At 43.0% G+C, this 72089-nt stretch overlaps 2 protein-coding genes across 4 annotated transcripts in view; both read right to left on the bottom strand.

Moving 5' to 3' along the window:
* UBE2Z (ubiquitin conjugating enzyme E2 Z) overlaps positions 1–8419 on the bottom strand; it is a 22710-nt gene extending 14291 nt beyond the window's left edge. The window contains exons 1-3 of the mRNA XM_040331846.1: positions 8102–8419; positions 2551–2623; positions 80–267 (exon numbers count right to left, since the gene is read on the bottom strand). Coding sequence (XP_040187780.1) covers positions 80–267; positions 2551–2623; positions 8102–8292 — 452 coding nt within the window. The 5' untranslated portion in view covers positions 8293–8419. The remainder of the gene's footprint in view (positions 1–79; positions 268–2550; positions 2624–8101) is intronic.
* A 19272-nt stretch (positions 8420–27691) lies between these two features.
* On the bottom strand, positions 27692–45013 carry LOC120918710 (gastric inhibitory polypeptide). Of its 3 annotated transcripts, none has more exons than XM_040330416.1 (7): positions 44898–45013; positions 42812–42907; positions 39021–39112; positions 36050–36196; positions 32736–32870; positions 30385–30462; positions 27692–27850 (listed from the first exon to the last, which is right to left on the bottom strand). In XM_040330416.1, the coding sequence occupies exons 3-7, from the start codon at positions 39095–39097 to the stop codon at positions 27841–27843; spliced, it is 447 nt and encodes a 148-aa protein (XP_040186350.1). In that variant the 5' UTR covers positions 39098–39112; positions 42812–42907; positions 44898–45013; the 3' UTR covers positions 27692–27840. The 3 variants fall into 3 exon arrangements, with proteins under 3 accessions (XP_040186350.1, XP_040186352.1, XP_040186349.1); XM_040330418.1 differs by having other exon boundaries at positions 44921–45013; XM_040330415.1 differs by lacking the exons at positions 42812–42907; positions 44898–45013 and adding an exon at positions 39916–40002.
* Positions 45014–72089: the final 27076 nt, after the last annotated feature.

Below are 72089 nucleotides of genomic sequence, written 5' to 3'. Positions count from 1 at the left end.
CATTGGCAATAGTGAAAATAGTTGTGCCCGGAGATCAGCTTTAAACTTACAGCAAAGGAAATTACATGAATATGCTCACCCAAGGATACTAAGGCAGACTTTGCCATTTCGGTAAAAGTTTGGGTTAAACCTCACAGTGCTGTTGCCCGTTGTCATCAGTTTTACTCGCGGTGGATGAATCGGGTAATCTGGAGGACATCGGAACAAGAATAAGAAGAACCCTCCTTCATACGGGGTGTCAAATGGACCAGTTATGAGTGCATGGATCTGCAAAACAAGAAGGTTGCTATGTGACAAAGTACATACAATCTACAAGTCACCGCCCCCCTCAATAAAGCCAACATTGCCTTATAACAGCTGGCAGCTTTGCTCTCTGTAGTCAGCACACTAAATCAAATGATGATCCATGCAGCTCTATACCTTTTATTGTAACTGGGGGGGGGGGGCACAATTTACCAGTTTACCTAACAGGGTAGTAAATATGAGAGTATATAAAATGCCTCTTAAAGGGGTTGTAAAGGTACAGGAGAGTCAGGACGCCCACTAACACACAGCTCTTTATCTGCAACGTAGAGAGCGTCCTGACTCTCCTGTAGTCCAAGGGAGGGGGCGAGCACGTCACTCCACACCAGGGAGAAAGCCTTGCATTACTGTGTGGAGTTACAGACAGAAGAACAGGAAGTGAGGATTTCTCAGAAGAAATAAGGACATTTAAAAGCAAAATGGACGGGCACAAACGGGGACTGATAGATGGCACTGATAGGCAGCACTGATCAAGGGGCACTGGACTTACCTGGTGGCTATGGGTGGGCTGCACTGATAATCAGCGTAGACCCCTTCTGTCTGGAGAGCAGCTGATCGAAGATGCAGTATGTCAGACTGACACTCCACACCACCAATTGACGGGCGCGTGATCGCAGCTTATCCCGCTGGACGTCATATGGAGCACAGTCAGAATAACGGAACCACTTTCTGGCTGCCATCTTTCTACAAGGCGGGAAGTGGTTAAATTAGCAAACCTCACTATACTTATCTGCTATGTGCAAATGAATTGCAGAGAGCGGCCCAGATCCTCTTCTCGGGTCCCCCACTGGCGCTCCTGGCTCCTCCTCTCTGTCCAGTGCCCCCATGAGAAGCCACTTCCCCTGGGGAAACTTGTGCATGCTCACTCCTGAGCCCTGCTGCTGCGTCCATTGACACAGACAGCAGGACTGGGCCCCACCCCCCGCTCCCTCGTCACTGGCTTTAATTGACAGCAGCGGTGCCCCAGCAAAGCTAGTGAGACCTGGAAGTGAGGGGAGAGAAGAGCTGCAGACGTGCATGGAGAAGGACTTAATCAGGTAAGTATATAGAAGGGTGAGGGGCCAAATTCGATGCCTAAATATTTTTTACCTTAATACAAGGAATACAGCTGATCATGTGATGTAAACAGAGCCGGTAATCGGCTATTCTTTCTCCTCACGCTGAGGAAAAAATTGACAATCACCGGCGGCTGTCATCGGGACATCGGTCCCGATGAAGGTGAGCCACTTGCCAGTGACCACCAGTGCCACCCATCAGAGCCCACAGCCATCAGTGCCCCCCACCAGTGCCGCCTTATCTGTGCCCATCAGCGCATATCAATGAAGGAGAAAAATTACCCGTTTTTTTTATAACAAACTATGAAACATGATTTTTTTTTCAAAAATGTTCCATGTTTTTTTGTGTGTTTAGCCAAAATAAAAACCCCAGCGGCGATACCACCAAAAAAAAGCTCCATTTGTGTGAAAAAAAAAAAATGATAAAAATGTAAATTTGGGTACAGTGTTGTATGACCGCGCAATTGTCATTCAAAGTGCGTCAGCGCTGAAAATTGTTCTGGGCAGGAGGGGGGTTTAAAGCGGGAGTTCACCCGAATTTTTTTTTTTAACATTAGATTGAGGCTCATTTTGTCAAGGGGAATCCGGTAGTTTTTTTTAAAAACGAAGCTGTACTTACCATTTTAGAGATAGATCTTCTCCGCCGCTTCCGGTTATGGTCTTCGGGACTGGGCGTTCCTATTTTGATTGGCAGTCTTCCGACAGGCTTCCGACGGTCGCATCCATCACGTCACGAGTAGCCGAAAGAAGCCGAACGTCGGTGCGGCTCTATACGGCGCCTGCGCACCGACGTTCGGCTACTTTCGGAAACTCGTGACGCAATATATGCGACCTTCGGAAGACTGTCAATCAAATAGGAACGCCCAGTCCCGCAGTACTGCTTCGATTTTAAAAAAAATACCCGATTCCCCTTGACAAAATGAGCCTCAATCTAATGTTAAAAATTAACATTTCCGGGTGAACCTCCACTTTAAGTGCCCAATAAAGAAGTGGTTAAAGATGCACAGGCCATCCGTCACCTGGGATTCAATTATCTCTGGTCATCTGGAAGATCAATCAGCTCTGGAGTAACCTTAGAAAAGAAGTCATGATCAAACAAAGTGCTGCACCAGGAAACATTCCAGGCGCTGGTTTTACCGGTCTGAACGGGGGTTGCATTGCTGAAACCTAGAAGACATGGAGAGTCCTTTACCTTTGTCATGTCATGTGGGTCAGGCACCACAAACATCCCAGGAGGAGGTTCCTTGTAGATGGACATGATATCCCTGAATGAAGAAAACAAGACAGTTAGAGCTCAATGACTCCACACCACGCCCCGTACACAAGAAATGAAAGTAAAAGGGCCGGCGTCTAGAAATTACGGAGTTTCCTGGTTTAGGAAGCACAAAGAAATGGACTTCTAGGATTCTATTTATTGAGCAGAGAAATGTCATAACATCAAATAATTTACATACGGTACCCCCAGTCTCAGAAGGATACCACTTTATCTTTAATACTTCACTACCATACTCCTTATCTCATGCTTTAGGACCCCCCCCCCCCCCCCCCCCCGGTGTACCTTTTTCTTTATGCGGTTATATCGAGTAGATCCCAAGTGATCGATCCCATGAGCTGTAATAGGTTCTTTGCCCGCTCTATTGGAGATCTTCTATGTATTATCTACAGTTATGTTCTAATGAAACCAGTAAGGCAATGATGCATACTGTGATACGCTTACATTTTTCTACCATACTTTAATGTCCCTTTTTTACTTCTTTGTATTGTTTTGGAAAAAACAATAATAAAAATACAATTATAAAACAAATGATTTACATATCCATGTGTGAATATCTGATCTGATCTGATCTACTTCTATGGAGGAGGAAGAAAACAAATAGTCTGTGCTTTCACCCTCATTGTAGTTCCTTGTAATGATCATGACAGCTCCTTAAAGCAGACTGTCACCCCTAGGGGTCTTTCACACTAGAGGTGCTCTCTGAAGAACGATCCGCATTCCGATCGCTCTTCAGAAAGCATTTGAGAGATGTGAGGTGCTGTATCACTGGCTGCCGAAGCCCACACTAGTATGCATTACACATAGATGCAGGGCTCTTGCAGGGTGACCCTATTCACTTTAATGGGTCATGTTCAGAAGGTGCTACACCAACAGGGGGCATAAATCTTGCAGCCGCCACAAAGCAAAGCATCACGACTGTGGCATGTGCACACCCCCGGGCCTCTGCGCCTAAGGCTAGTTCACATATATGCGGTGGGGGACATCCCATGTGATTCGGATAGGAATTGCACTGCATTCCTCCAATCACATGCAATGTCTGTGCGGTGCCATTTGATCCATTTATTTGTATGGCTCAAATCCCACCGCATCCACACAAAAAAAAAGAGCAGGAACCCCCCGCGCACTGAAATCGGATCTCACGGGCGTTCAACAACAACTGTGATCTGATTTTGTCAAATCGCACTGTGTTTTGCAAATCGCTTTGGTGTGTTAACTTAAAGCGACGCTCCACCCAAAAGGGGGGAGCGGGTTCCTGGTTTTGACAGGTACCCATTCCCACTTCCTGCTTAGTTCGCAGCGGCAAACTCAGCCGGAGGTTTAGCCCTCGTCTCAGCCGGCCATTTGGAAAATGCACATGCGCAGTAGGAAACCCTGTGGCTTTACTGACGGTTTCCATTACCCAAGATGGCGGCGCCAGCACCCAAGAATCTGCTTGGGTGAGGACACCGCTGGATCCCTGGACAGGTAAGTGCCCTGATCGTAAAAGTCAGCACCTACAGTATTTGTAGCTGCTGACTTAAAAAAAAAAAAAAAAAAAAAATTGGGGGGGTGGCGTTGACATGGGGGGCTGGGGCTCCGCTTTAACATTGACACCTGTAGCAGTTTGCATAAACGCCGTGGCAGAAAACGCACAGGATTTTCTGCGTTTCCCACACCGCATATATGTTAAATGAGCCTAAGGGGGGGGGGGGGGGGTTAACGATTGAGGGGTGGTAAAAGCACTGTTCAACCACAGAGATTTACCACCCACCAACCGCTAATGTAAACAAGTCCTAATAAATGTATTTGCACCTAGCTCCAACCCCTCCATCTCCCACAATTAGATAAAAACAGTATCAAAAAGGGTCACATGGGGCAGCAGTCGGAATGTCAATAGGACACAATGGGGCTGATTTACAAAAGGCAAATAGACTGTGTACTTTGCAAGTGCAGTTACTCCAAAGCTTAGTATATAAAGGGAAAACTCAACCTGTTAAAATTTAAAAGGTGAAGCTCTGCCGACTTCCATCATCCAATCATTTGAAAGCAAAAATGCTGTTTGTATTGTCCTTACATGTGATTGGATAATTATTGTACAGTGAAGCTTTGCCTCATTTAATAAGCTCTGGAGCAACTGCACTTGCAGATTACAGTCTATTTGCCTTTAGTACATCCCCCCTCCCCCCCAATACATCACCATTAACATTCAAAAGCAATATGATCTCCAGCAGCAGGTGTCCACAATTCATGGAAACCCCCTCCCCCCCACAATCCACTGAACAAGTCCCCTGTGAGCTCTGGCTCACAAGGGAGAGTTATAATAGATCTTGTTCCGTGGATTGTGGGTGGGGGTTTCCATGAAATGTGGACACCTGCTGCTGGAGATCATATTGCTTTTAACCCATCAGATTTTTTATTTATTTTTTGCCCTCAGTGGGCGATTTCCCTTCACTTCCTGTCCCACAGCCACGACAGGAAGTGAGAGGTAATCCCTCCAAAGTGAAGTGTGTCTCCAGAACGAGTGTCCCCATCAGATTTCTCGTCTCTTCCTATTCCCAAAATGTGGGATTTTCTTTTACTTTCACTTAGTAATAATGACTAAGAGAGAAGGGTGAATCTCCCTAACAGAGTCACAGACAGTACCACAATGCATTTCTTCACTATTGGATATTATATATGACTTTATGATTATATATGTAGGAATTTTTTTATGAGTTAGCGCCATACACATATTTATACACTTCACACTGAGACGCTATAGCGCCTGCAATCCACCCTTAAAGCGGGGGTTCACCCTAAAAAAAAAATGTGTTTATCTACCATCCAAACGAGCATACTATTGTCAGCTACAGTATGCCTTTTTTTTTCTTTCTGCGCTGTACTTACGGTTTAATCCGTAACTTTCGTTTCAGACTCCGGCGGGGAAATGGGCGTTCCTATGAAGAGGGGAACATGATTGACAGCCGGTGCATTGCCATGAAATGAGATTTGCCATGGAATGAGATGGTCCGCCTCCATCTCATCCTATTGGCTCACTCATGTCACGTGACAAAACATCAGTCACAGCTAGGCTATCATAGGGAGAGGATCTCCTCTCCCTGTGATAGCCCTGTCAGCAGCGTGCCTCCCGCCAGCGCTAAGTACACCCCGCGCCCGCAGCTCTACTCCCCGTCCCCCGTTAAGGCTCAGGGAACGGGGCGAGTCTACGCTATTAGCGTAGACCTAGCGTTGGCTATGTTAGTAGCTTAACGGGGGACGGGGAGTAGAGCTGCGGGGTGCGGGCAACGGGGAGTAGATTTACGGGCGCGGGGTGTACTTAATCGGGGAGTAGAGCTGCGGGCGCGGGGTGCGGGGGACGGGGAGTAGAGCTGGGGGCGCGGGGTGTACTTAGCGCTGGCGGGAGGCACGCTGTTGACAGTGCTATCGGGCTATCACAGGGAGAGGAGATCTTCTCCCTATGATAGCCTAGCTGTGACTGATGTTTTGTCACGTGACATGAGTGAGCCAATAGGATGAGATGGAGGCGGACCATCTCATTCCATGGCAAATCTCATTTCATGGCAATGCACCGGCGGCTATGGCGCGTCACACGTTCCGAAAAAAGCCGAAATAGGACGGGGACATATACAGCGTCTGTGCGCAGGCGCCGTATAGCGCTGTGAAGAGCCGAGTCCTACTCCGGCTATTTTCGGAACGTGTGACGCGCCATAGCCGGCCGTCAATCATGTTCCCCTCTTCATAGGAACGCCTTTCCCCGCGGGAGTCTGAAACGAAAGTTACGGATTAAACCGTAAGTACAGCGCAAAAAAAAAAAGGCATACTGTAGCTGGCGCTAGTATGCTCGTTTGGATGGTACATAGTTGTGTTTTTGGGTGAACCTCCGCTTTAAACAGCTGCTGGCAGAGCGTCAGAAAAAGTCCTGCCAGCAGCTTTTTTGGAGTTTATTAGGTGAACTCACCGCTCCTAATGCGCTCCTGCCCATTGAAATCAATAGGCAGCGCCGTCGTACCGCCGGAAATACGCGGTTTTAACCCTTTCTTGGCTGTTAACAAGGTTTAAAAGCGCCCCGCTAGCGACCGAAATGCGCCGCAAATCCGATGGTAAAAAAGCAGCGTTTTACCACTATTTTACCGCCGACGCTTTGGGCAGCACCAGTGTGAAAGGGGTGGTATTGCGAGTGGTTTGTCCACTTTTAAAGGGGCAGCTGAACTCATTATTGTATATTCATTCTGGCGCCATCACTTATCACAGTACTACAATGTTCTAATCCCTCTCCACAAAAACTGAAAAAGTTCTGCCTTTAGCTATACTTTACCAAAAAATAAAATAAAAAAAGTGATCCAGTAGTGTGCGAAAAAAAAAAAAAAAATCCGCTCTGGGTGTAATTGTAATCCTCCTCTCCTGTGCCATCTAGTGTTGTTCAGCCCACTTCCTGTACACATGGCTGTCATGAGCCCGCCCCCTGGGGGGTGTGTCCTGTCATCAGCCTGGGCTCCCATTAGGGAAGGGGAAACTGTGGCCCCAGGGCCGCTGATAAGGCAGTACAGCCAGCCCTCCTGTACTGGGCCCCAGCAGTTCAAAAAGGGGGGGACCCCGGTACCAGCTGAGCAGGAGGGCCAGTAGTACTTACTGCCGACACCGATCCTCTTCTGTCTCCCGTTGCAGCACCGCTGGCGTCTCTTCCGCTCCCTGCAGGTGGATCAGTTCTAACATTCACGTTTTCCGGGCCCCTAAGCGCACCCCTTTTTTCTCCAGCTTTGCCGGGTTTTCCACTGGCAGCTGCTGCAGGCACACAAGGGGATCTATCAGGCTTAAGAGTGGGGGAGGGCCAAGTAAATGTCATATAATAATGATTTTAGTGTATTTTTAGCACATGTAATTTGATATTATCTTAGGGGGCGGGGGAACTGTCAGGTAAGCAGTGGGGCCACCGTGATTTCTAACAGCAGCCCTGTGTGGCCCTACAGCTGTTGTGGGACTACACGTCCCAAGAGGCATTGCAAGACTGACAGTAACAAGACAAGTCCCAGAGGCATGATGGGGCTTGTAGTTCTACAACAGCTGGAGGGCTGCAGTTGCCCGCCCCTGCATTAGAGGGAGGGCCGAGCAAACCGCAAACTCCCATCACTCCTGGGAGTAACTTGTCAGTCTTGCAAGGCCTCCTGGGACATGTAGTTCCACACCAGCTGGCCAGGCCAGATGTCTCCTGAAATACCACTGGGGGGCTCCACCATGGGGGATCTGCCCGGTATGAAGATGGTCTTTAAGATCCTGATGAAGTGCAAAAGTCGTCGTCATCATCACCTGCTGCTCTCAGGCTGCCCATACACTATACAATGTGATTGTACGATCCCCTTATCATCTAGGCATTGCATGAGCCTGCCTGATCGGATACAGAGCGATCAGATGGTTTAGTTGTGTTGTTGATCGCACAGTGTATGTCCGGTAACGGGTGACATCTCCAGTATTCCCCTCCCCCGCCGCTCACCGTTTGATCCGGAGCACACACTGAGCGGACGCCCTCTCGTTGTCCCAGTCGGCGCTGGCGGTCGGGTCCCACACCGAGGAGGCGGCCAGGTGAGAGGTCCCCGGAGGCTGCAGAGCGCTCAGATGTGTCACCACTCCTCCGCCCACCGCTCCCGGGAGAATAATCGCTTCAGCCGCAGGACTCTCCGCCATTCCGCCTTACACTCGCTTCCGGGATTCCGGAACACAGAGAAGACCGGCCAGAGCGACTCTCAGTGTCATAGAAACACCGGCCAGACAATCTGTTTACTTCCGCCGGAAGTGCGTTACTGAGCAGCCAGTAGACTGCTGGGAGGTCCTGTGCCTGGTTGATGTGTGTAATAACAGATAATAAAAGTCCTTATAATAAACTTCTCCTCTTTGTTCCCATATAAATATATGACTGGACAAGTTTCATTACATTCCTTCTGGAGTTATACAAAGTACTTGGAGATCTTGACAGAAATCCAGAGCTGTCCTGTGTCTTATTGAGTCACAATAGACCTCTAAACCTTCCCCTGTGGCCTTTTAGGTGACACTTAACTTGGTTTAAAAAAGTTCTATTCAAGTATGTATTCACAAGTCAAAAACTGCCCTCCATTCCTCTCAGCCTCCTCCAAATCACTTTGTATTTTGCCGCTGTCATCTGACTTCCTGTGAGAGGGTGGCTACGGTCATTCACCATAATCCCAATGTATGTTTGAATGTAGCGGCTGGTGTTTAAAATTTTTGGGGGGGGCACAAACAATCTGAAAAATTGCAGCCACTGTGCCCATCAAATGCCGCCACTGCTGTGCCCATCAAACACAGCCACTGTGCCCATTAAACGCAGCCACTGTGCTCATCAGATACCGCCACTGCTGTGTCCATCAAACACAGCCACTGTGCCCATCAATTGTAGCCACCGTGCCCATCAAATGCCCCCACTGTGCCCATCAAACGCAGCCACTGTGCTAGGGTGACCACGTGTCCCGGATTGCCCGGGACAGTCCCGCATTTTGCAGGTCTGTCCCGGGCACCTTCATTCCAGGACAATACAGTGTCCCGGAATGAAACTGACACAGCCACCCCACGGGCCAATCTGATGCCCCCAAAAAAGTCCAGCACATCACTGCTTTACTCACTATCAGTACTTGCCCTGGCCGGGAATGCCTGAAGGAGCACAATCCCCCGCCCCCTGCTTGTGATTGGAGAAATCATAAATCCTGCCTCTTGTGTCCAATCACTGTGCTGTGATTCGTTACAGCACAAGCTGATTTTTGGGAGGGGGGGGGTGTCCCTGAATGGTAGTTTGGAAATGTGGTCACCCTACACTGTGCCCATCAAATTCAACCACTGATCAAATGCAGCCACTGTGCCCATTAAAATGCTGCCACTGAGCCCATGAAACACAGCCACTGTGCCATCAAATGCAGCCACTGTGCCATCAAACGTTGCCACTGTGCCATCAAATGCTCCCACTGTGCCCATCAATTGCAGCCACTGTGCCCATCAAATGCCTCCACTGCTGTGCCCATCAAACTCAGCCACTGTGCTCATTAAACGTAGCCACTAAGCCCCTTAAACGCAGCCCCTGTGCCATCAAACGCAGCTACTGTGCCATCAAATGTTGCCACTGTGCCATCAAATGCTGCCACTGTGCCATCAAATGCTCCCACTGTGTCCATCGAATGCTCCCACTGTGCCATCAAATGCTCCCACTGTGTCCATCGAATGCTCCAACTGTGCCATCAAATGCTGCCACTGTGCCATCAAATGCAGCCACTGTACCCATCAAATGCAGCCACTGTACCCATCAAATGCTGCCACTGTGCCATCAAATACTTCCACTGTGTCCATCGAATGCAACCACTATGCTATCAAATGCTGCCACTGTGCCATCAAATGCAGCCACTTTGCCCATCAAATGCTGCCACTGTGCCATCAAATACTCCCACTGTGCTCATCAAATGCTGCAACTGTGCCATCAAATGCTGCCACTGTGCCATCAAACGCTCCCATTGTGCCCATCAAATGCTTCTACTGTATCCATCGAATGCATGCTGCAGCGGTGTCCTCCATGGCACGGGTCTTCTCCTGTCCCCTCCTAAAGGGGATTGGGCGCTGATTGGACACAGGGGATGCAAATCGCTGTTCTGACAGGGGAGAACATAGAGATCTTGTGTTCCCGCTAAGCAGGAACACCGATCGCTGTATTGACCCAGTCAGAGCAACCCCCACGTTCCCGTTCTGTCACCAGTATTCGCGGGTGCCCGGCGGACATCGTGGCCACCGGGCACACACATCGGCTCCTGATTGACGCGGCAGGCGCGCATATGCAAACATATACCGCCCGGAATTTAAGGACATCATATGATGCCCGCCCGCAGGGACAGAGTGTTCCTGAGGAAGTCATATGACAATGGGCGGGTAGGGAAGTGGTTAAAGCACTATTGTGAGTATGAGAAGTATTTATTAATAGAATTGCACAGGGGATTTGTGAACCAGAATGGTGGGCTCTCTTTTTTGTCTTATGGTGTTGTTTGAAGATTTCCAAGTCTGGAAGGAAATGCAATTGTTGAGGAGATCACCATGTTTATTTGCGGTCCAATTGGATGACCTGAGGATTTCGGAGAGCAGTTCACCTGCGGGAGTGTATCCATTTAGTACTTTAATGATGGCATTTTGTATGTAGAACATCTTCAAACACCCCACAGTATCAAAACATTTTGGCTTAAGTTCAACTTCCTGTTCTGCCTCTAGAAAAGGACATAAAGAAAGATCTCTCCAGTGGCACATACAGTACCTTCCCTACTCTATTCAACACACAGCAATTTATTGTGGCATGTTGAGTTAGCAGGCTTGTCAAACTCTCCCTTTGAAGCCATCATGGTTGGCAACACCAGGGCCGTCTTTAATATGGTTTGGGCCCTGGGCAAACATTTTTTTTGGGCCCCCCTCCAGCTTATTTTGGGCCTGGCTGGTTCACATTTATGTTTTGGGCGGTCCTTATTTGTGCAGGTACAGCAGCCTATTGATTTGAATGGGCTGCCATGCCTTCGTTTCCTGCAGAAAAAAGGTGCATTCAGCATTTTAAAAATACAGTTGCCTTGAAATCCATTCTGCTTTTGCACCATGCTACTTACCTGCAGTTCTTGCACACACAAACGCACTGTGTTTTTAAAAGCGTGACCTAAACGTCTAAAAATGCAGCAAGTTTGACAGTGTGGGAACTGCAGATAAGTCACAGCAGACAGCATAATGGACAGACAGTGCTGTATTTCAGTGCTTAATGAGCATAGGCGTGCCGTGTGCGCAGCCTATTACATGAGGCATGCGCTTTTCTTTGCAGGAAACGCAGGCATGGCGGCCCATTCAAATGAATGGGCTGCTGTGCCTGCGCAAATGTGGGCCGCCAAAACACATACATGTGAACCAGCCAGGCCCAAAATAAACCCATCAAGCAGTTAAATACAGACAGTAATGCCATGTGCTCTGAGGCCTTACTCAGCCTGGACTGCAGGTCTGGTCTGTGATTTAAAGAGTTCCTCTATTTTACACATGGCATGGCATGGGGTCCCATGGTGCTAAAGCAGAATGGACCGAAGGTGCTGTGATCCCCATGCCATGCCATGTGTAAAATAGAGGAACTTTTTAAAACACTGACCAGACCTGCAGTGAATCATCAAATATTATAAAGACTTTGGGCACACTCTACAGAAAACTTCTATTTACAATATAGATTAGCAAACAGTGACATACCTTGAGGAGCAGGACATGAAGAAGTCAGCCTCGGGAAGAGCAAACTGGGGATGTTATAAAATCACATTCTAATTCACTTTTATATACAAGCAGCACCCAGTGGCAGGAAGGGAGAAGTGCACATCTAAAGGGAAGCCAGGGGTACTGTACATTTTAAAACACTGGGAAGGGAAGCAGTACTGTCACTGGCTGCGTGCCGCTGATGATTTTCAGCCTGATTTGTGGGCAGCACAGGGGCTTAACGGGCGGCAGGGCCGCCATCAGGAATTATGGGGCCACTTACACAGCTTCAGGCATGGGCCCCCTGGAGCAGAGAACCGAGGGAGGGGGGGGTGCTGCCGCCTGAAATTGAGAAGCAGGGGGGGGGGCTGCTGTGAATTTAGAAGCGGGGGGCCCTTTACAAAAAAATAAAGAAAGAAAGAAAGAAAGAAAAATATATATAAAAAAAGGGGTGTAGCCATCCGGGGCCCTGGGGACCTCTGGGCCCTTTAATAAAAAGAAAAAAAATATATTTTTTTTTTAAAAGGGGGTTGCCATCTGGGGCCCTGGGGACCTCTGGGCCCTTTAATAAATTTTTTTCAGAAAAATAAATTACAAAAAAAGGGGGTTGCCATCCGGGACCTCTGGGCCCTTTAATAAAAAATAAAAAATATATATATAAAAAAGAAACATTTATAAAAAAAAGGGGGGGTTGCCATGCAGGGCCCTGGGGACCTCTGGGCCCTTTAATAAAAAAAACAATAAAAAAATATATAAACAAAAATAAAAAAATAAACATTTATAAAAAAAATAAAAAAGGGTGTTTGCCACATGGGGCCCTGGGGACCTCTGAGCCCTTTAATAATAAAAAAAAAAAATATATATATATATATATATATATATATATATAAAAAAGAAATAAAATAATATATAAAAAAAATGTTATAAAAAAAGGGGGGTTGCCATCCGGGGACCTTGGGGTACTTTAATAATAATATATTATATATATATATATATATATATATATATATATATATATATATATATATATATATATAATATATATATATATATATATATATATATATATATATATATATATATATATATAAAAAATAAAAGAAATAAAGAAATATATAAAAAAAGTTTTTTTTATAAAAAAAGGGGGGTTGTCATCCGGGGCCCTGGGAAACTACGGGCCCCTGGGGACCCCCAGACCTCTAAAAATAAAATATATTAAAAATTTTTTTTTTTTATTTAAAAATAAATAAAAAAAGGGGGGTTGCCATCTGGGGCCCTGGGGGCCTCCGGGCCCCTGGGGACCCCTAAAAAAAATTGTCCCTTTAATAAAAAAAACTCTAAAAAAAATTGTCCCTTTAATAAAAAATAAAATAAAAATATATTAAAAAGAAATTTTTTTTTTATTTAAAAATAAATTAAAAAAAGGGGGGTTGCCATCTGGGGCCCTGGGGACCTCCGGACCCCTAAAAAAAAAGGGGGTTGCTTTGGGCCCCCAACAGTGACAGGGCCCTGGGCAGCTTCCCCATTTGCCCTGTGGTAAAGACGGCCCTGGGCAACACCACTTGTCAAACTCGCCCTTTGAAGCCATCATGGTTGGCAACACCACTTGTCAAACTCGCTCTTTGAAGCCATCAAGGTTGGCAACACCACTTGTCAAACTCGCTCTTTGAAGCCATCAAGGTTGGCAACACCACTTGTCAAACTCGCCTTATGAAGCCATCATGGTTGGCAACACCACATGTCAAACTCGCCCTTTGAAGCCATCATGGTTGGCAACACCACATGTCAAACTCGCCCCCTGGGAAGCCATCATGGTTGGCAACACCACTTGTCAAACTCTCCCTTTGAAGCCATCATGGTTGGCAACACCACTTGTCAAACTCACCCTTTGAAGCCATCATGGTTGGCAACACCACATGTCAAACTCTCCCTTTGAAGCCATCATGGTTGGCAACACCACTTGTCAAACTCGCCCTATGAAGCCATCATGGTTGGCAACACCACATGTCAAACTCGCCCTTTAAAGCCATCATGGTTGGCAACACCGCATGTCAAACTCGCCCTTTGATGCCATCATGGTTGTGGTACATCAGTCCCATTAAATAAAATAAAGCAAAATAAAATTACAAAGTCCACCACAGATTGTTTTTCAAAGAATTAAAAAGTTTAAACCAAGTCTTGAAATGAGGCTTCCTCGTTTGATAGAGACTATACTTTAGAGCAGGGATCCTCAAACTATGGCCCTCCAGCTGTTGTAGAACTACACATCTCATGAGGCATTGTAACACACTGACATTGAGGCCCCATACACACGAGAGGATTTATCCGCAGATACGGTCCAGCGGACCGTATCCGCGGATAAATCCTCTCAAGGATTTCAGAAGATTTCTATGCGATGGCGTGTACACACCATCGCATTGAAATCCGCGCTGAAATCCTCTGCCGATGACGTGTCGCGCCGTCGCCGCTATTATGACGCGGCGACGGGCGCGACGCTTTTACTCAGTCATACAACATTGTGCCCATCTGAAATTGTTGTCCTTTTTCCCCACAAATAGAGCTTTCTTTTGGTGGTATTTGATCGCCTCTGGGTTTTTTATTTTTTGCTCTAAAAAAGAAAAAACACTGACAATTCTGTAGAAAAAAAAAAAATCTTGTTTCTGTCATATTAGCGGGTATTGCGGAGTATTGGGGGTATTGCGGAGTATTGGCGGTATTGCAGAGTATGGGGGGGTTATTGCAGAGTATGGGGGGGTTATTGCAGCGTATGGGGGGGGTTATTTCAGTGTATGGGGGGGTTATTGCAGCATATGGGGGGGCTATTGCAGAGTATGGGGGGGCTATTGCAGAGTATGGGGGGGTTATTGCAGCGTATGGGGGGGTTATTGCAGAGTATGGGGGGGTTATTGCAGCGTATGGGGGGTTATTGCAGAGTATGGGGGGGTTATTGCAGAGTATGGGGGGTATGGGGGTATTGCAGAGTATGGATTTTATTGCAGAGTATTGCGCAGGGAAGGATGGCTGGATCTGTGACTGCATTTGTCACAGATCCAGCCACAGCAGCTGCTGCTGCCTCCGCTCTCCCCCCCCTCCTCTCACACTGTACCGATCGGTACAGAGAGGAGAGGGAGGAACCGGCGTCATTACATGACGCCAGTTTATTTACAAGTGATCGCTCCGTCATTTGACGGAGCGATCACTTGGTAAACCGCCGCTATCAGCGGCGATTTACCGCGATCTGTGATGCGCCGGGTCTTCTAGACCCGGCGCTCACAGATGATTCCGGGAGCGCGCCCCAGGGGGCGCGCTAGTGAAGGATTCTGGGAGGACGTCCCAGGGACGTCCTCCCAGAATAACTCCACCGCGCTGTAGACGTCTTTTGTCTATGGCGCGGTGGGGAAGAGGTTAATTGATCCCTCATCTATTCAGGAAGTCCTATCTTGCCTCCACCTAACAAATTGAACTTTTACTTTCTCCAACAGATCATCTATAGGAAGAATGCTTTTTTATATGGTGGCCACTGGGAAAAATGTGCTTTAATTTTTTTTTCGTAATTCCTTTATTTATCGAAAAAGGTCACAATACATATGAGGTACAAAGTGAGAAATGTACTGTACATATGTAGAATCCAATGCATTATTACTTTCCAAAAAAAATTCAACAATAGTATCAACAATCAGTAAGGCCGCGTACACACGGTCAGTCCAAACCGATGAAAACGGCCTGAAGTCCAGTTTCATCGGTCCAAACCGACAGTGTGTACGGCCCATCGGTCTGTTGTCCTTCGGACAAAAATTTTAAAACTTGCTTTAAAATCGAACCGATGGACCGCTGACCGATAGGTCAAAACCGATGGTTAGTACACAAAAGCATCGGTTCAAAACCCGCGCATGCTCAGAATCAAGTCGACGCATGCTTGGAAGCATTGAACTTCGTTTTTTTTCAGCACGTTGTGTGCTTTACGTCACCGCGTTCTGACCCGATCGGTTTTTGAACTGATGGTGTGTATGCACATCAGACCATTTCAGCGGTGAACCGATGAAAACGGTCCGTCGGACCATTCTCATCGGATGGACCGACCATGTGTACGCGGCCTAATAGAACCAGACAAAATTACAGCAGACGGTGCAACATAACCAGATTAAGACCAGAAGATCAGGGAAAACGTCTGGATGTGTTTGATTCCTGGATCGCAAAAACAAAAACAAAAAAACACTTAATATATATTAAGACATTATAAGGTGGGGCTCATAGTTAAGATGGCACGCAGATGGGGCAGTGGGGGGCACAAGAGAGAGGAAGTGGAGAGCGAGAGGATGTGGGGGGGGGGCGATAAAGATGGACAGGGTGGAGAGGGGAGGACAGGGAAGCAAAGGGGGGGGAGGGTAGTAGAGTCAAAAACGTAAGCGTGTTGAAATATGCATCAGTGTAGACAAAGTGTTGCCAGGGTTGCCATTTTGACTTGAAGGACTCTTCTGTATTGTGCAGAGTAGAGGTAAGGTCTTCAGTGTCCCTAATTTTACTGACTGAGATTTAGTTGGAGGGAAGGTTTGGTTCCACCAAAGCGGGATACAGCCCTTCGCCACAGGTGGATAGTCAAAGAGGACTTATATTTCCTGATAAGTCTCTTGGTGCAAAAGGCATGCTGCTGGATTATCATGTAGGTCAACTGATGTGAGCTGTTTGATAGTGCTAGTCACTTTCTGCCAAAAGGATTGTATTTTCGAGCATTGCCAAAATATATGAAGCATTGTACCCCTAACTACTCCACATCTTCAACAGACACCCGAGACTTGGATATAGATGTTGCCGGGGGGTGCTTGGGATCTCATAACACCTCATGAGGATCTTGTACTCAGTCTCCTGGTGGCAATGGAGGACTTTTGAGCAAAATGGAGGAAGAATACTTTCCCTTTGCTGGCCCATAAATGAAATCCCCTGGTCAGATTCCCATTTCGATAGGAAGGGTGGAGTACAATTGGGTTCTGGCTTAACCAGCAGAAATGTGCTTTAAAGGAACACTAAAAGTTCGTTTTTTATTAGATCAATTGATTGCTGTAAGCTAGAGCATTTAAATATCACTTACCTCGTTTTTCCTTTTGACTACCAAAATACAGTAATCCAGGTTTGAAAATGCAATTTCCTGTCTCTCCTCTTCTTGCTTTCCACCAGCATCTGATCCGTTTTGCATGGTGGAAAGCAGAATGTGCTCACCCCCTCCTTATGACTACAGCCCTGCGTGAAGATGCTCTCTTATCCCTCACAGGCATGGAGGCTAAGCCTAATGGGAACTGTAGTTCCCATTAGGCCGTGATGTAGCAAGAATGAATGCGCACCGCAAACCAGGAAGTCAGTGAGAATAATGATTCAGGAGTGACGGAGGTGAATAAAACAGCTTGATTTCAACAGGTATCAAACTAGTTAAAATGCAAAACATTACTTTTTACTTTATCAGCTACTGTCAGAGTTTAATTTAAGAGGAAAATATTTTTGTCTTTACAGCCCCTTTAAGTTTGAGGTCATTGCAATATAACCCCCTTATATTAATGGTCAATGAGAAGAATGCTTCTTAAATTGATAGTCAGTGGGAAGAATGCTCCTTGAATTGGTGGTCAATGAGAAGAATGCTTCCTCAATTGGTGGTCAATCAAAAGAATGGTCCCATTCACATTGGTCGTCAGTGGGAAAAACGCTTCTTAAATTAATGGTCATTCAGAAGAACTCCTCCCCTTATGCTGGTGGTCAATAGGAAGAATGGGCCAAATCCTCAGAAATCCTGCCTAACTTAACTTTTCCCATTTAAGTTACACTGACTTAAAATTTCTACCTAAGTGCCCGATCCACAAAGCACTTACCTAGAAATTTCAGGCCGTGTAACTTAAATCTCTCCGGCGCAAGGCGGTCCTCTTCTGCAGGGGGCGACGACAATTTAAATGAGGCGCGCTCCCGCGCCGGCCGTACTGCGCATGCTCCTGATGTCATTTTCCCGACGGGCAGTGCGCGAAATTACTTTACGTCGGGCTTTGTGGATTGCGACGGGACAATAAAGTTGCGTCGGGTAAAAAAAAAGTTACGCGCCGGGAAAAAAAATTAAAAAAAAATCGCGGCGATCGAAAAAAAGATCTGTTTTTACAAGGTGCTACTAGTTTACACTTTGTAAAAGCAGAACTAATTTTACGTATGCAAACGTAAACTTACGCAGAAAACACAAAGCTGAAAAGCTTTGTGGATCTCCGTAAGTCCTCATTTGCATACGCAAAGCGGCATTTTAATGAGAAATGCCCCCAGCGGCGGATGCGGTACTGCATCCTAAGATCTGACAGTGTAAGTGTCTTACAGATGTCAGATCTTCTGCCTATCTTTGGAAAACTGCTTCTGAGGATCAGTTCCAAAGATAGGCACAGGGATACGCAGGCTGAACAGCAGTTCCGCCTGCGTATCCCTTTTGAGGATTTGGCCCCATGTTCCTTAAATTAGTGGTCAGTGAGAACAATCCTTTCTAAATTTGTGGTCAGTGGGAAGAATGCTCTATACATTGGCGGTCAGTGGAAGCATTGCCTGTAACAGATAGCTAAAAGATCATTAGTGGAAGGGTTACTTAACTGAGAATTCAAATTTGTTCTTTGCTCAAGAAGCTCCTAGCAACCTCTAGAGCAGCCTTTCTTAACCAAAAAGTAGGGTATTCTTTGCAATGTCCACAAATGTAAGAGGTATTTTTTTCCAGTGACCATTACACTAATGTACTGTGAGGTGCAGGAGTTCCCTGAAAAGATTGAGAAAGGCTGTTCTAGAGGAACCCTGGCTAAGAAAAGCTGCCCTAGCATTGGGGGGTTGAATGTGGCAGAGCTACCCTGTTTCACCCGAAAATAAGACAGTGTCTTATATTAATTTCTGCTCCCAAAGATGCGCTATTATTTTCAGCGGATGTCTTATTTTTCCATGAAGAAGAATATGGTACACATTTATTGTTGAACAAAAAAAAGGAAATTTATTACCTGTAACCCCTTCTGATCCTCCTGTGTCATTTTGTTTCCCCCTTCTGATCCTCCTGTGTCATTTTGATTCCCCCCTCTGACCCTCCTGTGTCATTTTGATTCCCCCCCCCTTCTGATCCTCCTGTGTCATTTTGATTCCCCCCTCTGACCCTCCTGTGTCATTTTGATTCCCCCCCCCTTCTGATCCTCCTGTGTCATTTTGATTGCCCCCTCTGAGCCTCCTGTGTCATTTTAAGTGATCCCCCTCCCCCTGTGCCAGTGAACACCTTCACCAGACATCCCCCCACCCCTTTATCAGACATTTCCACACATTGCCCGACTCCTGCTCCACGCTACCGTACTCACTGTCTACGTAATTGTATGGCCAGACTCAGTCAGGGCACAGTGAGCAGCAGGCGGTAGCTTGTCCTAGCGGCGGCGCGGGCTCTCTGATGAAGAGACCACGCACTTCCTGTCTGTGCTGCAGCCAATATTGAGCTGCGTGAAGGCACCGGCCGGTCCATGGTACAGAGTGTTACCGTGCCTTCGGACGACCTTACGGTATTATCGGGATCCCTTATGTTCGGGGGAGGCCTTATTTTCGGGGGATGCCTTATATTTCTGCGAGAGGCAAAACTGAAAAGAGGTCTTATTTTCAGGGGGATGTCTTACTTTCAGGGAAACACGGTAGGCCCAATTTAACTAGTTGCAAAACACAAATGGGTATGGTGGACCATACAACTCAAAGATATCAAACAGCAGACTATCTGCTGTGGCAGTACAACACATATTGTTTTGGCAACTTTTATTCACAGCAGTAGTGACAATTTATGGATACATCTGGTAGTTTATTCTTAGTAGCTAGGAATTTCTAATAGACAGCTATTTCAATAGCATGGCATTTATGGTGCTACCTATGATATTGCTGTATTTCTGGTTAAACCGCTCCTCTGGTATTTTGGCTTTTCTGCTAATACAACATGGCATCTTTTGTCTAATTATACAAAATGGCCACCAAAGACTTTGTAGATGTTTGGTACTTTTGTAATACAATATGCTACTGCTTCATACCACCTACCAGGTAAAATTTTGTAGTGTTGTTCCCCCTTATGCTATATTTTACAGAAATAGGACAGAATGCACTTTGTTACTCATGTACTTATTTTATTGTTTGCAGTTTACATACATATATAAATCTTGTCACTGTAAAGGCTTCACACATTAACACGGCCTATCAAGTCAGAAATACTGATGTCTGATGTAGAAGATGTCATAAACGATGTCATAAACAATTATGAGAATCTGTAAGAAAAAAAAGAATAATTATTGTATTAGAAATCGCCTTTCTGTATTACTTTGATAAGATCCTCACATTGACTGTCTCCAAATCCAAGCATAAAAGTGTATTAAAGAGACTCCATAAATGGGTCTAATATTTGTGCACCAGATGAGTAGCACCCTAATTTACAATGGGTTCAATCCAGGGATCTCCTTGCTTTTTTATTCTTATTACTATAATTAGGGAAGATTACAATGGAGTCATGAGAAGCGTGTGCGGAGATTCCATACAACAATATTGTGAGCTCTAGACCAGCGGTCATCAACCCTGCCCTACAGGGCCTACTAACAGGCCAGGTTTTATGTATTACCATGGGGAGATGCAGTCTAGAATACTGCAATCACTGAGCAGCAAATGCTATCACCTGTGATGTATTTCAGTTATCTTGCAAACCTGGCCTGTTAGTGGGCCCTGTAGGGCAGGGTTGATGACCACTGCTCTAGACTATCGTGACAGCTTTGAGTCTGAGCTTGGCCAACTGAATACTAAGGAGTGACATTAAAGACTACTGATGCTGTTGATGCTCAATAAACGGAACTCTGCTACTGCTGTGGAATTTTTCATTTACATTTTCATGGGTTTGGTTTACCAGGCAACCTTCTGCCTAAATTTCATGTTCTAGATCAGGGGCCTCCTGAAGAGGGAAGACACTATGGGGAGAAACATATGTGTACCGGCCATCCTAAACTAATCAATATTAATATTTTGCTTCAATTTTTTAATTCCTATTGTGCAACACATAATATCATTTTTAATAACATCCTCACAGATTTGCCACAGGTGTTGGTTCTCCATTCCGTTTCCTCCCCCCTATGCATGGCCCGGGTGTGGGAATTTGCTCATACTAGTGTGACTCCCTGCAAGCCACGAATTGGGCGGGTAGGATGGTTCTCTGTAACACCGATTGACCGGGGGATTTCGTTTGGGATTATGTGAGGACCTTTAGAGGATCTCTGGTCATGAGACTTACGTCAACACAGTGTGATTGGTAACTATGCATTAGAATGTTCACTAACTTTAGCAAACATATGCTTTCTTTAAAAATACAAGCTTGATTTATCGAAATGCAATTCTTTCACAGCAAACTTGCCTTCTGAAGAAGACCCTGATGGGTCGAAACGCGTCAAGGATTTATGTGTTTACCGGCATTTGTTGATTCTTAATGCTGTGCATTACACTATGTTTGCATCATATGTATTGATTTTATAGTCCTCTGTACCAGAGCTCATATTTTAATTGTCAATGTCATCCTGATATGGTTGTTATTAATAAAATGTCATATTTTTACGAATCACGATTACTATTTTTCAAATTCCTCCTGCCGAGAAAACCCCTATTGGGGGAAAGTTCCCTTTTGAGATCAGGGGCCTCCAAACTTTCTAGAAAAAGGGACAGTTTATTGTCCTTCAGACTATAGAGGGGGCAGACTGTGGACAGCGGCAGGGAAACATGTCCTGGCATCAGTGGGAGTAAACAGTGCCCCATCTTTGCTTTTAGAAGGATAAAATGTAACCCCAGCGTTGGTGTCAGTAGGAGGAATAGTGCCCCATTGTTGGTGTCAGTGGGAAAAATAATTCCCCATTGTTGATGTCAGTGGCAGGAATTCTGCCCCATTGTTGATGTCAGTAGAAGGAATAGTGGCTTATTAGCAGTGGAAGAAATAGTGCCCTAAGGACCTGATAAAGGTAAGCATAGGGCCACAGTTTGGAGACCACTGTTCTACTTTATATTAGATAATTATTTTACTGCCATAGTGAATCTAGCTGCACTGATGTATGACCATTGGACAGCAAAACAGTTTTTTTTTTTTTGCCTATTTCCTTCTCTGTCCAAAACAAACAACATTTTGATTATAGATGTACTTTAAATATTAAAATTACAAACTTCAAATTCTATACAAAGTATTGTTTACCTCTGCTTTTGGTTTTAGTCAGTAGATTCATTTAGAAAATTTGTAGGAGTAAAACGTACCTAGCTTTGCACAAATCCATTGCCATGAGTATATCTATGGTCTCCTGGCATATTTTTACTTTAGCATCATCATGGAAGCTGCAATTAATCATACAAAACAATTAATACTATAATAAGAGATTTCAATTCAGATTTAATAAAATAGTAATTGTTTAATTTATAAAAAGAGTACACATTTTATGACCATGTCTTGTAGCGGGGACACACTAGCAGAAAGGGGCAGTTGGTGTCAGGGTTGCATTCATGTGCTTTGTTAAAGACAAAACTAAGGCCGCGTACACACCATCGGACCAAACCGATGAAAACGGACCGAAGTTCAGTTTCATCGGTCCAAACCGTCCGTGTGTACGCCCCATCGGTCTTTTGTCCTTTGGACAAAAATGAGAGAACTTGCTTTAAAATCTAACCGATGGACTGCTGACCGATAGGTCCAAACCGATGGTTAGTACACAAAAGCATCGGTTCAAAACTCACGCATGCTCAGAATCAAGTCGACGCATGCTTGGAAACATTAAACTTCGTTTTTTTCAGCACGTTGTGTGTTTTACGTCACCGCGTTCTGACCCGATCGTTTTTTTGAAATGATGGTGTGTACGCACATCAGACCATCAGTCTGCTTCAGCGGTGAACCGATGAAAATGATCCGTCAGACCATTCTCATCGGATTGATCGACAGTGTGTACGCGGCCTAAGAGGTTCCACAGGTCCTAATAAACTATGGAAAATAAGCTGCATGACACTAAGGCCTCGTACACACGATAGGTTAAGCAGAGGACAATGGTCTGATGGACCGTTTTCATCGGTCAAAATCGATCGTGTCTGGGCCCCATAGGTTATTTAACCATCGGTTAAAAAAAAGCCAACTTGCTTTAACCGATGGATTCCTAACCGATAGGTCAAAACTGTTTGAAGATTGTTGTTTGAAGATTTCCAAGTCTGGAAGGAAATGCAATTGTTGAGGAGATCACCATGTTTATTTGCGGTCCAATTGGATGACCTGAGGATTTCGGAGAGCAGTTCACCTGCGGGGGTGTATCCATTTAGTACTTTAATGATGGCATTTTGTATGTAGAATATCTTCAAACACCCCACAGTATCAAAACATTTTGGCTTAAGTTCAACTTCCTGTTCTGCCTCTAGAAAAGGACATAAAGAAAGATCTCCCCAGTGGCACATACAGTACCTTCCCTACTCTATTCAACACACAGCAATTTATTGTGGCATGTTGAGTTAGCAGACAACACCACTTGTCAAACTCGCCCTTTGAAGCCATCCTGGTTGGCAACACCACTTGTCAAACTCGCTCTTTGAAGCCATCAAGGTTGGCAACACCAATTGTCAAACTCGCTCTTTGAAGCCATCAAGGTTGGCAACACCACTTGTCAAACTCGCTCTTTGAAGCCATTAAGGTTGGCAACACCACTTGTCAAACTCGCCTTATGAAGCCATCATGGTTGGCAACACCACATGTCAAACTCGCCCTTTGAAGCCATCATGGTTGGCAACACCACATGTCAAACTCGCCCCCTGGGAAGCCATCATGGTTGGCAACACCACTTGTCAAACTCTCCCTTTGAAGCCATCATGGTTGGCAACACCACTTGTCAAACTCGCCCTTTGAAGCCATCATGGTTGGTAACACCACTTGTCAAACTCGCCCTATGAAGCCATCATGGTTGGCAACACCACATGTCAAACTTGCCCTTTAAAGCCATCGTGGTTGGCAACACCACATGTCAAACTCGCCCTTTGATGCCATCATGGTTGTGGCACATCAGTCCCATTAAATAAAATAAAATAAAGCAAAAAGAATTACAAAGTCCACCACAGATTGTTTTTCAAAGAATTAAAACGTTTAAACCTAGTCTTGAAATGAGGCTTCCTCGTTTGATAGAGACTATACTTTAGAGCAGGGATCCTCAAACTAAAAATTCAACAATAGTATCAACAATCAGTAAGGCCGCGTACACACGGTCAGTCCAAACCGATGAAAACGGCCTGAAGTCCAGTTTCATTGGTCCAAACCGACCGTGTGTACGGCCCATCAGTCTGTTGTCCTTCGGACAAAAATGTTAGAACTTGCTTTAAAATCGAACCGATGGACCGCTGACCGATAGGTCAAAACCGATGGTTAGTACACAAAAGCATCGGTTTAAAACCCGCGCATGCTCAGAATCAAGTCGATGCATGCTTGGAAGCATTGAACTTCATTTTTTTCAGCACGTCGTGTGCTTTACGTCACCGCGTTCTGACCCGATCGGTTTTTGAACTGATAGTGTGTACGCACATCAGACCATTTCAGCGGTGAACCGATGAAAACGGTCCGTCGGACCATTCTCATCGGATGGACCGACCATGTGTACGCGGCCTAATAGAACCAGACAAAATTACAGCAGACGGTGCAACATAACAAGATTAAGACCAGAAGATCAGGGAAAACGTCTGGATGTGTTTGATTCCTGGATCGCAAAAACAAAAACAAAAAAACACTTAATATATATTAAGACATTATAAGGTGGGGCTCATAGTAAAGATGGCACGCAGATGGGGCAGTGGGGGGCACGAGAGAGAGGAAGTGGAGAGCGAGAGGATGTGGGGGGGGGGGCAATAAAGATGGACAGGGTGGAGAGGGGAGGGCAGGGAAGCAAAGGGGGGGAGGGTAGTAGAGTTAAAAACGTAAGCGTGTTGAAATATGCATCAGTGTAGACAAAGTGTTGCCAGGGTTGCCATTTTGACTTAAAGGACTCTTCTGTATTGTGCAGAGTAGAGGTAAGGTCTTCAGTGTCCCTAATTTTACTGACTGAGATTTAGTTGGAGGGAAGGATTGGTTCCACCAAAGCGGGATACAGCCCTTCACCACAGATGGATAGTCAAAGAGGACTTCTATTTCCTGATAAGTCTCTTGGTGCAAAAGGCATGCTGCTGGATTATCATGTAGGTCAACTGATGTGAGCTGTTTGATAGTGCTAGTCACTTTCTGCCAAAAGGATTGTATTTTCGAGCATTGCCAAAATATATGAAGCATTGTACCCCTATCTACTCCACATCTTCAACAGTCACCCGAGACTTGGATACAGATGTTGCCGGGGGGTGCTTGGGATCTCATAACACCTCATGAGGATCTTGTACTCAGTCTCCTGGTAGCAATGGAGGACTTTTGAGCAAAATGGAGGAAGAATACTTTCCCTTTGCTGGCCCATAAATGAAATCCCCTGGTCAGATTCCCATTTCGATAGGAAGGGTGGAGTACAATTGGGTTCTGGCTTAACCAGCAGAAATGTGCTTTAAAGGAACACTAAAAGTTCGTTTTTTATCAGATCAATTGATTGTTGTAAGCTAGAGCATTTAAATATCACTTACCTCGTTTTTCCTTTTGACCTCCAAAATACAGTAATCCAGGTTTGAAAATGCCATTTCCTGTCACTCCTCTTCTTGCTTTCCACCAGCATCTGATCCGTTTTGCATGGTGGAAAGCAGAATGTGCTCACCCCCTCCTTATGACTACAGCCCTGCGTGAAGATGCTCTCTTATCCCTCACAGGCATGGAGGCTGAGCCTAACGGGAACTGTAGTTCCCATTAGGCTGTGATGTAGCAAGAATGAATGCGCACCGCAAACCAGGAAGTCAGTGAGAATAATGATTCAGGAGTGACGGAGGTGAATAAAACAGCTCGATTTCAACAGGTATCAAACTAGTTAAAATGCAAAACATTACTTTTGACTTTATCAGCTACTGTCAGACTTTAATTTAAGAGGAAAATATTTTTGTCTTTACAACCCCTTTAAGTTTGAGGTCATTGCAATATAACCCCCTTACATTAATGGTCAATGAGAAGAATGCTTATTAAATTGATAGTCAGTGGGAAGAATGCTCCTTGAATTGGTGGTCAATGAGAAGAATTCTTCCACAATTGGTGGTCAATCAAAAGAATGGTCCCATTCACATTGGTCGTCAGTGGGAAGAACGCTTCTTAAATTAATGGTCATTCAGAAGAACTCCTCCCCTTATGCTGGTGGTCAATAGGAAGAATGTTCCTTAAATTAGTGGTCAGTGAGAACAATCCTTTCTAAATTTGTGGTCAGTGGGAAGAATGCTCTATATATTGGCGATCAGTGGAAGCATTGCCTGTAACAGATAGCTAAAAGATCATTAGTGGAAGGGTTACTTAACTGAGAATTCAAATTTGTTCTTTGCTCAAGAAGCTCCTAGCAACCTCTAGAGCAGCCTTTCTCAACCAAAAAGTAGGGTATTCTTTGCAATGTCCACAAATGTAAGAGGTATTTTTTCCAGTGACCATTACACTAATGTACTGTGAGCTGCAGGAGTTCCCTGAAAAGATTGAGAAAGGCTGTTCTAGAGGAACCCTGGCTAAGAAAAGCTGCCCTAGCATTGGGGGGTTGAATGTGGCAGAGCTACCCTGTTTCACCCGAAAATAAGACAGTGTCTTATATTAATTTTTGCTCCCAAAGATGCGCTAGGTCTTATTTTCAGCGGATGTCTTATTTTTCCATGAAGAAGAATACGATACACATTTACTGTTAAACACAAAAAAGGAAATGTATTACCTGTAACCCCTTCTGATCCTCATGTGTCATTTTGTTTCCCCCTTCTGATCCTCCTGTGTCATTTTGATTCCCCCCTCTGACCCTCCTGTGTCATTTTGATCCCCCCCCCCCTTTCTGATCCTCCTGTGTCATTTTGATTGCCCCCTCTGAGCCTCCTGTGTCATTTTAAGTGATCATTTTAAGTAATTTTAAGTGATTTTAAGTGATCCCCCTCCCCACCCCTGCAAGCGGCAGCTTGTCCTGGCGGCGACGCAAGCTCTCTGATGAAGAGACCACACACTTCCTGTCTGTGCTGCAGCCAATAGTGAGCTGCATGACGGCACCGGCCGGTCCATGGTACAGAGTGTTGCGGTGCCTTCAGGGGACCTTACGGTATTATCAGGATGCCTTATGTTCGGGGGAGGCCTTATTTTCGGGGGGATGCCTTATATTTCTGCGAGAGGCAAAACTGAAAAGAGGTCTTATTTTATTTTCAGGGGATGTCTTACTTTCAGGGAAACACGGTAGACCCAAATTAACTAGTTGCAAAACACAAATGGGTATGGTGGACTATACAACTCAAATATATCAAACAGCAGACTATCTGCTGTGGCAGTACAACACATATTGTTTTGGCAACTTTTATTCACAGCAGTAGTGACAATTTATGGATACATCTGGTAGTTTATTCTTAGTAGCTAGGAATTTCTAATAGACAGCTATTCCAATAGCATGGCATTTATGGTGCTCCTCGTAATTTAGTCTCTAGTAACATGGCACCTATGATATTGCTGTATTTCTGGCAAAACCGCTCCTCTGGTATTTTGGCTTTTCTGCTAATACAACATAGCATCTTTTGGCTAATTATACAAAATGGCCACCAAAGACTTTTGTTTGGTACTTTTGTAATACAATGTGCTACTGCTTCATACCACCTACCAGGTAAAATTTTGTAGTGTTGTTCCCCCTTATGCCATATTTTACAGAAATAGGACAGAATGCACTTTGTTACTCATGTACTTATTTTATTGTTTGCAGTTTACATACATATATAAATCTTGTCACTGTAAAGGCTTCAAACATTAACACAGCCTATCAAGTCAGAAATACTGATGTCTGATGTAGAAGATGTCATAAACGATGTCATAAACAATTATGAGAATCTGTAAGAAAAAAAAGAATAATTATTGTATTAGAAATCACCTTTCTGTATTACTTTGATAAGATCCTCACATCGACTTTCTCCAAATCCAAGCATAGAAGTGTACTAAAGAGACTCCGTAAATGGGTCTAATATTTGTGCACCAGATGAGTAGCACCCTAATTTACAATGGGTTCAATCCAGGGATCTCCTTGCTTTTTAATTCTTATTACTATAATTAGGGAAGATTACAATGGAGTCATGAGAAGCGTGTGCGGAGATTCCATACAACAATATTGTGAGCTCTAGACTATTGTGACAGCTTTGAGTCTGAGCTTGGCCAACTGAATACTAAGGAGTGACATTAAAGACTACTGATGCTGTTGATGCTCAATAAACGCAACTCTGCTACTGCTGTGGAATTTTTAATTTACATTTTCATGGGTTTGGTTACCAGGCAACCTTCTGCCTAAATTTAATGTTCTAGATCATGGGCCTCCTGAAGAGGGAAGACACTATGGGGAGAAACATATGTGTACTGGCCATCCTAAACTAATCAATATTAATATTTTGCTTCAATGTTTTAATCCAACCATTGTGCAACACATAATATCATTTTTAATAACATCCTCACAGATTTGCCACAGGTGTTGGTTCTCCATTCCGTTTCCTCCCCCCTATGCATGGCCCGGGTGTGGGAATTTGCTCATACTAGTGTGACTCCCTGCAAGCCACGAATTGGGCGGGTAGGATGGTTCTCTGTAACACCGATTGACCGGGGGATTTCGTTTGGGATTATGTGAGGACCTTTAGAGGATCTCTGGTCATGAGACTTATGTCAACACAGTGTGATTGGTAACTATGCATTAGAATGTTCACTAACTTTAGCAAACATATGCTTTCTTTAAAAATACAAGCTTGATTTATCGAAATGCAATTCTTTCACAGCAAACTTGCCTTCTGAAGAAGACCCTGATGGGTCGAAACGCGTCAAGGATTTATGTGTTTACCGGCATTTGTTGATTCTTAATGCTGTGCATTACACTATGTTTGCATCATATGTATTGATTTTATAGTCCTCTGTACCAGAGCTCATATTTTAATTGTCAATGTCATCCTGATACGGTTGTTATTAATAAAATGTCATATTTTTACGAATCACGCTTACTATTTTTCTAAAACTTGTGCTGCCGAGAAAACCCCTATTGGGGGAAAGTTCACTTTTGAGATCAGGGGCCTCCAAACTTTCTAGAAAAAGGGACGGTTTATTGTCCTTCAGACTATAGAGGGGGCAGACTGTGGACAGCGGCAGGGAAACATGTCCTGGCATCAGTGGGAGTAAACAGTGCCCCATCTTTGCTTTTAGAAGGATAAAATGTAACCCCAGCGTTGGTGTCAGTAGGAGGAATAGTGCCCCATTGTTGGTGTCAGTGGGAAAAATAATTCCGCATTGTTGATGTCAGTGGGCCATATTCTCAAATACTTTACGCCTGCGTATCAGCAGATACGCAGACGTAAGTCCGATCCTATGTTTAAGTGTATTCTCAAACTGAGATACACTTAAACATGCCTAAGATACGACGGCCTGCGCCGTTGTATCTTAGGCTGCAATATTTACACTGACCGCTAGGTGGCGGTCAGCGTAGAATATGCAAAGGACTAGTCACGCCGATTCTCTAATGTACGCTTGCCCGCCGTAGTGTTTTAACGTCGTTTCCGTAAGCGATACGCGGCGTAAAGATAAAGATGCCCCCTAGGTGGCGTACTCAATGTTAAGTATGGTCGTAGATCCCGCGTCGAAATTTGAAAATTTAACGTCGTTTGCGTAAGTCTTCCGTGAATGGCGCTGGACGCCATTTACGTTACAGTCAAAACAAATGACGTCCGTGAGACGTCATTTAGCGCAATGCACGTCGGGTAATTTACCAGACGGAGCATGCGCATTACGATCGGCGCGGGAGCGCGCCTAATTTAAATGATCCACGCCCCCTACCAGGATCATTTGAATTAGGAGGGCTTGCGCGGGTGGACTTTACGCGACGCCGCCGCAAGTTTACAGGTAAGTGGTTTGGGAATCAGGCACTTGCCACTTAAACTTGCGGCGGGGTAACGTAAAGGACATATGTTCCGCCGCCTCAGATATTTAAGAATATGCCCCAGTGGCAGGAATTCTGCCCCATTGTTGGTGTCAGTAGAAGGAATAGTGGCTTATTATCAGTGGAAGGAATAGTGCCCTAAGGACCTGATAAAGGTAAGCATAGGGCCACAGTTTGGAGACCACTGTTCTAGATCATTGGATGTTTTCACTTTATATTAGATAATTATTTTACTGCCATAGTGAATCTAGCTGCACTGATGTATGACCATTGGACAGCAAAACTGTTTTTTTTTTTTTTGCCTATTTCCTTCTCTGTCCAAAACAAACAACATTTTGATTATAGATGTACTTTAATTATTAAAATTACAAACTTCCAATTCTATACAACGTATTGTTTACCTCTGCTTTTGGTTTTAGTCAGTAGATTCATTTAGAAAATTTGTAGGAGTAAAACGTACCTAGCTTTGCACAAATCCATTGCCATGAGTATATCTATGGTCTCCTGGCATATTTTTACTTTAGCATCATCATGGAAGCTGCAATTAATCATACAAAACAATTAATACTATAATAAGAGATTTCAATTCAGATTTAATAAAATAGTAATTGTTTAATTTATAAAGAGAGTACACATTTTATGACCATGTCTTGTAGCGGGGACACACTAGCAGAAAGGGGCAGTTGGTGTCAGGGTTGCATTCATGTGCTTTGTTAAAGACAAAACTAAGGCCGCGTACACACCATCGGACCAAACCGATGAAAACGGACCGAAGTTCAGTTTCATCGGTCCAAACCGTCCGTGTGTACGCCCCATCGGTCTTTTGTCCTTTGGACAAAAATAAGAGAACTTGCTTTAAAATCGAACCGATGGACCGCTGACCAATAGGTCCAAACCGATGGTTAGTACACAAAAGCATCGGTTCAAAACTCACGCATGCTCAGAATCAAGTCGACGCATGCTTGGAAACATTGAACTTCTTTTTTTCAGCACGTCGTGTGTTTTACGTCACCGCGTTATGACCCGATCGTTTTTTTGAACTGATGGTGTGTACGCACATCAGACCATCAGTCTGCTTCAGCGGTGAACCGATGAAAATGATCCGTCAGACCATTCTCATCAGATGGATCGACTGTGTGTACACAGCCTAAGAGGTTCCACAGGTCCTAATAAACTAAAGAAAAGAAGCTGCATGACACTAAGGCCTCGTACACACGATAGGTTAAGCAGAGGACAATGGTCTGATGGACCGTTTTCATCGGTCAAAATCGATCGTGTCTGGGCCCCATAGGTTATTTAACCATCGGTTAAAAAAAAGCCAACTTGCTTTAACCGATGGATTCCTAACCGATAGGCCAAAACTGTTAGTAGGCACAACCATCGGTTAAAAATCCACGCATGCTTAGAATCAAGTCGACACATGCTTGGAAGCATTGAACTTCGTTTTTTTCAGCACGTCGTTGTGTTTTACGTCACAGCGTTCTGACACGATTGTTTTTTTAACCGATGGTGTGTAGGCGCGACGGACCATCAGTCAGCTTCATCGGTTAACCGATGAAAATGGTCCATCAGACCGTTCTCATCGGATGGACTGATCATGTGTACGCGGCTTTAGGGGGCTATTTACTAAAGGCAAATCCACTTTTCACTACAAGTGCAAATTACAAGTGCAAAGTGCACTTGAAATTGCACTGAAAGTGCACTTGAAAGTGCAGTCGCTGTAGATCCGAGGGGGACATGCAAGGGAAATAAAAAACAGCATTTTAGTTTGCACACGATTGGATGATAAAATCAGCAGAGCTTCCACTCATTTCAGATCTACCCCTAAGATTTACAGCCGTTTCCTTGCCGTTCGTTATTCGTATCTTTATGGCGCTCGGCCCATCATTTGCATGGGGTCACGCCTCATTTACATTGCTCACGCCCACTTCCACTTACGACGACTTACGATTTCAAAACCCAGCGTAGATTTGTGAGCAAGTGCTTTGTGAATACTGTGCTTGCCTCTCTGCGCTGCGTCGGCGTAGCGTATATTCGATACGCTACGCCGGCATAAATATGCGCCGATGTATGTGAATCCAGGCCCTTCTGTTTTTCTAGAAGGCTCTGCTGTGCTTCAGTAAAGTGCTATTTGGTCCCTTTTTCCCTAGCCCATCATACCAGAAATCCAAAGGTTTCTAAACTGAACTAAACTTTTTTTTGTTCCAGTCTGTATACATTATATCATCTTACAGAGCTATAATCAAGGAGAAAAGGTGATTATTAAATACATTAGACAGACAACAATTTAATATGGAAGAAGTGTCTACTAAGAGAAGAGTTGGACTGGGGATTTCCCAGGCATTTCCCTGTTGAGAGTCCTCAACAAAGCCAAGATGTTATCTTATATACACCACATAACATTTCCAACCATATTTGCCAGTATCACCTATAAACTTACTGGGCACACTGTAACCAATGTATACCCTGTCTAGGAACCCTGGGATTCCTGACCAGTATGGGTGAAGTATTTCAACATTTTTAGAACATAAAGAGGTTGATTTACTGAAACTGGAGAGTGCAAAATCTGGTGCAGCTGTGCATAGAAACCAGTTTCCATTTTTTTGTCAAAGCTCAATTGAAGAAGCTGAACTCAGAAGCTAATTGGCTACTATGCACCGCAGAACCAAATTCTGTACTCTCCAGTTTTAGTAAATCAGCCCCCCTGAGAACATAACGCCTTCATTCTGAATGAGCACATCATGGATAATAGTGGTTTCGAGGTGTCCCTACAGCATGTTTACAAATGTCAATATATTTTTTCAGAATTACCTATTTAGTTGGTTCTGATTCTGTAGCCATGTTGTGAAGTCCTTGTTCACTTCAAATTGGTCCATTGTGTCTCTGATCATGTTGAGATCAGGAAGCTGAAATTCAGCTTGCCTCTTGGTGGTATCCAAAATATTTCTACACAGGAAACAATTGTAAGAGTTATTGCTGGCTATTATCACCAAAGCTTCTCTAGATAAAATTCAATATTGGAGAAGGAGGGCCAGATTCACAGTGAGAGTACGCCGGCGTATCTACTGATACGCCGGCGTACTTTCAAATTTGCCACGTCTTTCTTTATCTTGAATTCTCAAACAAAGATATGACGGCATTTGGCTAAGATCCGACAGGCGTACGGCTTCGTACGCCTTCGGATCTTAGGATGCAATACTTCGGTGCCCGCTGGGTGGAGTTTGCGTCATTTTCCGCGTCGGGTATGCTAATTAGCTGTTTTATAGCGATCCACGAAGGTACGCACGGTCGTCGCATTCTCTTACGTCGTCAAGTTGCGACTGCTATTTCAATGGCTTATATTTAGACTAGCCATGTTAAAGTATGGCCGTCGTTCCCGCGTCAAATTAGAATTTTTTTTTTTGCGTAAGTCGTCGGTGAATAGGAAAGGACGTAACGCACGTCGCCGTTCAAAAAATTACGTCGGTGCGACGTCATTTTGTGCAAAGCACGGCGGGAAATTTCAAAACAGAGCATGCGCATTATGTTCGGCACGGGAACGCGCCTATTTAAATGATACAAGCCCCATTTGAATTAGGCGGGCTTGCGCCGGACGGCTTTACGCTTTGTGAATCAAGCACTTGCGCGGAAAACTTGTGGCGGTGTAACGTAAATGTAATACGTTACGCCGACGCAGATGTACCTGAATCTGGCCCGGAATTTCTATCTATGTTACCGCAAAATATAAAATAGTGTATTTCTTCAGTGTTAAATAAGGTAGCATCTGAAACAAATCCCAAGAAGGGATGTCTTAACCTCCTGGGCGGTGTTCCCGAGTCTGACTCGGGGTGAGATTTTTGGGCTAGGATCGGTAACCCCGAGTCAGACTCGGGCTTGCCTCGCTGGATGTACAGGGAGTGTTTACTTACCTTGTCCCTGGATCCAGCGATGCCACCGCGTTGTGTGAGCGAGCGGGACCTCGCTCGATTCACACAGCGTCCTCCTGTGCCGCCGATCTCCGTTCCCTGCGACGTTACGACGCACGGGGACGGAGAACGGCGCCAAATTTAAAAAAGTAAACAAACTCAATACATACAGTATACTGTAATCTTATAGATTACAGTACTGTATGTAAAAAAAACACCCCCCTTGTCCCTAGTGGTCTGCCCAGTGCCCTACATGTACTTTTATATAATAAAAACCTTTTTTTCTCCCTGCAAACTGTAGATTGTCCATAGCAACCAAAAGTGTCCCTTTATGTCAAAAATAGTTTTAGATCAGCTAGAAAACAGCGATAATAAATTATAATCACTTGCAGAATTGTGCGATAGCGATTTGTGGGGAAATTTGTCATAAAAAAAAAAAAATAATGACAATGACAATTCTGCAACTGAGCAAATTTCAGTGATTTTGATTTGATTACATTATTGAATAATTTTTATTATAATTATATTATTATTTGTTATAATTATTTATAGTTATTTATTATATTATAATTTATAATTTTGTTTTTAAAAAAATGTCATACCCGGGATGCCTATTAGAATCTTGTTTGGTCAGATTTAAGTGAGTTATTTCTAAAAATTACAGGCCTACAATATAAAACGCCAAATTTCCTTGCAAATAATGGTACCGCTTTCAGCATGTTTTTTCGGAAAGAATCATACCGCCAGGGAGGTTAAAGAAGAAAAAAAATGATACACCTGTTCTAAATATTCCATGTTACCAAAAATTGTTTCAGCTGTAAGAGATGGTCAGATGTGAATGCCTGATCTGACTTTTTATAATGTCTACAATCATATAATTTCACATTTTGGGGTGCCTACTAGTACACCATGAACAAAAATACTTGAAGCAGAACTACAACATTTACAAAAAACAAACAAAAAACATTGACTGGTATGTCAAGAATATAAACTAACTCTCGCTTACGTCCTCTCCAGAGGTGACCCCTAAAGACTTACCACTCCAATGTCACCAGGCCCTTGGCTTTGGGGGTTTCTATACCCTTTCTATCCTCCATCAGATAAATTACTTTTTAAAGTGGAGCTAAACTCCAGTTTTGGGGGCTCTTGCACATTGTGGCAGAGTTACTTCCTAGTATTCTATCCATGCCTCTTCAGGGTATGGTGTGTTTTCTGTTTGTCTATTGGGTAGCCACTGGTGATGACATTTCTGAACATGCACCAATCTTCATTCTTGGAATCCTACCAATACTAGGAATCAGCCAGAAGTGTGGGGTAAGATGCTTTTTATTTCCAAAGGCTTACTAAGTTTCTTTTAACAAACTCTACTTACTAGCTTGTTTTAAGATTAAGTTCTGCAGCAAAGTATTGATCACAGTTAAAGTTGCTACATGGCTTTAGTGATAATTTATCTTTCTTGATTAATTGACTGTTACACTCATAATATATAGCAAAGGAAGACCTCTACCCATGTCACATCCATATTTAATTATCAGAAAGGAAAGGGGGGGGGGGGTGCTGGCATTTACCCTGCTGTTGCTGGACTTTATTGGCATTACATGAGACAAAACACACTATTGAATAAAAAAAATATTTATAATTTTATATAGAACATTTTAACATTTCAGTGCCTCTGTCTTTCTGCCATATGTTGATGTAAGTGCGATAGGGCCATATGATGGTATTATTATGCAAAAGCGTAAATACACTGTATGTCAATTGTACTAATATTGTAATTATATTACACCATGCAGAATATGATACCTAACCTATGGGTCCTGAAGAAGCTACGCAATCCAGCGAAACACGTTGACCCTTGGAGGATATAATTATTTAGTACACCTCAAGTTTGTGATATATGTACACTAGAAGGTGTTATAAGCTGTTTGTTTATCATATTGCATTACAATAGAATACAACAGATTTTTATTTTTAATTCATCTTGAAATTTTAAAATGTTATAAATAAAATTAGACATATTTTTTTATCCAAAAGTGTGTTTGGTCTCATGTCATGCCAATAAAGTCTAGCAACAGCAGGGTACATCCCGGCACACCCCCTTCCTTACTCCTAATAAATTATATTTTGTATTTTTTTATATAGATATTTTTGTGTTTATAATATTTAGGTTCGAGTTTCAGTTTATAGACATTGTGCTCAAATGATTTGTACTTAACATACTGGCTTTTCTTCTCTCTTCTGCCCAGCAACCAGTCTACAAAGTTCTTTTTGAGCATGTTATCGACTGATCTGCTATAGTCACTGGCAAGAGTGGCTTCTGAGTAACGTCTCTGCATGGGCTGAGCATCCTCACTGCTTGCTGGGGATCTGAAAAGGGTTAGAGAAAGGGACATAATCATCTTAAAAGGTAAATAAAAATTAATAAATATTTAATGCGTCCAATAAAATTCATTATCTGACCCTTCTGCATCTCTGATGGATGAATATATTTATGTCATTGGAATAGGAAAGGAGCCCCCATACATTGGCTTTTGAGTCATACAGGGCATAAAGACGTTTATTATGTTGACTTTTTCTGCTGCTAATGTCCATATGTGAATGGGCACAATGTTGCCTAAATACTTATTACATTAATGCAATAATCATTATTAAATCTATATAATTAATTATGCGTTTAATATGATATGGTTAACAAATGTGTTTTAATGCTAATTTCAAGTATCAAGGTCTGTTGAATAAGCCATGGAAAACAACAACATGATAAGCAAAGTGTAATGACCAGAGAAGCCAGTAAAATCTCAGAGTACTTTATTTTAGTTAGTTAAGATATGATTTCTGATAGGTTGCTCTCAGCTACTGTATTTTGAATATAATCGTTTTGATTTTCACTGACTAGTTGAATAAGCCCGATGGTGATGCTTGTGACCTTTTATGTATGTGAATAACTTTCTCAACACACCGTGCCATCGCTATTCTAGACTTTTCAATGTCCTGCATGTGGCCAATAAATAGGTGACACCAAATTATTATTGTATAATTTACTCTATTATTCTATAACAATGTTTATCAGCTCCAGTCTACGAGTATGTCCAAGAGGCCCAGGTTTTGAGGATTTCCTGCACTAATAGCATTTCTGATCCAGGGGCATAGGTTAGATCACCTGGACAAGATTAGGAAAATCCTGAAAACATAACGGCCCAGATTCAGGTAGAATCGCGCAATATTTGCGTGGGCAAAGAGCAAAAATTTTTCTCTCCGTAAATTGCGCGGGCGATATGTTAATCAGCCGGGCGTAAGGCTGCCTAATGTAAATGATCCCGCCGGGGGCGGGAATCATTTAAATTAGGCGCGCTCCCGCGCCGAGCGAACAGCGCATGCTCCGTCGGGAAACTTTCCCGACGTGCATTGCGGCAAATGACGTCGCAAGGACGTAATTTGCTTCTAAGTGAACGTGAATGGCGTCCAGCGCCATTCACGGTTCACTTACGTAAACGACGTAAAATTTAAACGTCGCGAGGGGGAAGCGTAGCTATACTTTAGCATTGGTTGCGCCTGCTATTAGCAGGAGCAGCCTTATGCTAAAGTCGCCGTACGGAAACTCCGTACCTTGCGTGCGCAGGGCCCGCGCAACTTTTGTGAATCGGTGGTAGTATGCAATTTGCATACTATACGCCGATCACAAAGGCCGCGCCCCCTAGCGGCCAACGCAAGAATGCAGCCTGGGATGTGAAGGCATAAGGAGGCTTATGTCTGTCACATCCTAGGCTGCAGTCGGTGTAACGAGGTTCCTGAATCAGGAGCACTCGTTACACCGGAGCAAGTAAGCCCTTGCGCCGCGCAACCTATGGTTGCGCGGGCGCAAGTGCTTCTTGAATCTGGGCCAACATGTTTAGGGTGCTTGAGGAATGGGGTAAATAGATACTGTATACTGAAAAATGTTCTGCTATTCCTCAAGTTGTGGTGCGAATAGCCTTCACATCAAACACAAAATGCTTTATTATTAATTCATAAATAAAATTATTTTTAAAATTACAAGATTGTCCAGTCTGATTTGGTCTTAGATTCAGATAGCCAAACTTAGGGTGGTAGACATGGAATTGCTCATATTTTGTCCCTACATACAGGCAGATGTGGTTATTTTACAACAGATATCCCATTCCATGTATTTAGTATCCAAGAAAATATTTAATGAATGGCGGAAGTTCATTATTGCCTATATGTTGTCCAAACATGACAAGTATACTTAAAATGTAATTTGCCAGATCACTTGCACTATCTATTAGCCAGATTCAGAGAGGTTTACGCCGGCGTATCAGTAGATACGCCGTCGTAACTCTGAATCTGCGCCGTCGTACATTTAAGTGTATTCTCAAATTGAGATACACTTAAATGTAGCTAAGATACGACGGCAGGCGCCGTCGTATCTTAGCTGACTATTTACGCCGGCCGCTAAGGGCGTGTACGCTGATTTACGCCTAGAATGCGTAAATCAGCGAGATACGCCTATTCACGAACGTACGCTTGCCCGTCACAGTAAAGATACGTCGTTTACGTAAGGCGTTTTCAGGCGTAAAGTTAGTCCAACAAAAAGCTGGCCCAGCCAATGTTAAGTATGGACGTCGAATTTTGAAATTTTTACATCGTTTGCGCAAGTCGCCCGTAAATGGGGCTGGGCATAATTTACGTTCACGTCGAAACCTATAAGTCTTTGCGGCGTAATTTGGAGCATGTGCACTGGGATATGTCCACGGACAGCGCATGCGCCGTTCGTAAAAAACATCAATCACATCGGGTCACGATTCATTAGCATAAAACACGCCTACCTCTTTACAATTTGAATTAGGCGCGCTTAGGCCGGCACATTTACGCTACACCGCCGTAACTTAGGACGCAAGTGCTTTGTGAATACAGCACTTGCCTCTCTAACTTACGGCGGTGTATCGTAAATACGATACGCTACGCCGGCTCAAACATACGCCGCCCTACGTGAATCTAGCTAAGAGTGTACATTTATTTGCCTTCCCTTTTTTCTCTAGGAACCATATAAATTAGGTACATTTTCTAGTACACTAGTACAATGAAAGCAAGACTTTTATTGGTTGTTACAAGCAATACATAAAACCTCTTGTTACAATTTAATTAGACCATAATGTTCAATAATTATACAATGGAATTAGAACTTCTCTGTTACCTTATATTAGTTTCTTCACCTTTTGCAGTATGAATGACTAATATAGTGAAGAAGAGGGCAAAATATTTTGGAATCATTTTCTTTTTTGTCAGCTGTAAAAAAAAGAAAAAAATTATAAAAAAAAGAAGAAAGAAAGCATTTACCTTCTTTTATATACTAATTGGTAAAGATGAGTTTGTTTCTTATGCTTCAAATCATTTTATATAATTGGGTTACCAAATTTAAATGTTTTCCTATTGATCATCTTTCCTCTTCAGCCTATTTTCTTAAAGTAGTATTGGTCCTAGGGGATCAGTAGAGTTAGGCCGCGTACACACGATCGGTCAAAACAGATGTGTGGGCCCCATCGGTCAGTTATCCTTCGGTCAAAAAAATGAGAACTTGCTTTAAACTTTAACCGATGGACGCCTAACCGATAGGTCAAAACAGATCGTTAGTATGCAAAAGCATCGGTTAAAAACACGCACATGCTCAGAATCAAGTCGATGCATGCTTGGAAGCATTGAACTTCATTTTTTTCAGCACGTCGTTGTGTTTTACGTCACTGCGTTCTGACACGATCGGTTATTTAACCTATGGTGTGTAGGCACATCAGACCATCAGTCAGCTTCATCGTTTAACCGATGACAACGGTCCTTCGGACCATTCTCATCGGATGGACTGATCGTGTGTACAGACATCTGGGAACTTATTCAGTGCTAGAGCACAGGCAGAGTATCTCTAGGCGTAAAATGCGGTCCCACTTACAAGCAATTCAAATCAATTTGATTTATTTCTTTGGCCAACTCTACCGAAGAATTAGTTTGTTGTACCTTTTTATTGTACATGTTTACTTTTTATACTAAAAAGCTTGTTCCCTCTACAACCAATCTATCTAGTATACCCAAAGACTGACCTCAGATACACCAGAGACCTGCTTTACCCTGCCTGGCCCTCTGCCGCGCTCCTTCTGTGGCATGTGTTCCTACTGGAATTGCAGAGATCTTGTTACCAGAGTGTGTGACAGATTTAAGAAGCTGTTAGATAGCTTAACTCTCTAGCAACTACTAAAAACGGAAATATGAATTTTAGGTGATGTGATTCTTGAAGTGCAGGTGTAATATCATACTAAATATTCTGTACAGGTTTGGGATCTCCTATTCATCTCTACAGAGTTTGTAGTAGCGCCTATGAACTGCAACACAGGTGTCTGTGGGAATAAGGATATAAACAGCATCCGGAAAAGTGTTTTTATTAAATGGAGTATCTTAAAGTGGTTCTAAAGGTTTAAGCTTTTTACCTTAATGCATTATCTGCATTAGGGCAAAAATTCTTCTGTTGTTAGAATGCCCCCCCCCCCCTTATACTTAGCTGAGCCGGATCTCAAACCTCTGCCTGTGGGAGTCATGCTTGTAACTGTCAGCTTTGCAATGCCTCATGGGACTAGTAGTTCTGCAACAGCTGGAGGGCCGCTAGTTTGAGACCCCTGCTTTAGAGTAATTGGGCAACTATTATTTTGTTGAGAGATGCAATGCGACAAAATGTATTTTCCAAATGGGCCTAAACCCAACACTAAAGGCTAACCTATTTTACACTGCTTGCTGTTCTCTCTGACTGGGGATGGAATCTGAGGCAGGATCAATGGTTCTGTTAGGATATCACTATCTGACAGAGCTCATGTGACCTTCTGCCGTGGCTGTGTTCTGGTACAGGAAACTGGAAGGTTTCTGGAGCTGCATATTGATATTGCTTTTTTTAAATATGTTTTAGCTCTGCGTTTCTCAACCTTTTCAATATAAAGGAACCCCTGCTAAAATTATTATTATTATTATACAGGATTTATATAGCACCAACAGTTTGCGCATCGCTTTACAACATGGGGGCGGACAGTACAGTTACAATCCAATCCAATACAGGAGGAATCAGAGGGTCCTAAAAGGAAGGGTCAAGTGGAACAAAAGGTAATAGCTGTGGTGGAGGTTCAGAAATCACTGTAAAATTACTGTATCAAAAACTGTATGGTCAATGGGAAGAATGCTACTTACACTTGTGAACATTATGAAGAATTACCCCCTTACAGATAGCTAAACAGATCAATGGTGTCAGTGGGAACTTATGTGAGAGGCAGAAATTGCTCATTGCTCAAGGAACCCGTAGTAACACCTGGAGGAACCCTGGTTTAGATAAAAAGTCAGTAAAAAAGGGTAGGGGTCCAAAATGATCAGCTACTGTTTGCTACGGTTTGCATCAATTTTAGGTGTTATGCCCCTAAAACAGATTGACTACTTTGATCACCTACCATCTTGTTAAATGCCTTTGTGGATATGCCTCCACCAAGAATTTTAAAATATTGCATCCATGACATGCATCTAGCTCTATACTAATTGATAGTGTCCCCCAACTTATGTGTAGATTCCTTATATATTCTTAAAGGTTATCTGCCTGGGGGGTGTAGTGTAACCAATTAACAAAAAAAAAAACGTTTTTCTTCTTTTAAGAGTATCTAAGCATTTAGGGCAAGATTCACATAGAATTACGTTGCTCCTGGGCAGCGTAACGTATGTGATTTACGTTACACCGCCGCAGGTTTACAGCGTAAGTGCCTGATTCTCAGAACTCTTACCTGTAAACTTGCGGCGGTGTATCGTAAATGCGCTCGGCGCAAGCCCGCCCAATTCAAATGGGGCGGGCACCATTTAAATTAGGAGTGTTCCCGCGCCGAACATACTGCGCATGCTCCGTCGGGTAAATCACCCGACGTGCATTGCGCTAAATGACGTCGCACGGACGTCATTTGTTTTGACGTTAACGTAAATGGCGTCCAGCGCCATTCACGGACGACTTACGCAAACGACGTTGTTTTTTAAATTTCGACGCGGGAACGACGGCCATACTTAACATGGCTTAGGACACCTAGGAGGTAGTCCTAATTTTACGCGGCGTAACTCGACGGAAACAACGTACAGTTAGATCGACGGGCAGCTCGGACGTTCGGGGATCACCGTAAGTATTCATTTGTATATTCTATGCCGACCGCAATGGCCTCGCCACCTAGCGGCCGGCCTAGAATTGCATCCTTAAGATCCGACAGTGTAATTCAATTACACCTGTCGGATCTTAGGGCTAGCTATGCGTAACTGATTTTATGAATCAGTCGCATAGTTAGGACGGCCCTAACACAGAGATACGACGGCGTATCAGGAGATACGCCATCGTATCTCTTTTGTGAATCTGGCCCTCAGAGTCGGTTCACACTGCAGCGGCACGACTTCGGGGGCGACTCTGCAAGTCGTCCTGAGGACGACTTCAGAGGCGTTTTGCAAAACGACTTCTGTATAGAAATCAATGCAGGTCGCCCAGAGCCGCCCCGACGTCGTACAGGAACCTTTTTTTAAGTTGGAGCGACTTGCGTCGCTCCTATTAGAACGGTTCCATTGCATTCAGTGGGACACGACTCGTCAGGCGGCTGAGCCGCCTGACGTGTCGCCCCAGTGTGAACCGGGTCTTAAGTTTCTAAAATGAATAGATAGATCCATCTTGTACAGCTAGGAATAAAAACAACATAAGTATATGAATATTAATATATTATATTATGTTATATCATAGCTGCCAACATTGCATACTTATTTCCGGGGACACAGTTAGGACATCTAAATTCATCTTCTGTCTTAGTGGACCACAGCATGCCATAAAGTGTTTTGTCATGAAAAGTTTACTGTACAAAATTACAGATACATTTTGTGGCCTAAGAAATGAAAGTTTTTTCATGTGAAAATGCATGGTAATAAATAACATGGACACCAAGTACTTACCTTTGGAGATGTCCTATTCTTCTGGCCCACCTATTGAGGAGCAAAACTTTATATACTCAGTGGGTCCGTCCCATTGGTTGCCCAGGAACATGCTGGCTATAAACGAAAGAAAACTCATTATTCTTGCTTCATTAGGGACAGTTGAGTCAATCTACCACAAAAGGTTAAGTATTATTTGCAGTAATTGGGCTAATGTAAACGAGCAAATGGTAAGAGTGTTAATGGAGGGCACTTGTTAAAAAGGAAACATAATCAACTAGTACTAGATATTTTTTCTCCATTGGTCAGATAACAAACAATTTTTTATTACTTTAGAGGTTTATGGACATAAGACGCAGATTATATAGAGATGGTGTGCATGGAGAGTTACGAGTACAGAAACTGAATAATATCTAGACATTCACTTAGGCTAAATTTACTTGGGTGTTGCCGTAGTGCATGTTTTACTATGCGTTATTTCAACACACAAAACTGCTTGTGGGACATTGCATGGCTATCCATATTGAATTGGCACCCTGGTACAACCTTTCTTGTTTTGTCAAAAAAAAATATATACTTTATGGATTTTTAGATGGCTCTGCTTGGACAGGGAACACATGCCAAAAACTAATGGCGCATTCACACGATCGGGAATTTCGACAAGAAAACCAAGGTTTTTTTTCAGACGGAATTTTGTCTCAAACTTGTGTTGAATACACACGGTCACACAAAATTCCAACCGTCAAGAACGCGGTGACGTACAACACTACGACGAGCCGAGAAAAAATAAATTCAACGATTCCGAGAATGCGTTGACTTGATTCCGAGCATGCGTGTTTTTTTTGTGCATCGGAATTGCATACAGACGATAGGTATTTCCGACAAGAACTTTTCCCGTCTGAAAATTTGAGAACCAGCTCTCAGATTTTTGCTGTCGGAAATTCCGACAGAAAAAGTCTGTTGGGGCCTATACACGATCGGAATTTCTGACCAAAAGCTCACATGGAACTTTTCTTGTTGGAAATTCCGATCGTGAGTACACAGCATTGTAGTAAATATATTTTCTACTACACTGTAGATATTATAGCTGTGTTTTTTTTTTAAAAACTAGGACAGAAGATTAGGTGGACCTACAATTTGATAAACCTTACATACTTTTCCATCCACAATGAAAACTTTTTTTTACAAAATAATAAAACACACCTATTGAGAATCTGTAAATGCGGATCTCTGCAATCCCAAAATACCCTCTTATCTTGGTGAGCTAAAAAAAATACCTCTCCCTCCTTCCAGATCTTACATTGGGGACCAACCCCAAAATTGAACAAGTCTACCTGCATAGGAAAGGGCCAAGCAAAAATAGTATGTCTTCTATCCTCCCTTTCCATATAGATAACTACACTACACTGTGGTGTTAAAGTGGAGTTCCACCCATAAATATAACATTACATCAGTAGTTTTAAAAAAATGTCATTAGTCCTTTACGAATTTTTTTTTTTTTTTTTAGATGCCTTCAAAGTGTTGTTGCTAGGCAGAATAGTTAATCTTCCCACTTCCTGCACCTAGGTGCTTAATGCTTCCTAACCTACACCGCACAGACTCCTGGGAATGTAGTGGGTGTAACTTTCCAGAAGTCTGTGCACTCCCCAGTCTCAAAGAATCATGTGACTTGGACAGCACAGGTGCTGAAACCTGATCTGACACTGCTTGTGCAGCACTGAGCATGTGCAAGATTTTCAAGGCTGAAATCCAGGAAGTCATACAGTCTGGCTTCATGATGCCCACACTTAAGATGGCCCCAGTCAATTTCTATTTTATAAAGTGTCTAAATGCTGTAACAACCTAACAAAACGGACCTTAGTTTACAGACTAACTTTACAAGAATACATTAAGCTTGTGTATTACAGGGGTATTTATATTTAAAAAGTGAAATTGTGTCCGGAACTCCGCTTTAAGTTTATTTTAACTTCAACCCCAGAATAGGAAAATTTAAGGTGATAAACAAGATTTAACTATTTGACGTTTATTTGTAACTCTACTGTAATTACAGTATATAGAAGTAAAAAAAAAAGCAAATATCATCTGCACACAAGCATAAAAATTATACCAAAGATGGGCAAATGGCAATACCCAAAGAGAGAGTATTCCTCACAGAGCCGCCAAATATGGAAAGGGATCCAGAGCATTGTAGCTTTCTCCAGGGTTGGAAAATCCTCAGTAATACTAAAAATAAAACAAAAAGAGAGCACATCAATGTGATCTTTAATATACCTTTATTACATAAAAGTAATATACTTAAAAAATAACTTGATAAGCTTGTATATCATAAAACCAATGAATCACGGACCATCATGCATAGCTGTCCAACCATCCAAACCTGAATAGCCTGCATGGGCACAACCTCAAAGGTGTATCATGGCTTGCATTTTTCTAGGGCACAGTGCCCTGTGCAGGTAGAAAGTATATGCATGTTATATGGAATTCTGAATTTTCTTTACCTTCAATAAAAAACTTGAGAAGATATTACACTTTAGAAACAACTCCTTTGATTCAGGGATAAGCATGTGTGCACATGAATGCATTTTACTTTGGTATTCATCTTTTTAATCCTTTTTTATTCTAAAACCAGGAAGCAGACTTCAGCACAATGCAGGCCTTCTTTTATTTGTCTGTTTAACATTCTTTTGTGTCTTTTATTCTGTTCTCCAACTATAACATGTTGCTTCTATTTTTTTTTTTTTGGAATGACAAACAGTAAAAAGTAACTGGGAAAAAAGATTGTAAACTGAATGAAGTTGGAATAAATAAGGATTAAACCTGCAGTGATATCACTTGTGATTTTTTATTTTATTCCTTCTTGTTATGGTCTTATGTTGGCAACACACACTGTTATGTCTTCTTTAAGTATATCAACCACTGGTCCTACCTGAGTGTACAGTACCAGAAGATTGTAAAGAGAATGTACAGTGTACAATGGCCATTAGAACTGCGTATTCAGCGTGCGGCACCAATGTACCTGTTGTGTCAAGCAGCGGCGGTGCGCCCATAGTGGGCACAGGAGCGTCGCCCCCTCTGTCCCTGCGCTGTCACTCAAGTCTACAATACATAGATTCATGCATTGTATGAATCTATATATTGTCGCCGTCACCGCTGCCGCCCACTATTCAGATGGCCGGCCCCCTGGTGAGCGCCAGCCATCTGAATAACAGCAGTTTGTTGCTTTTTGGAAGTGTCTATCAGAGCCAGCGGCTCTGATAGGCTTCTCGATTACAGCCTGTTGGCTCTAATCTAAGGTGACCAGATTTTTAAAATGAAATCCGGGGACATATTTTTTCTTTACTAGTAATGGTAACAATCAACGACTCTCTGCTCGTCTCCACCCGCCTCACAGCCTCTCAAGTCTTACTCTTCGGGCCCTGGCTACTACTGGATGGGGAGCGGAGGAAGATCACTCTGCCAGGGAAGGCAAGGAGATAAGCAGGTGGCTGGCCAGGATTTGAGCCATGGCAGAAGAACATGCGAGCGGAGCTGAATGGGCATGCGCCCGAAACTGAAGAAATATTCCCTCCGCTCCAACCAGCACATGATCATCAGAAGGGGGCACAGATAATGGGAAAAATACAACCCCCCTATGCTAGTACGCACGGCGGAGCGGGGGGGGGGTGTAATTATAATTTTTTTATTTTAATTCTGCACTGACTGTCTTTGAAATTGCCCCTGTCCCCTACTAAATCCAATCTGGGGACAAAACCAGGGACAGACTTGGTCCGGGGACAGTGTCCTCAATCAGGGGACTGTCCCCTGAAACTGGGGATGTCTGGTCACCCTACTCTAATCGGCTTCCAAATAGTTAACCAGGGGACACACATGCTGTGCGTTCCCTGGTTAACACTGACACGCGTCTCAGCCAATCAGGTTCACCGGGTCTGGTTACCGGTAACCTTATTGCCTGAAGCGATATTGAGGGCGGGACTCAGGAGAAGACATCGCGGGAGCATGGAGGGAAGATGGCTGACCCGAGAAAGGTAAGTGCTGAACGACGGGGGAAGGAGTCATCTGTCAGTTTTTGAGGGGGCAAACTGGCAGCAATTGATGGGCACAGTGGCGACAATTGATGGGCACAGTGGCGACAATTGATGGCACAGTGGCTGCGTTTGATGGCATGGCACACTGGCTGCGTTTGATGGCATGGCACAGTGGCTGCGTTTGATGGCATGGCACAGTGGCTGCGTTTGATGGCATGGCACAGTGGCTGCGTTTAATGGCACAGTGGCGACAATTGATGGCATGGCACAGTGGCAACAATTGATGGCATGTCACAGTGGTGACAATTGCGGGCACAGTGGCTGCGCTTGATGGCACAGTGGCGACAATTGATGGGCACAGTGGCTGCGTTTGATGGGCACAGTTGTGGCGATTGATGGGCACAGTAGCTGCGTTTGATGGGCACAGTGAGGCTGCAATTTATGTTTTTGTTTTTCGTTTTTGCGCCCCCCCAAGAAAAATTTATTTCATAATTTGGTATATTTTATATGTTAAAATAAATATATATTTATATACTGTATATATACACACTACTCAAAATTTTTTAAAGGAACACTTTTAAATCAGAGTATAGCATCAAGTAAATTAAACTCCTGGGATATTGATCTGATCAGTAAAGTAGCAGCTGCTTTGGTGTTATTGAAATGAACAACAATGAGACTAAATGGGCAACAATGAGGCGACCTCCAAAACAGGAATGTTTTACAGGTGGAGGCCACTGACATTTTGTTCCCTACTCATCTTTTCTGTCTTTTTTTCACTAGGCTAGGGTCAGTGTCACTACTGGTAGCACGAGGCAATACCTGGACCCTATAGAGGTTGCGCAGGTAGTCCAAATCCTACAGGATTAATATGTCCCATTGCCAGAATGTTTGCTGTGTCTCCCAGCACAATCTCAAGAGCATGGAGGAGATTCCAGGAGACAGGCAGTTAACCTAGGAGAGCTGGACAAGGCCGTAGAAGGTCCTTAACCCATCAGCGGGACTGGTATCTGCTCCTTTGTGCAAGGAGGAACAGGATGAGCACTGCCAGAGCCCTACAAAATGACCTCCAGCAGGCCACTGGTGTGAATGTCTCTGACCAAACAATCAGAAACAGACTTCATGGGGGTGGCCTGAGGGCCCCACATCCTCTAGTGGGCCCTGTGGAATTCGATTGGCATTTGCTATTGAACACCAGAATTGGCAGGTCCACCACTGGCACCCTGTGTTTTTTTTCACAGATGAGAGCAGGTTCACTCTGAGCATATGTGACAGACGTGAAAGGGTCTGAAGAGGCCGCGGAGAACGTTATGCTGCCGTAATATCATTCAGCATGACTGGTTTGGTGGTGGGTCATTGATGGTCTGGGGAGGCATATCCATGGAGGGACGCACAGACCTCTACAGGCAAGACAATGGCATCCTGACTGCCATTAGGTATCGGCATGAAATCCTTGGACCCATTGTCAGACCCTACGCTGGTGCAGTGGCTCCTGGGTTCCTCCTGGTGCACAACAATGCCCGGCCTCATGTGGCGAAAGTATGAGGCCAGTTCCTGGAAGATGAAAGAATTGATACAATTGACTGGCCCCCACGCTTGCCTGACCTAAATCCAATAGAACACCTCTGGGATATTGTGTCTGGTCCATCCGACGCCGCCAGGTTGCACTTCACGAGCTCAGTGATGCTCTGGTCCAGATCTGGGAGGAAATATCTGAGAACACCACCCGTTATCTCATTAGGAGCATGACCTGATGTTGTCAGGCATGCATACAAGCATGTGGGGGCCATACAAACTACTGAGTACCATTTTAAGTTGCTGCAATAAAATTTCAGCAAAATGGACTAGCTTGCTGCATAATTTTTTCACTTTGATTTTCAGGGTGTCTTTGAATTCAGCCCTCTTTGGGTTGATAAGTTTCATTTCCATTCAACGATGTGGCATCCTTTCATTCCTAACACATTACCCAGTCCATATCAGTATAGATATCCAGCATGATATTATTCCCCATTGAGATCTGATGTTTTCAAAGTGTTCCATATACTGTATATCTATATATAGATATCTAAATATATATATATATATATATATATATATATATATATATATATATATATATATATATATATATTTTTTTTTTACTCATGTGTATGTTGATTTTACCTACAGTGGGGATCGAAAGTTTGGGCACCCCAGGTAAAAATTTGTATTAATGTGCATAACGAAGCCAAGGAAAGATGGAAAAATCTCCAAAAGGCATCAAATTACAGATTAGACATTCTTATAATATGTCAAAAAAAGTTAGATTTTATTTCCATCATTTACACTTTCAAAATTACAGAAAAGAAAAAAAATGGCATCTGCAAAAGTTTGGTCACCCTGCAGAATTTATAGCATGCACTGCCCCCTTTGCAAAGCTGAGACCTGCCAGTGTCATGGATTGTTCTCAATCATCGTCTAGGAAGACCAGGTGATGTCAATCTCAAAGGTTTTAAATGCCCAGACTCATCTGACCTTGCCCCAACAATCAGCACCATGGAATCTTCTAAGCAGTTGTCTAGAAAACTGAAACTGAAAATAGTTGATGCTCACAAAGCTGGAGAAGGCTATAAGAAGATAGCAAAGCGTTTTCAGATGTCAATATCCTCTGTTCGAAATGTAATTAAGAAATGGCAGTCATCAGGAACAGTGGAAGTTAAAGCAAGATCTGTAAGACCAAGAAAAATATCAGACAGAACAGCTTGCAGGATTGTGAGAAAAGCAATTCAAAACCCACGTTTGACTGCACGATCCCTCCAGAAAGATCTGGCAGACACTGGAGTTGTGGTACACTATTCCACTATAAAGAGATACTTGTACAAATATGATCTTCATGGAAGAGTCATCAGAAGAAAACCTCTTCTACGTCCTCACCACAAAAATCAGCGTTTGAACTTTGCAAATGAACATATAGACAAGCCTGATGCATTTTGGAAACAAGTTCTGTGGACCGATGAGGTTAAAATAGAACTTTTTGGCCGGAATGAGCAAAGGTACATTTGGAGAACAAAGGACACAGAATTTAATGAAAAGAACCTCTGTCCAACTGTTAAGCATGGGGGTGGATCAATCATGCTTTGGGGTTGTATTGCGGCCAGTGGCACAGGGAACATTTCATGAGTAGAAGGAAAAATGGATTCAATAAAATTTCAGCAAATTTTGGATGGTAACTTGATGCCATCTGTGAAAAAGCTGAAGTTAAAGGGGGGATGGCTTCTACAAATGGATAATGATCCTAAACATACCTCAAATCCATGGGGGATTACATCAAGAGGCGTAAAGTTAAGGTTTTGCCATGGCCTTCACAATCTCCTGACCTCAACATAATTGAAAATCTATGGATAGACCTTAAAAGAGCAGCGCGTGACAGACAGCCCAGAAATCTCAAAGAACTGGAAGACTTTTGTAAGGAAGAATGAGCAAAGATACCTCAAACAAGAATTGAAAGACTCTTGGCTGGCTACAAAAAGCGTTTACAAGCTGTGATACTTGCCAAAGGGGGCAGTACAAGATATTAAACTCTGCAGGGTGCCCAAACTTTTGCAGATGCCATTTTTTTTCTGTAATTTTGAAAGTGTAGATGATGGAAATAAAATCTAACTTTTTTTGACATATTATAAGAATGTCTAATCTGTAATTTGATGCCTTTTGGAGATTTTTCCATCTTTCCTTGGCTTCGTTATGCACATTAATACAAATTTTTACCTGGGGTGCCCAAACTTTCGATCCCCACTGTACATTCCATGACCATAACCATCACTATAGTTTAAGAACTGTTTTTACTTGTGAATTACCTGACTTAAGCAGGGCATTAACTTCCACGCAGGATGTGGAAACTTTGCAAGAAGATCTAAACAAATTAATGGGGTGGGCAACTACATGGCAAATGAGGTGACATGTTGAAAAATTAAAAAGTGCATTTGGGTGCCAAAAATATGAATGCAATTTACTCGCTAGGGGGAGAACCTCTGAGCGAATCTAAAATGGAAACAGATCTGGGGATCCTAGTAGATGACTGGCTCAGCAAAGGCATGCAATGCCAAGCCGCTGCAAGTAAAGCAAACAAAATATTGCCATGCATTAAAAAGGGGATCAACTCCAGAGATAAAACGATAATTCTCCCACTATACAAGACTCTGGTCTGGCCGCACCTCGAGTATGCTGTCCAGTTTTGGGCACCAGTCCTCAGGAAGGATGTACTGGATCTGGAGAGAGTCCAGAGAAGGGCAACAAAGCTAATAAAGGGACTAGAGGATCTCAGCTATGGGAAAAGATTATGAGCACTGAACTTATTCTCTCTGGAGAAGAAACGCTTGAGAGGGGATATGGATTAAATGAACAAATGCCGTACTGGCGACCCCACAATGGGAATAAAACTTTTTCGCAAGAGGGAATTTAATAAGACACGCGGCCATTCACTAAAATTAGAAGAGAAGCAGTTTAACCTTAAACTTACTGTAAGAGTGCTAAGGATGTGGAATTCCCTTCCACAGGCGGTGGTTTCAGCGGGGGCATCAATAGTTTAAAAAAACTATTACATAAGCATCTGAACAACCACAACATACAGGGATATACAAGGTAATACCGACATATAATCACACACATAGGTTGGACTTAATGGACTTTTTTCAACCTCACCAACTATGTAACTATGTATTTCCCTACATTATATTTTCATTATTATAAATTATTATAACTTATGGATACTATTAAGCCGTGTATACGTCAGTTTGTCTGATGAAAACAGACTGTTTTCATCGGACAAACCGATCGTGTGTGAGCCCCATAGGTCTTTTAAAAAATAGAACATGTTTTAAATTTTTCCTATGGATAAAAAAACAATCGTCTGTGTGGAACTCCATCGGATAAAAATCCATGCATGCTCAGAATCAAGTCGACGCATGCTTGGAAGCATTGAACTTCATTTTTTATTGGCTCGTCGTAGTGTTTTACGTCACCGCGTTTTGGCACGGTCGGATTTTTGACTGATGTTGTGTAGGCAAGACTGATGAAAGTCAGCTTCATCGGATATCCGACGAAAAAATCCATCGGATTAGATTCCATCAGATCCGATCGTGTGTACAGGGCTTTAGACATAGGTGTGCGCAGCATATTGCATTAGGGTGTGCACTGCAAAGTTCAAACGCACATGTACGCCACCTGCTATCACAGGAAGGGAGGCTCTGGTGGTTTGAGACAGTTGATTGGGGGCATATTACGGTACACCCTAAATACGGGTGTAACGTGTTCCTAAAGTTAAACCTAGGCCTCGTACACATGAGAGGATATCCGCTGGAAACGGTCCGCCGGATCGTTCCCAGCGGATAAATCCACTGGCGGATTTGGATCTGATGGCTGTACTCACCATCAAATCGAAATCCGCGCGGAATACATCCGCAGTGACGTGTCGCGCCATCGCCGCGACGATGACGCGGCGACGTGCGCGACGCTGGAAGGTAAATACTACGACGCATGTGAGGGAGGGGAGCGGACAGACTGATCCGGTGAGTCTGCACAGACGACCGGATCAGTCCGCTGGATACCTGGATACCAGCGGATAAATTTCTTAGCATGCTAAGAAATTTTTATCCGCTGGAAATCCGTCGGCTGGAGAAATCTCCACCGAAAAATGTCCGCTAGGCCATACACACGACCGGATTTGTCTGCTGGAACTGATCCGCGGATCAATCCCAGCGGATAGATCCGGTCGTGTGTACGAGGCCTTAGACTTTAATATATTGGGAGCATTTACACTGGCCACTGGCATCCCCAACCACCCACCTGGTGCTGCTCCTGGTTAATGCTAATGCAAATGGGGTGATTAGGGTGTGCCCAGGCACACCTGGCACACCTTGTGCGCACATCTATTCTATTAGAGCCCTGATGAAGCGGGGGATCACAAAACTTGTTGGATACTGTATTTTTCCTGATGTTGCATTGCTATCAACAATAAAAGATTGTGCACTCCTGAGATGATCATCTGGCGCTTTATTTTTTGATTTTACAATTCTGTTCCTAGCAGCTTTTCTTAGAATCTCTGATCACACTAAAGGGATATTCCCCCCTACAAGGGTTACTAACAAAGAGGCAGCAGTGGGTAATTGAAAATTGGGATGGATTGGCTAAAAGCTGCATGTTAAAATATAAGAATTATATCTTACTCGCTCAATGCTGGCAGTTAGTAATCCACTGCGCTGAAAAAAAAAGTACTGCATGCTGCACTCTTTTAGCACAGTCGATTGCATTGATAGAAAAATGCATTTTTTCTTATGTAGTTTGTTTTTACCACAGTGTTTTTGTGTTGTGTAATAAAAAAAAAGGACTGCATGCAGTACTTTTTTCCTTTCCAGTACAGTAATCTCTTGATTTAAATTTCAATAAAGTTCTGAGAAAATAAAGAAGTAAACAGCGTTATGTGTCAGAATCGACAATGTGAGGTTGATTTACTAAAGGAAAATAGACTTTGTAAAGTGCAGTTGCTCTGGAGCTTAGTAAATGAGCAGAAGCTCTGCTCAGACTTTCATCATCCAATCATGTGCTTTCCTGACGCATCTTCATGGCAGCATACACCTTTGGGTTGTGCTCCGCCCCCACAACCTGCTAGGACCGTGTAGCTATTAAGCCCAGAGTGGGCCCCCGCCCAGGTATTCTCAGTATATACATATACCTCACCTCAGATGGGTGGGCATCTGTATGCTGTCTTGAAGATGCGACAGGAAAGGAAAATTACGGAAAGGAGAGTATACAATTTTCCGTTTTGCATGGCAGCATACACCTTTGGGGAATAACTTGCAAACTGGGTGGGTCTGAGCATAAGGACAAGTTTTCTTTACAAATTATGCCGTGGACAGTCAGGCAGAGTCCACCTTGTAATGAGATATAAAGGTGTTTCTAGACGACCAAGTCGCTGCTCTGCAAATAGTTTCCAAGGACACCCTGCAGTAGGCCGCCCAGGAGGTCGCCATTGACTTGTAGAATGTGCCCTCAAGCCCAGGAGGTTTTCCGAATTTCGAAGGTCGCTGGTTGCCGAGAGGTACGCCAAGATGTTGGTTCTTACATCCAGCTGATGCGAGTCCCCTTGTTCTGTGGAGAGAGCAGGAAGGTGGAAGAAGGATGCTACCTTCAGAATGAAGCGATCAGATGGTCTTAAGACTTTGTCTGGGTACAGGATTAGATATGGCTCCTTCGCCAATAGAGCCTGCATCTCTGAGACTCTCTTGGCCGATGTTATTGCGATTAGGAAGGTGACCTTAAGTGTTAGGTCCCACAGGGAGATGTTTTCCAAACCAAAGAATGGGTCATGGGATAGGACCTCTAGTACAACCGAAAGATTGTCCTGTCATGGCAGATAAGACTGACACGTGGACTTTCAGGGTACTTGACCCAAGGCCTTTCTCCCTCACGATTCCAGTCCTGATCAGGTGAGGAAAAAAAGGAGAATGCCTGGGCGGGGGCCCTCTCTGGGCTTAATAGCTACGCGGTCCTATCAGGTTGTGGGGGCGAAGCCACAACCCAAAGGTGTATGCTGCCATGATGCGACAGGAAAGATAGGATAGATAGAGCCCATAAATTGTATGGAACCTTTGTTTGGTTTTGGATAGAATGTTGAAGCGTTAGTACCAGTAACTGGGTTTTATTGCCGTCTACCCCGCTGGGTAGATTTACAGGAGCAGGGGCCATATAATAATTTTGGGGAAGCAAGTTGAACCTGTTCAGGCTCACTGCAGGAGTATTTACTACCCCTAAATTTAACGCGAATTTCTAGCCTGTATTAAAAAAAAAATCAAATACTGTAGCTGCTGACTTTTAATATGACACTTACCTGTCCAGAAATAGTAGTGGATACCTGATTTTGACAGGTATCCGCTCCCCCCTCCCCCCCAAAAGGTGTGAAATGTGGCAGTGGAGGGGGGAGGGTGTGAAGAAGCGGAGCTTCCACTTTTAGGTGGAGCTCCGCTTTAAGATCAGAATATCAAACTGGCACTAAGTTTGCTTAAAGTGATTGTAAAGCTTAGTTATTTTTGTATTTATTTTTTTAATAACAAACATGTTATACTTACCTCCTCTGTGCAAGGGTTTTCACAGAGTGGCCCCAAACCTCCTCTTCTGGGGTCCCCCCCGGAGGAGATCCTGGCTCCTCCTCTTCTCGGGTGCCCCCACGGTGAGCCGCATTCCATGGGAGCACTTGTGCGGCCATGCTCCTGAGTCATGCTGCTGCTTCCATTGACACTGGATTTGATTGACAGCAGCAGCAACCAATTATTCCTGCTGCTATCAACCTATCCAATGAGGACCCGAGCCACCGCCTGGAGCTGCTATGCTTGTCCCGTCGCTGGAATGATCAGGTTCGGGTAAGTAAAAGGGGGGCTCTGGGGGGGGGGGGGTGCTGCAGCACAAAAGGTTTTTCACCTTAATGCATAGAAGGCAGTATGGTGAAAAAAACGTGAGGGTTTACAAGCCCTTTAACAAGCTAAAAAACTTAAACCATCCAAAAGTACCCATTTAAATATTATTTAACTTTGCATTTAAATTATAATAAGTACATGTTATTTAAATAAAAAACATAAAATAATAAATCAAGTAAAAATTAAAATATCACAATTTTACATTGTATTTATGTATTTAAATATTATTCTAATATATCAATAAATACAGGAATGAAATTAAAATTTAAAATGCAATATAAAATATTAAATGCATGAGTTAAATATAAATTAAATATAAGCATTTAAAAAGCAAGCCAATTAGACTATAGCTTTCACCTACAGTTTGTAAAAAATATAAAGCATTATGCTGCTTGTTTTTATTTATAAAATAATATCATTATTTAATTTCGTTTTTATAAATATGATATCTGTAATGTTATTAAAACGTATACAAAATAGGGACTACATACTGTATATTTGTTATGACATTGTTGAAACAAGGAATTATTCCAACTGAATGCACGTTTGATTTTACATTGATATGTGCTGTTTATTGACAATAATTTGTGCTTTCTGTCGACTTTCACCATTGTGTGCTTTTAACATAAAGTACATTAATACCTATAATTCATGCACTTATTCAGCTTTGCTGAAGTGTAAATATTTCCGGCCCTTTCCATGAAGTTTTACAGCAAATGTGATGTTATCCATTCATTTGGTGTGATAAGCAAGCAGAGGGTGCAATAAAGGCAATAAAGCTAGGCAATTTCCAGTGTTATGATTTGGATCAATACACAAACCCCACACAGTATGGTACATCATTTATTTAATAGCTTTTATTGTGATTTTTATAGACAGGAATAATAAATAGGGTTTAAAGTCCCGTTTGTCTGGAACTAAAATCTGATCATTGATCCCAATGAGTGAAGCACAGAGGGGCACATTCATTGTACTACCCTACAATGCCTATATAGACTGGGTAGTAGTCTATATAGTGGAGGGTATGGAATTCCCTTCTAATTTTTATTCACAATCTAAACTTGCCTTTTGCTAGTGTACCATTCAATTTCAATGTCCAGAAAAAATGCTAATCACCTAAAGAAAGCCTCTGCAGAAATCACCCATAGTGCTATAGCATTACGCTGAGCTGGACCTATATGGTAAAATGTTGTGAATATCTACAAATCTGTCTCCTTTAATGGCAATTCACAATATAACTATAGTACAGTCTAGGAGTAGCGACATTAACCTATCCAATGTTTTTCCTAATAATACTGAATAGTGATGGATGAATGAGCTTGGGTTCAATTTGCGTACTGATTGTAAAATCCACAAATTGTGAGCCCCTATGAAGCCTATGTGAGGCAAATCTTGTCTTATGCTACCCCTGCAGGAGCCACTGGTTAGGATGAGTCCTCAGTTCTTTGCCTCCACCTTTTTAACCACCTCAATACTGGTCACTTTCCCCCCTTCCTGCCCAGGCCAATTTTCAGCTTTCAGCGCTGTCACATTTTAAATGACAATTGTGCGGTCTTGCAACGCTGTACCTAAACAACATTTTTATAATTTTGTTCCCCCAAATAGAGCTTTTTGTTTTTGGTGATGGTATTTGATCACCACTGGGGTTTTTATTTTTTGCTAAACAAATAAAAAAATACTTACTTAAAAAAAGTTTTTCTTTGTTTGTTATAAAACCTTGTAAATAAGTAAGTTTTCTCGTTCACTGATGGGCACTGATGAGGCTGCACTGATAAGGCAGCACCGATGGGCACTGATGAGGTGGCACTAATATGCAACACTGATAGGCTGAACTGATAGGTGGCACTGATATTCAGCACTGATAGGTGGCACTGATGGACACTCAAATGCGGCACTGATGGGCACTCAGAGGCGGCACTAATAGGTGACACTGATGGGCACTGATAGGGACTGCTAGATGGCAATGATGGACAGCACTGCTAGATGGCACTGATAGGCATCACAGATGAGGAGGCAATGGCAGGCATTATTGATGGGCACTGATTGGCAGCTCTAATGGGCACTGATTGGCAATGGGTGGGCATCCTGGTGGGGCTGCACTGATAATCAATCAGCGTAGACCCCCCTTGTCAGGAGGATAGCAGCCGATCTGCTCTCCTCTACTCGCGTCTGTCAGTGTGAGTGGAGGAAAAGCTGATGAACGTCTTTTTCTGTTTACGCTGTGATCAGTTGTGATTGAATACAGCTGATCACATGGTAAAGAGCCTACTTCAGAGGCTCTATACCAAGATCGGACATGCGGTGTGTCAGACTGACACACCACACCAATGTTCGCCGCACTGCGTGCCCCCTCGGCTTATCCTGCTGGACGTCATAGGATGTCCAGTCAGATTAACTTAACCACTTTCTGGACGTCATTCTGCTATATGGAAGTGTTTAAGAACTTCAGCCCTTTGACACACTAGGTTTAGTGTACAAAGCATGCAATATCAGAGAAAAACACCGAAAGTAATACTTAGTACCCAATAGTAGTGCCATATGAAAGAAAACCAGTTCCTAAAGGCAAACTTAATATATTGTCACCTGATATGGTGGGTAACAAGATAAGAATAGAAATGGATTGACAATGGTAATAACACAATTTAGCATACAGGGTGATTAGTAATAAGGACTAGGCGTAAGATGACACTTGGCGTCCAGATCAGCAAAAACAGTATCAAGGTCACCTAAAGTGCAGTAATGAGTAGTAATAAAGCTTGATTTACTGAACACAGGAACTATTATGTCCAAATGCATTAATAATGACTGTGCTATGCCTAGGCCCACTGGATGTGCACCATCCATAAAAAGGGGAGTAGGGAACAAAGGGGACTTGCAGGATGGTTTTACAGGAGGGGTAGTGCTTTATGTTGTTCTTCTGCTGGCTATCATTGGGGCCTTTTAAGAAGCCATGGTGCACTTAACCACAGTTTTAGTAAACCAGCATGCAGTATAGGTATGGCAAATATGCAGTAAAGTGTGAAATAAGAATGGTACAGGTACAGTATACTTATGTCCTGCCTCCAGTAACTAAGTCACTGCTAGCAACGCGAACAATTGGCAGTGCCCTCTCACCAGACCCTGTGGTGTGGCTGTAAACTTTCACTGTAGGAAGGTAGGTTCCCTCAGTCTCTCCACAGAATGCCTCTAGAGGTGGGAGGTGAGGGTGACAGGATGCTCTGGTCTCCTGTGGCAACAGTGCAGATGCTGTCACTGTGGTCTGTGCTGCACTGCCCTGGGTGTCTCCACTGGTCTGGCCTCTCAGCAGTCAAGTCGGTATGCAGCAGATGTACTCTCATCGGTGTCAAGATGAAGAACCTACCTGGACAGTTTCAGAAAAGCAGCCTCACTGCTCCCCCTTGCCCCAGTGTCTCTTAGGAATTATAGTGCAAAGGATCCAGAAGCTCCACAATATGGCTTGCTTCCTGGACTTAAAATCCCATGATCCTCAGTGTTCTGCATAGGATTCCATAAGCTTTCCTGACTGGAGGGGATAGTACAAAACAACATTGAGCATAACAGCAAATATTATAAGTAAACTGATTATAAAAGAGGGAAATAATGTCTCTGGGCTAGATTCAGATAGGTTAGCGGATCTTTAGATCTGATTTCTCTGATTTACGATCCGCCGGCGCAAGTTTTTGAGGCTAGTGCTTAATTCAGAAAGCACTTACCTCAAAACTTGCAGCGGCGTATCGTAAATCCCCCGGCGGAATTCATATTCCGCGGCTAGGGGGCGTCTACAATTTAAATCAGGCGCGTCCCCGCGCCGATCCAACAGCTCATGCGCCGTCCGCAAATTTTCCCAGCGTGCATTGCTCCAAAATATATGATAAAACAAAATCACAAAGATGTGTACTCACAAAAGGAGCGTTACATAAGGCATCTAGCATGTAGCATGTAGGTTCATCCGCTGGGGGTCCCGGGAAAGACGTTTATCACTCAGGGTCCTGTGGACTTGAACTAGCTAATTCCCTTGCCTCGAGTGGCTGCGTCAGTGGGGGCTGAACGCCCTCGGAACCTTGGAGAAGGGGAGCTTGTTTCCCGAGTGTGCGGCTGTACGGTCGTCACTTCCGGGTTAGGGTTCAGCAGGGAGGTGCGCGCGTTCGAGACATGCGTGTCTCTTCTTAAGGCCTGAAGAAGAGACACGCATATCAACTTACTACGCTTAGAAGGCGCCGCTCTGTTTCTTTTTTGTTTTCCTTTACCTTAGTGCAGTCCTCCTTCACTTACCTCATCCTTCCATTTTGCTTTTAAATGTCCTTATTTCTTCTGAGAATTCCTCACTTCCTGCTATTCTGTCTGTAACTACACACAGTAATGCAAGGCTTTCTCCCTGGTGTGGAGAAAGCCTCTTGAGGGGGGGGGGGGGCAGTCCAGTCAAGTGGCCCATAGAGCGTGGAAAAGTGATGGATTGAGGAAAACAGTCTAAGATTTTTCATGATCACAATAGTCCGCACAGAGGCTCCCCTTACATCAGAGTCCACACAGAGCCTCCCCTTACATCAGAGTCTGCACAGAGCCTCCCCTTACATCAGAGTGCGCACAAAGGCCTCCCTTACATCAAAGTCCGCACAGAGGCCCCCCTTACATCAGAGTCCGCACAGACCCCATATACATCAGAGTCCGCAGAGACCCCATGTACATCAGATCTGATGTAAAGGGGGGTTCTGGGAAACTTGATTTAAGGGTGCATGCTGTGGACTATTGTGTAAAGAGGGTCTCTGCTCACCAAAGCCTGCCCCCCTCCCCTTTAACAAAGTCCACAGAGCACCCCTTTTTATACACTGGGAGGCAGGAGAGATTAGAGAGGGTGAGCTTACCAGGATGGAGGCTGAGGCGCAGGCAGGCTGTCTGATTCTTTTTTGGGTTCAAACTTCCTGTCCAGTGCCCTACACACATGCCCGGAGGAGTATGGGCAGGGCAGACTCAGAAGGAGGAGGAGCAGATGAGCTCTATCTCTCCTCGTGTCTGTGCAGAGAGAGAAGGGGATGTCAGCGCTGGTGTGCGCTGAGGCTGAGCTATGTGTGAGACGAGACATAGCTCAGCCCTGCAGCCATCTACCTTGGAGCTGACACAGGCACGGCTGCACAGTGGGAGGTGAACGGGGTCCGTGACCTGTGTTAACAGAGCTCCAGCAGGCATATTCCTACTCTGCAAAGACAGCATTTGGTAGTGGCGGCCAGTGGCTGTGCATACTGTCACCAGCCTGGGGGGAGATTTTCACCCTGCCCCCCCAGGACGCCCACTAACACACAGCTCCTTTCTCTATCTGCAAAGTAGAGAGTGTCTTGACTTGCCTGCTCGCCCCCTCAAGAGGCTTTCTCCACACCAGGGAGAAAGCCTTGCATTACTGTGTGGAGTTACAGACAGAAGAACAGGAAGTGAGGATTTCTCAGAAGAAATAAGGACATTTAAAAGCAAAATGGAAGGATGAGGTAAGTGACGGAGGACTGCACTATGGTAAAGGAAGCCATTTAGGGGATTTTTTTTTTACCGTTACAACCTCTTTAAACAGAAACCTGTAGGAAGTACTAAAGCAACAGTGACTTTTTAAAGAAAATACATATGTAATTTGCTGATTAATGACATTACAGCTTCTGTTGGTAAACAAAGAGGTTAGGGGACCCAGGGTGACATCAATGACCACACATAGTCATGACCATATATGGTCAATGATATGAGCCAGCAAAACCAAACCAAATGGCATATGTTTCTCCTAAAAATCCATAACAGATCTTTACCCTAATGGGGGCCTGGTTTGTATTTTAAAGGGGGACCATATGAAAAATAAAAAATAAAACAACTATAAAAACAGCATAAGGGCCTCCTTAAATCTATACCAGTTCCTTATACTTGATGAAGGTCTGGTTTGGATTTTAAAGGGGGACCATATGCAAAAAAAAAAAAAAAAAAAACAGCATGGGGTCATACTTGAAATTCATACCAGACACTTATCCAAGCATGCAGCCTGGCTAGGATGTGAGCCCCCCCCCCCCTTCCTGAATTGTATCACCTATCAGGGGCCCCTCCTGGAAGAGCACTATCTCCCTATGTTGATGGAGATAAGGGACTCTTTAATATTACTCTGGCCCAATGGGTCATGAGACTTTTTTTGGGAGGGGGTGAACGTATCAAAATCACAAAGCCCCCTTTAAAAATAACGTGCAAGGAAAATAAAACAAAAAACAGCATTTTTATTTGCACGTGATTGGATGATGAAAGTTAGCAGAGCTTCACCTCAATAGCTAAGCCCTGGGGAAAGTCCCTTGCAAAGTGCAACATTCCTTGCAAAGTGAAAAATCGATTTGCCTTTTTGTAAGTCAACCTCAGTAAACGATTAACCACTTCCATACAGGGCAGTTATACACCCATCCATACCGGGCCTATTCTGGCACTTCTTTCCTACATGTACAAATCATATTTTTTTTGCTAGAAAATTACACAGAACCCCCAAACATTATATATGTTTTTTTAGCAGACACCCTAGGGAATAAAACGACGGTCATTGAAATGTTTTATCTTGCACGCCATTTGCGCAATAATTTTTCAAACGCCTTTTTTTTGGAAAAAAATTGTTTCATGAATTAAAAAAATAACAAAACAGTAAAGTTAGCCCAATTTTTTTGTAAAATATGAAATATGATGTTACACCGAGTAAATAGATACCTAACATGTCACGCTTTAAAATTGCGCACACTCATGGAATGGCGCCAAACTTCGGTACTTAAAAACCTCCATAGGCAACGCTTTGACATTTTTTACAGGTTACCAGTTTAGAGTTACAGAGGAGATCTGGTGCTAGAATTGTTGCTGGCACTCTAACGCACGCGGCGATACCTCACATATGTGGTTTTAACGGCGTTTACATATGTCGGCGGGACTTGCGTGTGCGTTCGCTTCTGCGCGCAAGCTACCGGGGACAGGGACGTTAAAAAAAATATTTTTTATTTCTTTTTTTTTTTACATATTTATTTATTTTTTTACACTTTTTTTTTATTTTATTTTTTTTATTATCACTTTTATTCCTATTACAAGGAATGTAAACATCCCTTGTAATAGGAATGTGTGTGACAGGTACTCTTTATGGAGAGATGCGGGGTCAATAAGACCGCACATCTCTCCTCCAGGCTGGAAAGCATGAAATCGGTGAAAAAAAATTCACCGATCTCATGCTTACGGTTGCTTAGCAGCCGCAATTGCGGCTTTGTTTACTTACGGGGACCCGGGCGTGACGTCATCACATCGCGCCCGGGTCCTCCGACGGTCATAGAGATGACTGGTGACCATCTGGTCACCAGTCATCTCTATGCTTCATGCCAGCGCCGGACGATTCGTTCTCCGGGCCCCCGATGGCACGGGAGAGCCCGGAGAAGCACCGGATGGCGGCGGGAGGGGGGGATGTCCCCTCCCGCCGCCTGTAAGAACGATCTAGCGGCGGAATCGCCGCTATGATCATTCTTATGTTGTGCAGAATCGCCGGCAGGAGAGAAGGATATCTGAATGATGCCTCTAGCTGCAGGCATCATTCAGATATCCACCCGGAAAGCCCAGGACGTCATATGACGTCCTCCTGGATCGAGGAGGGGTTCCTGCCGCCGTCATTTCACAATGACGCGGTAAGGAAGTGGTTAAATCAGCTACTGAACGTGCATAAAAAAAACGAAAGGATTTAATATCACGGTAACTCCTGACATGAATGGCATTAAATCAGATACAAGAAACCTAACAATTATTCATGTTATCACAAGGGTATATATTTATTATTTTAGACGGATTTTATTTAGCACATTTCTGGAAATATTGCTTTACCGTATCTGCCTATTAAATACTAGTCTTTAAACATATGTCAGAAACAAGTTTTATCGCTGACTGATTTTATTTGTCGCTGGGGGTTGCTCTGTAAAGCTCTTGGTGGATTCTTGTTTTCCATATTTTATTAAAGAATACATTTTCCCTTTAACACACGCTATAAACCATAAATAATGGGATATTACATGCGTGCTTTGTAGGCAGCCAATTAGAAAATATCCATAAAATTTAATTAGTTATGCCCACACCATATTAGTCACATAGACAAAGTAGTTTTATTGCAAATAAGGAAAGTTTTAGAAGTGGAAAAGGGTTTAATAAGGACGGTTTTCAATTACACACAGGTTGATTAATTTAACAGGTCAGCGACTACAGCATAATGAGCCGGATTTTTCAATATGCTACATATTTTCTATGACCCTATATTTAGGGACCTTGAGTTTTTACTTACTCTCTTATACTAACCACAAATTTCAAAGGACGCTTGGACACTAGGGAAGCACCGATACCACTTTTTAAGCCCAAGTACCGATACTTTTTTCAAGTACTCGCCAATACTGATTATCTAATGTTGTGTGACTGTCAGTAGTTTTAATTTTCTTTTATGTTATTATTTTTACAATTTTATTTTTTACAATTTTTTTTTATTATTTTTTGCAAAACTTTATTTTTTTGGGGGTGGGGGAGTGGACGGTGTCCGTGTTTTTTTTGTTTTTTTTTACCATTATTATTTTTACAATTTAACCTTTAATTACTTATTATTCTCTCTTTTTTATTTATTAATCAGCCTTGTTGGAGGAGGGGGGACTTTGGTGAGATAGCAGACCCCTGACATGTCTCCTTTGAGACAGGGAAAGGGACTGAGGACACAGATTCCCCAGTCCCTTTCTCTGCAGCCTCAGTTTCACTGACAATGATTGGACAGTAGACAGAGGCTCTTCTCCATTCATAAACTGAAGCATCGTAAACACACTGATCACTGACAGTTTTTTTATTTTATGTATTTATATATCACCTAACCTGCCACTACCACCTAGCCTACCAATACCACCTAACCTGGCACTACTATGTATCACCTAAGCTGGCACTACCACCTAGCCTGCCACTACCACCTAACCTGGCACTGTTGTATACCACCTAACTTGGCACTATCACCTAACCTGACACTACTTTATATCACCTATACTGGCACTACCACCCAGCCTGCCACTACCACATAACCTGGCACTATTGTATATCATCTAAACAGGCACTACCACTTAACCTGGCACTGTTGTATACCACCTAACTTGACACTATCACCTAACCTGACACTACTTTATATCACCTAAACTGGCACTACCACTCAGCCTGCCACTACCACATAACCTGGCACTATTGTATATCATCTAAACAGGCACTACCATCTAACCTGGCACTATTGTATACCACCTAACCTGCCACTACCAACTAACCTGCTACTATTGTTTATCACCTGACCTGGCACTACTGTATATCACCTAACCTGCCACTACCACCTAGCCTGGCACTACTGTATATCACCTAACTTGGCACTATCGCCTAACCTGACACTACTTTATATCACCTAAACTGGCACTACCACCCAGCCTGCCACTACCACATAACCTGGCACTATTGTATATCATCTAAACAGGCACTACCACCTAACCTGGCACTGTTGTATACCACCTAACTTGGCACTATCACCTAACCTGACACTACTTTATATCACCTAAACTGGCACTACCACCCAGCCTGCCACTACCACATAACCTGGCACTATTGTATATCATCTAAACAGGCACTACCACCTAACCTGGCACTATTGTATACCACCTAACCTGCCACTACCAACTAACCTGCTACTATTGTTTATCACCTGACCTGGCACTACTGTATATCACCTAACCTGCCACTACCACCTAGCCTGGCACTACTATATATCACCTAACATGACACTATCACCTAACCTGACACTACTTTATATCACCTAAACTGGTACTACCACCTAACCTGGCACTACCACCCAGCCTGCCACTACCACCTAACCTGGCACTATTGTATATCATCTAAACAGGCACTACCACTTAATCTGGCACTATTGTATACCACCTAACCTGCCACTACCAACTAACCTGCCACTATTGTATATCACCTAACCTGGCACTACCACCTAACAAGGCTTTACCACCTAGCCTGCCACTACCACCTAACCTGGCATTACCACCTAGCCTGCCACTACCACCTAACCTGGCACTACCACCTAATATGGCACTACCACCTAGCCTGCCACTACCACCTAATCTGCCACTACCACCTAAACTGCCACTACCACCTAAACTGCCACTACCACCTAGCCTGCCACTACCCCCTAACCTGGCACTACCACCTAGCCTGCCACTACTACCTAACCTGGCACAACCACCTAGCCTGCCACTGCCACCTAACCTGGCACTATTGTATATCACCTAACCTGCCACTACCACCTAACCTGGCACTATTTTATATCACCTAACCTGGCACTATCACCTAACCTGCCACTACCACCTAACTTGCCACTACCATCTAGCCTGTCACTATCACCTAGCCTGCCACTACCACCTAACCTGGTACATGTGAATATCACCTAACTTGGCACTATCACCTAACCTGGTACTACTGTATATCACCTAATCTGGCACTACCACCTAACCTGACACTACTGTATATCACCTAACTTGGCACTATCACCCTAACCTGGCACTATATCACCCCAATCTGCCAGTATACGACCCTAACATCACTTGACGTCGACGTACGGTGTGGTGCCTGTCTGCCTTGGGGGAGGGATGCCAGATATACGATCCGCCCCCAGGTGCCAATTTTGAAAACCATTTATCGTTTTCCTTCTTCATAATTATGTGCCACGTTGTGTTGGTCTATCACATAAAATCCCAATAAAATATATTTACGTTTTTGGTTGTAACATGACAAAATTTAGGAAATTCCAAGGGGTATGAAAACTTTTTCAAGGCACTGTATGTGTGTATATATATATATATATATATATATATATATATATATATATATATAATTTTTATAGTTGGCCCCCCTACTTTTGTTCCTGTCTCCCCATGTGCCCCCCCAAATATAAAAGCTGGAGACGCCACTGATGCACCTTCAGTAGCAGATCCTGTACGTTGCAAGGTGGGAGCCTCCATGGGTTGGACTTTTTCCAGCACATCCTACAGATGCTCAATTGCATTGAGATCTGGGGAACCTGGAGGCCAAATCTACACCTTTAACTCCTCTTCAGCCCTGGTTCACACTGACAGTCAGGGCGATTTCAGAGACATATGTGCGGGTCACTGCACAGATGTCAATGGAAATTGCACATCGAAATCGGCAAAATTAGTACAGAAACGACTTTTGGGAATCAGTGCAACGCCAAATTTGCGGACGGTGCCATTGCCGGTAATTGTCGCCGATTTGGCATGCGATTGGACAAATTGCATCAATGTGAACCAGGGCTTAAACCATTCTTAAATTCATCAGAAAAGACTATATATGAATAAAATATGTGCAGGTTACCTCTCCCACCCACACATACATACTTGGGTGTTCACCAGTGTGAGGCCCGTTTTCTGTCTGCATGGGATGTGGTGCATCTGCATGTAGTCAATCCTAACAATGCCAATTGGGACACAGCGGCTGCATTAACACAGTAGAACTCTATGAGAAAGTGCAGCTAACCGACTCCAAACATGCGGCTACACTTCACTGTACATATGGTGCAAAGGGTCCCCAATGTCTCAATAAAGAGAACCTTAAAAATATTATATTACATATGGAACTTTTTTCTAACATCATGACATCATGATTTAATTTAATTTTAATTTAATTAGCCCATTTAACCACTTAAGCACCAGACCGTTTTGTTGCTAAAGGACCAGGCCCCTTTTTGCGATTCGGCACTGCGTCCCTTTTTACTGACAATTGCGCGGTCGTGCGATGTGGTTTCGAAACAAAATTTACGTCCTTTTTTTTCCAAAAATAGAGCGACAATTTTTGAAAAAAAATCAATATTTTTTAACTTTTTGCTATAATAAATACCCCAAAAATATATATATAAAAAAAAAACATTTTTTTCCTCAGTTTAGGCCGATACGTATTCTTCTACATATTTTTGGTAAAAAAAAAAAAAAATCGCAATAAGCACTTATTGATTGGTTTGCACAAAAGTTATAGCGTCTACAAAATAGGGGATAGTTTTATGGCATTTTTATTAATATTTTTTTTTTACTAGTAATGGCGGCGATCAGCGATTTTTATCATGACTGCGACATTATGGCAGACACATCGGACACTTGATACCATTTTGGGTCCATTGTCATTTTTACAGCGATATAAAAATGCACTGATTACTGTGAAAATGACACTGGTAGTGAAGGGGTTAACCTGTAGGGGCGCTGAAGGGGTTAAGTGTGACCCAAGGGAGTGATTCTTACTGTGTGGGGGGCGTGGCTTGGCGTGTGATGTCTGTGATGTCACAGACGATCAGTGACAGTCTGACTAGGAAGCACAGGGAGAGGTTTGTTTACTTACCTCTCTCCGTTCTTCCTCTCTGTAACCTGATCGTGGGACACCAGCGGCGATCGGGTCCACGGGTCCCTGCTGCCGCGGTCACGGAGTACCAGACTGGGTCGCGAACGCGTCACCGGCGGTGCACGCGTGACCCAAGGCTGTGCATATTAAAGGGAACGTACCTGTACGCCAATATGCTCAGCCGTGCCATTCTGCTGATGTACATCGGCGTGCGGCGGTCGGCAAATGGATACTGCAGCTGCTGACTTTTAAAATAAGGACACTTACCTGTCCAGTGGGAATAATTTAAAGCGGAGGTCCACACAAAAATGGAACCTCCGCTGTCCGGATTTCCCCCCCCTCCGGTGTCACATTTGGCACCTTTTAGGGAGAAGGGGAAGAATCCGGACAGCAGAGGTTCCATTTTGGTGTGGACCTCCGCTTTAAATTATTATTTTTTTTTTTCACATAATGACATTGCTTTCGGTTTGCTGGAATCTTAAAGGCGCCAGTTTTACAAAAATGATGATCAAAACCGCTGATCTTGGCGTTTTGAATGCTTTTAAGTGCAAAGGAGGGATTTGGGGTCATATAAATGCCTCCCTAATAATACCTAACAGGTGTACATTCCTTGTGACAGCAATAAAAGTGATTCAAAAATATAATAATTTAAAGTGACAGTGTAAAAAAAAATTGTATACTAGCTTGCAAAGGTGAATGCGTGCGTCGGTCCTGGACGCACGCAAACCGTGATCGTCCCGCACATGTGAGGTATCACCGCAAATGTCAGATCGTGACTTCTTCTGTACATATATATATATATATATACAAGTGGTAGCCTGTAAATGCTTTTAAAGCATTGCCGATGGATAGTAAAATTTACTTTGTTTGATGTCTTTGTGCGGGCATGCGCAATTTTAAAGCGTGACATTTTTGGTATCTATTTACATGGCGTGACATTATTATTATCTTTTATATTTTACCAAAAAATTGGGGTATGTATTGTGTTTTTTTGCATTAAAATATAAAAAAATATGTTTTTTTTTTACTTTTTCCCCCCAAAAAAATGTTTAAATAACTGGCGCACAAATACTATGTGACATAAACAATTGCAAATCCCACCAATTTATTCTCTAGGGCCTCTGCTTTAAAAAAATATCTATAATGTCTATAATTTTACTGGTTAAAGCGACACCTATGGAAAACATTTTCATTTGGTGGATGCATGCAGATGTAGAGCTTCACATGATAGGCATCTATTCGCCCAGAACAACCTCATCTTTTATATTTTAAAATAAATGGGTAATATATTGCATTCGTGAGCCTTAAAACTGAACTTTAATGTCTAGTTTACAGCTATTTGGCGCTAGATAAAGTGATATGCAAATTCAGTGCTATTTTTAAAATGACAGTTACCACCATTTGAATCTATAGAGTCTGTGCTTTCAGAAAATATATCATGTCTGGGGGGTTTATAACTAATCTTCATGCTTACAATGATTCGTTTTTCAAACATGTGTGCAGAAAATAAAAACCGCTCTGGCGGTGAAAGGGTTAAAGTGACAGTTACAGGGCTAAAAATAGATTCTTGTCCTTGTGTTAAAGCTTTGTGAACTGAGGCTGTAATTTTTAATAGAAATGTTGTTTAAATAATCATCCATCACAGATTAATATCTAGTGATCAGGATATTTAAAATCTGGAAATGAGGAAATTTAAATAAATGCAGAACTCTTCATTTCATATTATAAAGAGAAGTCATGAGACATTCCTTATATAATGTGATGTGTATGGAGTTCTGCAATCCTTTCAAAGCAGCACATTGACCCACACAGGCTGAAGAGAGGAGCTGCTCCGTTGCTAGGCAACTGTTCCAGAGGAGTCCACATGACTTTGTGATGTCATAGCGTGCCGTGTCTATATATAGATCTGCAGCCTTGTTTACAGCACAACAGTTTTACTGGTTGATAAGTGCGCATCTCTTAGTGAGAGCTCTACAAGAAAGATGAATTTCTACAAAAAATTAGCGATTATCGTTCTACTTCTAGCGATATCATTTGTACAACCTTCCTACGGGCGGCCAGGTAGTCTTATTTTTAATAAATCGTGTATAATTATATTAAGCAAAAAGGTTGTTGGAGGAACACAAAAGTGGACTTTATAGGCACTAGTCGTTGAAACAAGGTTGTTTTATTGATACAATCCCACACGGGTTATTGAATCAACAATAGAGTAGGTAGTACATTTATAAAATACATTAAAAACACAAAAGGAATTATCACAAGAATTTGCAATAATTTACAAAACATTTAAACCAAAAACTGGTCCAAAGGAGACATCAAGGTTAATGATGGCTAGCATGTATATTGATATTCAAAATTTTGTTTTGAATATCAATATACATGCTAGCCATCATTAACCTTGATGTCTCCTTTGGACCAGTTTTTGGTTTAAATGTTTTGTAAATTATTGCAAATTTTTGTGATAATTCCTTTTGTGTTTTTAATGTATTTTATAAATGTACCTACTCTATTGTTGATTCAATAACCCGTATGGGATTGTATCAATAAAACAACCTTGTTTCAACGACTAGTGCCTATAAAGTCCACTTTTGTGTTCCTCCAACAACAACCTTTTTGCTATAATTTGGACGTGGCACTGTACTATTCCGAGACACCCACAGTCCATCCTGTGGCTTGTGTACTCATACTCTTTCAAATCTATAATTATATTTAAAAACCTTCATAATACTTATTAGTTTCCTATAGATTGTATAGAAATGGTGACTGAAAATTAAACAAGTTCAATTCACAAAACTAAGGCCCCGTACACACGAGAGGATCCATCCGCTGAAAAATCTCAGCGGATCGGTTTCAGCGGATAGATCCCCTGGTGTGTACGTTCCAGCGGATATTTATCCGCGGATATTTCCGATTTCCAGCAGATAAAAATTTGTTAGCATGCTAACAAATCTATCCGCTGGAATCGGCTCCAGCGGATCGATCCGGTGGTCTGTACAGACTCACCGGATCAATCCGTCCGAACCCGTCCCTCGCATGCGTCGTAATGATTCAACGCATTCGTGGATTCCCTTATATGACAGCGTCGCGTACGTCGCCGCGTCATCATCGCGGCGACGGCGCGACACGTCACCGCGGTTGAATTCCGCGCAGATTTGGATCCGATGGTGAGTACATGCCAACGGATCCAAATCCGCCAGAGGATTTATCCACGGATACGGTCCGGCGGACCGTATCCGCGGATCAATCCTATCGTGTGTACCAGGCCTTACATCCATAAGGATCTTAACATAGAATGATGGGCAACATTCTTTTTAAAAATATCTATATAGTGGAGTTTGCAAATAGCGTTTCCCCAGCTGTGTTTGTTTTCCTGAGCCATCCCTGCAACAGTCTTATTGGCAGTTGAAACTGCCAGGGAATCTGTTATTTTCCTCTGCCAAGCTAACTAGCAATTGTGACAGTTACAGTCAGTCCCAATTTCAGCTCCTATAATGTGAGCTTATATGGATTTAAAAAATATATATATTATTTTGAGATATGTACAATTTAATACAATTAAAATCTGTCCAATAAAAATGATAAATTGCAGCCCTGTAAAAACATTTACATAAAAATAATAATTATATATATATTATATATATATATATATATTTTTTAAATGTACTTAAAAAAAAACATATATATATATATATATATATATATATATATATAAATAATATATATATATATATATATATATATATATATATATATATATATATTTTTTTTTTTTTTACAAAAAAAGTACAAAAAAAATATAAAAAATGTATGTAAATGTATTGATTTTTATTTTTTAAGGGCTGCAATTTATTTATCATTTTAATTGAACAGATTTTAATTGTATTAAATTGTACATCTATTTTTATCTTAAAATAATATTTTTTTCTAAAATCTATATAAGCTCCCATTATTGGAGCTGAAATTGGGACTGACTGTAACTGTCACAATTGCTAGTTAGCTTGGGAGAGGAAATTTTATATATATCTGGCATCTAAATCCCGCATTTATATTGGTATGTTGAACTTTTTATTCCTTTAATTTATGAAACATTCCACACACAGTAAAGGGTAGTCATAAGGCTCAACCTTAGTAAATCCATAAGGCAGAGATTTTACTGTTAGCTTTATATTGTTTCACTAGTTTACATGTCTAATACTGTTATTGAAGAGTGTGTTATTTTATGAAGTGTCGTAGTACACTTGAGGGCACAGCCTATTAAACCTCTGGAGCAACCCAGGGCATTCATGTAAGGCTATGATATGAGCTGCCCTTGGACAGCTCAGACTAGAGACAGTGGCCCGGATTCACGTAACACTTACGCCGACGTATCTCGTGATACGCCGCGTAAGTGTAAAT

Source organism: Rana temporaria, chromosome 12 (genome assembly GCF_905171775.1).
Source record: "Rana temporaria chromosome 12, aRanTem1.1, whole genome shotgun sequence".
NCBI classification, from domain to species: domain Eukaryota; kingdom Metazoa; phylum Chordata; class Amphibia; order Anura; family Ranidae; genus Rana; species Rana temporaria.
The sequence above is the reverse complement of the archived record's forward strand: the minus strand, read 5'-3'. Positions and strand labels throughout refer to the sequence as shown.

What these genes read in the sequence shown, in the direction of transcription:
- LOC120918710 (XM_040330415.1), bottom strand. Translation starts at nt 39,978, where the DNA reads ATGCCACAGAAGGAGCGCGGCAGAGGGCCAGGCAGGGTAAAGCAGGTC. An exon ending in GGTGAAGAAACTAATATAAG is followed by an intron (nt 36,197 to 39,020) that starts GTAACAGAGAAG and finishes AACCCTTTTCAG; the next exon opens with ATCCCCAGCAAGCAGTGAGG. An exon ending in AATCAGAACCAACTAAATAG is followed by an intron (nt 30,463 to 32,735) that starts GTAATTCTGAAA and finishes GATTAATTGCAG; the next exon opens with CTTCCATGATGATGCTAAAG.